A 72,089-nucleotide genomic window follows, 5' to 3' on the forward strand; every position below is an offset into this window, starting at 1 on the left:
TCACAAACTACATCCATGAGATTGAGAAAATAATTCCCTCCATTAGAAACTTGTACTAGCAATTTTAAAAACGTGAGTGATTATTTCTTTAATTTTTTCAAGAGTTACTACTCTATTATTCTGTAACAAGTAATGGAATAATTGAATGCTGAAAGTTTTGCTATCTCAAAGAAAAATCTTAGAATGGTTCTCTAAGAAATAAGAGAAGGGCTGGAGGTTTTGCTCAATAGCACAAGTGCCTTCTGGCAAGCATGAAAACAGTCATGCAATAAGGTTGCTAAACTTGTAAATACACTAAAATATTTTGAAAAAGTTTACACTCACAAAATATTTATCACCTTATATTAGTTTAACTTCTCTATTTTTATTACCAAGTGTGTTAATCTCTTATTTTGCCTATCTATAAATTGAGCTTTGTAATTTTAAACAGCTCTATAAATTGAGCTTTGTAATTTTAAACAGATGTAATATGTACAGTAGTGCCTTGTTTCATGAGCACTTTTGTTAGCAAGCAACTGGTTTTGCAAATAAAAACATTTTACAAAATTTAAAACTCTACATCTGGTGACAAACACAATGATAACCATCTTTTCTACACAAATCTGCCCATCTTTTATAAATCACGAAACAAATGAAACTGTGATGTATATCTGTATATCTATCTATCTATCTATCTATCTATCTATCTATCTATCTATCTATTATGTGGAACAAATATGTATAATGCCCCATAAAATGAATCATTTCACATATCCACTGGGAGTCTTGCTATGTATCCATTACATATAAGAGGGAAATACTAGCCTTATAATTTTCTACATTGCAAGGAGTGTTTTTACACACATTATATAATCTAATGCTATAATAATACAGTATAGCACTAATAATATAGTAGAATATTATCACTATTCAGATTTGATTTTTTTCATTAAGGAAATGGAGGCATGCAGCTGTTAAGTGACTTGACCTACTTTTTCAAGTAGAATTCAAGCAATTAACATTGCAGATTATGACAGTTGAGCAAAATTGAAAAGGTACATTTCAATACGCACAATCAGAGTCATTGATCAGGCAATAACTGGATCTGTAAACATTCTGATATTGATATGAAGGTGTAGTCATAGTTTCCTAAAATGATTTACTAGCTTAAAATTAAAAGGTTTCAGCATTAGTTTATAATTTGGACACCAAAATACTCTTATCCATTTCAAAATACAGCTATATGTGAAACTATGAAATTATGTGAGTCCACAAATAATAATTTTTTCAATAATCCAATAATAAATTTATAATGTTACCATAATAAATGCTAGAAAAATTTTATATATTGAAGGATCTCATCATTAATATAATATCTAGTAGATGCCCAATGACCAGGCTGTGAAAGTGCAGAAGCAATCTTCAATATATGCTTCTGACACTTTACAGATGGCTCCAGTAACAATTCTGACAAAATCAAGAATAAAATTTAGTTTACACATCTCTGGCTTTACAAACTAGCTGTGAAAAAGCCCCAGGTATTTCATATAAATAACTTTTTATATATTTTTGTTTCTTTAAAAGAAAAACAAATCTACTAAACAATTATACTAAGTATTCAGTTTCTATTTAAAAGTTTGACAAAATTATGTACAAATGACTTTTTAGTAACATGGAGGGATATACTAACTGCAACTTTTCAGTAAGAAGTTAAATCTTTTACATGAAACATTCAATTATTGTCATGAATACAAGTTCAATCCAATCTAGTTTCATTGTATCCAACACATATTTATCTTGTGACAAATTTTATACTTCTCCATAATCTGCTTATCTGGTTTACATGAAGATGGTAGTTACAGAAAAAAAAAAAAAAACTGATGTTTTAATTGTAGAGATCCAGAAAAACACAACTTAAGAGATCCAAATAGCACATTTAAAAATGGAAAGAATACACAATATTTCAGAAAAACTTTCAATTGTGTTGGGGTTTTTTTTGTCACCATTTTATTGTAATGATTTTACCTTTTTCTTAGAAATTTATTCATTCATTACTTCATTGATTATAGCCCTCTGTGACTAACGAAATCATTTACAAAACTGTGCTCAATTCTGGTGACATAGTATGTTTCTACAATGTTTAGTGTTCAGTAGTCATATAGTATCATACATTGATGATTTAAAGAGTATGAACTTCAAGAAGATTTATTTCCCTTTAACTGAATATGATGTTTGTATTACTGAAATGCATATGAACATATGTACACATATTGTATGCTATATTCTAAAAAATGAACGTCTTTATTAATAAGAATAATTTACTATCATCTTTAAAACAAGAGGAACTTTACTAACCTGAAAATTCTCAAAAAACCTAAACACATACCTTAACATTTTATTGCTTAAGTAGTTGTGGCAAATCATTGAGGTTGTGGAGTTAAAAATAAAAGACAAAAACCAGTGTATCTTTTTTGCTTTGATAAATCCCTAGGTATGGGAAGTACCTCTCTGCACCATTTAGAACCCATCATAAAATGAAGATATTTACAGGATGATGGAATTACATATCATTTTTCATAAATGACTGGCTGTTGTTACAGGGAAAGCTTCACTCTGTGAGACCCACAGAATATGCTCAGAATCAGACAGAAATTAATATGGAGCTGTTCACTCCCCCAGCCAATCTGAAGAGTGGATAGAAAATTGAGAGTTAAATTCTTAAGAGGAATAACTAAATATTATGTACTACATATTTTATTTTCAGTTTCCTTTGGGATGCAGTCTTTATTCTATAATTAAAACTGTCAAAATAATTAGAATGAATGGTTCTCCCTTAATACTAATATAGCCTCAAAAGTACTGGAAGTACATATTTTTTCAAATATAGACATAATTTATAAAATCTATAACCTTTGGACATGAATGTGTAGGGTGAAAGGAAATAAATGCTATATGTAATTTAGAATCTAAGTTACCTTCTCGCCACTAGCTCACAATGGTACTCACAAGTTTGTGCTCATGGTTTTCAGAGAATTCAATCCACCACTAGTGAGCTCCCCAGAAGAAATGTCATAATAGAAGAGCATGGCAAAGCAAAGCAGTTCACGTCGAGGAGACATTGAAACAGACAATAAAGAGAAGACAAAGCAACAGAGAGCAAAGAGAAGAGCACACATATCACCTTCAAGGTGACATCTCAACAACCTGACTCTAACCAGGCCCCACCACACTGACCTGCCTCTAACTAGAAAACACATTCAGCTATTGAGTCATTAGTGGATGAATTCAGTGATAAACATAGTGATCCAGTAATCCAATCACCTTGCAAATGCCCAGCCGCTGAGTGTGCGAAAGTTCTGAAGAATATTCCAGATCTAAACCATAAAAATATTTTAGTGGTAAAATTATGATACAAAAGAAAAGTTTCAAAAATGGTGACTTGCTAGGGGATTGGGCAGAAAATCTCTGTGGAGAAATCATATTAGATGTTAGAATATGACAACCAGGAAAGGGTCAGATGAATGGATAATGATTGTTATTAACCAAGGCAGTAACTGAAGGGAAAAATAAAACTGGGAAAAGGAAGGAAAAGTGCAGATGGAGAGCTGAAGTCTGATGTACTGACTAAGCCCCATTCCATGCTGTACTAGGTGTGGCCAGAGGATTTAAGGTCGTATTGAGACTGCAGCAGCTGATAACGGGAGTCTGCGAATCCCGCACCTTTAACGCAGCACACTGACCAGTGGATCCAAGAGGAACAACTGTCTTGGCTTTTGGCGAAAGCTGGAAATTGAAACCTGGGACTCTGCGAAGCAGTCAAGGCCATTGGCTGTGCCAGAGTAGACTGCGAGAAGTTCCAGAGCTCCGAAGCAAGACACTGTGCAGTTTTCTGACCGATCCGTGCTATGCCAAGAATGCAGTGAAGACAAGCAGTGCAGTGTGCAATGGAACTAAGAGGAAGATCTGCATTGAGTCCCAGTGAGTACTAACAACTGGGTCCCAGGCGGCTACTATCACTGGCTGGAGGACATCTTGGAATTGTGCAGAGCCTGCCACCATGGCAGCATCAATGACACGGAGAGTCTGGTAGAGGTCATCTTGGAGTTGGGCAGAGCCCACAACGTGATCACATCAGGCAGTCACCCCTGGTGCAGAGAGATCTAGTGGAGGACATCTTGAAATTGGGCAGAGCTCGGTGCCATGATGGCATTAGTGACACAGAGAGGACTAGTTTAAGACATCTTGGAATTGGGCAGACCTCGCGCCACAGTGACATTAGATACTCACTCCTTGTGCAGAGAGGTCTGGTAGAGGACATCTGGGATTTGGGCAGAGCCTTGTGCCGTGGTGACATTAGTCAGCTAATTCTGGCACAGAGAGAACTGGCAGGATCTACTGGGGCTGAACCAAGACTCTGGTTGGGACCCAATAAGCAGATACAAAATAGTTGCGACTCTGTGACGTCCACAAGGTACAGCCTAATTTGCATATTGACTGGCACAGAGGTTGGAGGCTAGCCTACACTGTCCCTGCATCCCTGCCTACCTCAGATAACAGCAAATTGGGGAGGGCAGCAAAAACTCAAGTCAGTACGCTTCGGAAAGGCCCTAAGCAAGATAGAGAGGGGCAGACAACCTCCAGGACACTCCAGTCTAAAAGAAACCAGAAACATGACAAGAGAAAACAAAACAAAAAGTCTCCAGCTGTCGAATGTGAGAAAATAAGCTCAGGAGACATAAACATGGAAGAGAACCAGCACAGTAACCATCCAATACTAGACACAGTAACAGCCGAAATAAAGAAATACCTTTGTGACCTCATAGACAAATTTAAAACTGTACTTCTGATCCAAGTGAGGCAAGATATAAAGAAATTAATTAAAGAAATGATAAGCCCCGCCCAAGTGAACACAGATGGAAGAACAGAGGAAATCAGAAAAGAAAGAGAAACTTCTGAAGAAGAATTTAAACATAACCTAGAATACATGAAACAGATCCAAAGAGATAACCAGGAAACTAAAAACTCCATTGAACACTGGCAAAATGCTTGACAGAAACTAAAGTTAGCCTTTTGAAACTTGAAGAGAGATTTATGATACATGATCATGAAAGAAAAAGACCTCTTAAAAATAATGAGGAGCCAGAAAGAAACAATTCAAAGGCTCAAAGATAACAAAAGGATACATAACTTAAGAATAAAGCATGTGAGTGAGAAAGCAGGAGCAACCAAAAATGAAATAAAAAATAGATTCCAGATATATTAAAGGAAAACTTTCCAAGTATAGGAAAAAGAAATGATATCCAGATAAAAGAGGCATATAGAACACCAGGTGCCTACAACCAAAACAAATCTACACCCAGACTATTATAATCAAGATTCCAGAAATCCACCAAAAGAATAGAATACTAAAAGCAGCCAGGGAAAAGAAGCAGGTAACCTACAATGGAAAAATTATCAAAATAACAACATACTTATCAAAAGAAACTCTCAAGAAAGAAATGGGGGAAATATTCCAAGTCCTGAAAGAAAATAATTTGCAACCCAGAAAAACTCTCTCTCAAAATTAATGAAGAAATATGTTTCCAAGACAAGAAGGAACTGAGGGAGTTCATGGCCACCAACCCAATCTTACAGAGAGTGCTGAAAGACATTCCAGAGAGAAAGAGGAAGGGATACCAGGATTCCAGCAACAGCAGCAGAGAGGCCTAAATGAATGGGGCAGACAGAGGAGTAAGGAAGTAAGGTGGACAAATTATAGCAGTAAATTGGAGTCGCAGACATGAGCCAGAGACGGTAAGCTTTAATCTTTAGTACAGATAGCTTTGATACACTATAAAAAAAGGCAGAGGTTATTGTTAATACTGTATCAGGATTTAAAAGACACAGTCTTATCACCCTATTTAGTTTGAATTTAATTTGTTCTGGTCTGTCCACTCACATCAGATTTGAGGGCACAGAACTCTGACTCAAAAACAGCAGGTTATACCATGGTAACTATCCTTAATTTCCTATTAACTTAAACTGAAACCCTATATTACTTACAGTGTCTTACTATGACTGATATTATTTGGATCTGATTCATTAGGTCATGATTTTGCCTTGGCTGATTTTATTTGACTTTGGTATGCTTAATAGTATCAACCCTAAAAGTAGAGGCAACTACTCTGAAGATGACAAGACGTAAAAGATATCCATACCAGTTTTGATTATTAACGGCTCTCAAGTCCTACAATGTTTTCAAAGCTGTGTTTTTATAAAAATAGCTATGTAATACTATGCCTAACTATATTAAGCCTGGTTATGTGGGCAAGCCTATTGAAAATAACAATAGAAAGCATAGTAACTATGATACATCACCTAATTTTGTAGTCTTGCGTGTCTTTATCATTGCATGTTTTTCTAGGAATTTGTTTTGCTGTCTTGTTATGATTTGTTTTTTCCTATAATATGGAGAGGATAGATATACATGTAGAAATTCACATATGAGAAGAGTTTTTAAAACTATTTATGAAAACAGATTATATAATGCAAGATGTAATGAACAGATACTCTGAGGAAGAAGAGACACTGAGAAACCCAATGCTAATTCTGTAGCATTATGATATAAAATCTAGCAATACTATTATTCACTGATCAGAGTGATATTAGTCTAGTCTCATAAATTCAATTTCAGCATATGTAAAGATAAGGACAGCTACTATAAAGAGAATGAGAGACACTATGGTAGTTATTATTGTCTTCCCCAGTGTCAGAACTTGAAGACCTAAAAAGCCTTCATCATCCTGTAATGGTTTGATTAGTTCTATAATATGCAGTATGTATTTAATGTGCATGAAGATGGGGACAATTATTTGGAAGAAACTAGAGACAATTAGATAAACAGTGAAGATCTCCAGTGGACTTGCTTTGAAATCTGTATTTCTTTAAATTGTTTCTTTTTGAGCTGTTTTGTTCTGTTTTGATATGTTTAACATTACCCTCTTTAAGATAAAAAAAATACATAGGACTGATAACCATATTACTAAGTTTTTGTTAGAACATTTAGCAGAACTGTTGGCTGTGTCACTATTTGAAAGCCACTTTACATACTTTAATTTTGTAACCTGAACATCTATTTCTAAGATAACAATATGTAACTCATCAACTGGTGCTTTCTTACCATTTATTTTTCTGTAATTCTGCATTATTTCTACTCTTTTTTATCTCCATGTATTTTTTGTTTCTTTCTCTTTAAATAAATAATAAAAAAATTTTAACAATTATGTTACAAAAGAGGTACTGCATTTGAAAATCAGGAATCAATTATTTTTCCTTGACTGGGTCTTTAATATTTTGGTCTCTATATCTGTTGTGGAGATTCATATTTCAAAATGCTTTCAAATAAATTCAAATTCTGAAACCAAAATTAAAAATACCTGTTTCTTTTTTAAAGTGGTTAGAATGTTTTAAAGTATCATGAGCATCTCTTATTATGCTAGAATATAAAGCAAACCTTATTTGACCAATGTTTTGCAATTCCTGCAATTTCTTTCTCTCTTATTTTCATACCCTTTAGCATTCAGAGAAAAAAGGAGAAAATTGATAATTTACTTGTGAATCTGATACAGAAATTTTATTTCATTTGAGGGGGGTATTTAAATTCAAATTAGGTAAGTGTGTAGGATCAGTTACACCAAAAGTTTTTCTAGTAAGTTATGTATATTTTCATATTCTTTACAATAGAATTACATGTAAGGAATAATTTTGGAGCAGTTTATCATAGAATATACATGTTTCAAAACAACTTGTCATGCCTCCTTTTATTTCACATTTATAAAATGATTTTACATTTTATATCAGGAGTTTAAATACCCTTTTATCTCTTTGTTTTATCTCTTTGTTTTATAATTTTTATTCCACTTGAAAAATTTTTACTGAACTTTATAAAAAGAAGTGAATGCTCATTAATAATAAGCTTAAACATCACTAAGGATACAGTGCAGGTTAAAAAAAACACAATAAATTGAAAGGGAAAGATGAAAAAATAGAGAGATGCATCTATTCAGATCCTAGAATCTTGATAATTCCTAAGATGATTTAAACATTACACAGTGGTGGTGTTAAATGCATCAGTTCACACAGAAGGTACATTTCTGAAAGTTAATAACATCATATTCAGTGAACAATCTATAGCCATGTTTATATCAGCAAAATGCATGGAAGCTAAATCTCAGAAGCCATCATATAACTAGATGAATGGATAAAGAAAAGTGTGTTATTTGCACACAAGGCAATACTACACTATCACAAAAAGGACAAATTTTAGTCATTTGAAGGTTTATAATATTGATAATATGATGCTATGTCCTTAAACCAAACCTTGGCAAGTTTAATGACTGCACTAGTTTAGCTAGAACCTAGGAAGCCCTACAGGAAAAAGAACTTATTGCTGTACTACTGGAAGGAAAATAACCCATCATCTGGGAGAAACATTTCATTTCCTTAGGACTGATGAGATACATTAGTCTGGCATCTCTTCCAGATCTCAGTTAATTTCCTCAGACCATGTATTTTTTGAATCCATCTTTTTTCCTGAATCCTAATTAAAAATCATTTGCAAAAATGCTTATGTACAATGTAATATTTGCTGAAATATTTCTATATGGAGAAGACTCTATCTGCTTCATTTATCCACACTAGTGTCATAAATTCTCAAGCAGCACATATTCATGATGAACATTCTGTGTGACAAGAATATCCCTTAGTCATTTTTATTATACAGAATCTCCAAGTTATTAATATGTTTTTATTTTATCAGATGGAATTACTGTCTGTCAGAATATCCTAATCCACTTGAGGACCACCTACTAATAAAAGTTGTATAGTCTGCACCAATTTGGGTAGCATAATGCTGATTATTGACAAGATGCTAAAGTTCATTACTGATAGTAAGGCACCTTTTATATCGTGCATCAGGTCTCTTAATAGGACATTGGTAGTTTTGCAAGTAAGAGTTGAGAACTAAAAGAAATAGACTTTTGTCATGTTGACTGAAACATCAAAAGGATAAATTTAGAGGGGAGAATGTCTTAGTTATTTTCTCCTTGCTGGAAAAATTTACTCAACACCCCTAAAATACATAAAGAAAAGTTAACTTTTACCTCACAGTTTATTGAGCCATAGTTGGCTGACTCCTGTGAAAGCCAGCATGTCAGATGTACACCACAGAGGGGAAGCAGTCCAAGGCATGGCGGGCAGGGAATGAAGACCTGCCTTCTTGTTTTACTTTTTATTTTATCCAAAAGGCAAGCTATTGGTTGATGCCACCCATAACTATGTTGGGTCTTTCCTCTTAATCAAGTGCATCATGTGCACCCAGAACAACGCTAAGAAAATCAGTGAACTTATCTGGTATGGCACAACAATGATCCCATATAAACACCCATGGCCCAGTCACTTCCAGAAGCCCTACCTGTGAGCTCCTGAGACTTAAAGGCACATCTGGATATAGGTTAGAGCAGAGAGTTAGAATTTGCAACTCATAAAATGAGCAAGGGTGAATAAACATTCCATTAGTATACTTGAAAAAATGATATTTAGGAAATAGGGAAAAGTATTGGCAGTAATATAAAAATAACAATGTATTTATTATGCATGAAGGTCCAAATGATGGAAAATGTCATTTCAATTTAATATAAGCACAAGGTTGTCTGATATAAAAATTATGATGATGATACTATTTCATAAACTCATTGCACACATTAATTACCTCAGAAAGAGACCACAGGTTTACTACCATGATTATTTTTGATAGACTATGTAATGTTTATTTCTGGCTTAATCTGTACTCAGGAAGCAATTAAAAGTAGAATTTAACAAGCAGCAAATTAGTTTGCAGGGAAAAGTGGGAAGTACTATGGGAGAGTATCAAAAAGGTATAAGGAGTCTCTGGCATCTGTTATAGGATGTAAAACTAAGAAGGGGCATTGTGCCAACCTGACAATCACAAACAACGAGAGAAATATAAGTTCATGCATTTTTAGCATATTGGAAAGTGGATTTTGAACTACAGGCAGCAGGCTCAAAATCTAAGCAAAGTTGTGTATGCTGAGAGAAAAATGTTGAAAAATTCTTACCCATCTTGAGAAAGTGTAACTCCACATCTGTAAGAAAAAGAAAAAGACAGCTTGAAGAAATTGAAGAGCTGACAGTTTGGGAGGTTCACTGCCAGTGCATCAGATAGAGTGAAGCTCCCGGGTGATGATATGAATAGGAGACTGCATGTAGTAACTGATGAAAACCCCATAGAACAAGACAGATATCTAAAATATCCTTAAAGAAACTGGCAGAGGAAGAAAACTAGCTGTTCAGAAGAGGTAAAATAATAGGCCTATATCATTATTCCTCATTTCCATTACAGAATAAAGACTATGCTGCTCTTAAAGCATCTGGAGGAAAACAAGCAAGGTGGACAAACGTGAAAAATCAGGCTGCTGAATTCCTCCTGCACCCATAACTACAGCTAAGAAAGTTTAGGGAAACTGTAAGGATCATGATGGTAACACTCAGAGACAACAACTAATGCACACCAAAACTAAGGGGCATTTAGACTTAGAGACATCCACCCACCTCTGTTGACAGGGAACATATTTTGAATTAAAGCAGTGAAAGTATTCCAGAGGGAGCAGGCAGCAGCAGCATAAGTGCAGACGGACACCCTCTGGGACCAGAAATACATCCAAGTTGCTGGCAGAAAAAAGGCAGTTACGGACACTGAGCTCACTTCATTAAGTTGTTTACTGTATAGAAGTTTAATCTGTCTAGATTTTCATATTTAGGAGCTCTCCATTGCCTTTGTGAATGTCATTGTAAGGGATAATTGTTTATTTTTTAGTTTTTTAATGAGAATATATTCTGCTATTAATTCTTATGTTTTTAAGCAAGGATCTAAATGCAACTGAAAATCTAATATGATTTACATTTCTGCCATGATTCCTCACCCACTTTGCCTTACATCTTAACATTTTGTGTTTATGGCTTGTCCTTCACATTTTATTTTAATATATTGACTGTTTTCCCCATGTACTGTTCATTTATACTCAAAATTATATGTAAGATTTCTTTTTTATTGGAAGCAGTGTGTTATGGATTGAGAACTGATAGTCAACTTAACACCAACTAGATTTCATAGGCATGGCATTGAGCAAAGATGCTCCACCTGAGGAAAGTTGCCAGGATAAATAGGTGGAGAAGAAGGGAGATGTGGAAGGTTGAGGTGTTAAGGAGGCATTGTGGGTTCCCCTACAAGTTGCTGTCTGAGCTGTTGGTTCTACTGGAGAAGCTTTGGTCCTCTCATCGAGCATTGCTTCCTGGCTCTGGAGGGGAAGACATGTGCTGCTTGGTCTCCACGATGAACTCCTCATGCCGCTTCCTGGCACATACCCGACTGTGCTTGTCGTTGGAGGAGCTCAGGGCCTCCGTGTCACTGAGGACAGCTGTGGTGCCTTTCAGGATAGCCCTGGTCTTTGTTATGAGTGTGACTTCTCAGCTCCAGTGCAGAACCCTCATCCCACTAGCACAGTTCCTTCATCCTGTTGGCATAGACTTTCTGGCTTCCACCACTTACTTTTGGGTCTTCCCAGCAAAGATCCATAAAAGAGACTAGTGTGAGTCCTTTTTGTGGGCTCTGGACCTCCAGTTGGACTTGTGGGAAGCATTGTCCTGAGCTCTGGGTTTTGACCAAATAATCTATGTCTTTGGTATTGCAGATAGATTTCCTGTATTTTCCTGTGTTAACTTCTAGTAATCATTATAAAAATATTATAAACTCCATGTCCTAATCCTAGTTATTCTCTGTGTACAACCCCTGACTACAACATAGTGTTTATGAAATTATATATAATTATCTCATAAATAAAAGTGCACCTCTGAGGCAAAGAAGAGAAAATCCAAAAATGCATGTTTACATTTTCCCCAAAAATATTTTCATGATAAAAAATCATTATGTAAAAATCCATCATAGTAATACAATATCACTTTAATAGATACAAGAAAATCATATCTTAAAATATTTATTTTGCCGTGCTTCAATTTGAGAACAGTGTTTCCTGAGTATTAGACAATGGCTATATGACTACAACTCCAGCCACAAAATTTAAATGTTAATGCTTATTTTACTCTAAAGAACCTTTTTTTTTTCCTGAGACAAGGTCTCACTGTGCAGTTGAGGTAGCCCTTGGGATCACTTTTGTAGCTGAAGCTGATCTCAAACTTGCAACGACCTTCCTGCCTCAGCCTCCTGAGTCCTAGGTTTACAGGAGTGTGTCACCATGCCTGGCTGGAAGTTCTTTAAAGTCTGTGCAATTTTGATAAAAAACAGAATGTTTCCTTCCTTGAAAGCTGTATCAAAATTAAATTAACAAAGACATTCTTTGCAAAAATGTTTTGTAATGATAATTTCTCACCATTTACTACAGTGGAGAGACAGAAGAATGAATTTAAAAAGTATGTTTTTTGTATGATGCAGTATTATTCTGCAACAAACAAGGATAACCCTGAGATATTCCTAGGTAAAAGAATACACCTTGAAACTGTTTTTAAATGAAATAAGTGGGGGCTGAGGAATTAGCTCAGCAGCATAAGTGCCTGCCTTGCAAGCAGGCAGTTGTGAGTTCGATCCCTGGTACCAATAAAAAAAAAATTAAAAAAAAAAAGAAATACGTGGGACACATATGTTGAAATATTCCATTTTTCATTAGTATAAGAAACCAAAAGAATAAATAACAATTAAAATACATAATGGATATTGGGAAATAGGAAGAAATGTTCTAATCAGAAGGGAAATAAGGGAGGAGCAGGAGGAAAGAAGAAAGGAAAATGAAAAAAAGAGAATACAAGAAAAAAAGAAAATAATATTTCTGTAAATAAGAAAATGAGGTATTGAGTGGAAGAGACAGGATTTGGGAACAAAGACAAATCAAGCTATATTATGAACTGGTATAAATCCCCTGTGATGAATGTGATATGATGTATACCTAAAGTGCACTAATATAATTAATTAAAGAAAAAAAAGCTACGTTTTAAAATGATGCATTTTTAAAAAATATGTGACATGTTAACTGCATACAGTAAATGTCTATATTTGTTAAAAATTTCATGCTCTATTGATTAGCTTCAGAATCTATTTCACATTGCTGTGATTTGGAACATCTGTGGTAACACTAGAATAAAACCTTTATTCACATACTAATGTTTTCTGTAGCCTAGTTACTTTTCCCTAAAGTTATTAAGGTACATCTTCAGATACTAGTAATTTAAAAGAAGAAAAGATGACATTTTGAATGAGATAAACAGTATTAATATTCAGGTTAGTCATAGCCATAATTAGGAGCAGAGTTAGAGTTGAGATTTAGTAACAAGAGACAGTGATTCTGGAATTTGAGAGGCTGGAGACAGCAAATACTATCTAGGACAGAGAATAACGTTAGAAAGTTTAAACTGACTACACAACACAAATGTGACCATCTTTGATTAGATGAACTCATTCTTGATAGCCAGAGAGACAGTGAACCTGCTACACATAACCAGTTTGTCAGCATCCATTGTGACAAGATTATTTTGCTCCATACTATGCTTCTGGCCCGTCTGTCAAACTTCAAAGAGCTGAGTGTGTCTGTAGAACTTTCTGCAACCTCAATTTGGTTCCACTGATCCATAAATCTGTGTTTGTTCCAGTACTCCACTGCTTTCATCACTACTGAATTCTGTTATAGCTTGAAGTCGAGTGTTACTATCCCTCCCTTGATCTCGTTGCCTAAAATTGCTTTTGCTATTCTGGGTTATCTGCATGTGGAAAATTGAAACTGGAATCTTATCTCCACCATATGCCAAACTAAAATCAAAATGAATCAAAGATCTGAACATTATACCAGAAAAACTAGATCTACTGGAAGGTAAAATAAGTAAAATATTTGAAGACATGGATGTAGGAAGAGATTTTTTAAATAGAACCTAACATTAATAATAATAATAATAATAATAATAATAATAATAGCAAGAATCAAGAGAAGAGATTATATCAGATCAAATAGCATCTGTACAGCAAAAGAATTAATCAGTAAAGTGAAAAGACAAATGATAGAATACATAAAAATCTCAAAAACTAAACCATCTAACATTAAATGAGTGAGAGAAATGAACATAACAGACACTTCACAGAGGAAAAAATGTGAATGATCCACAGATATATGAAGATTTATTCAACATCTCTAGGCATTAGAGAGATGCATATTAAAACAACCCTAAGATTCCATTTTGCTCCAGAAACAAAGGCAATCATTGAGAAATCAGACAATAATAAAAGCTGGTAAGGCAGTGGTGAAAACAAAATCCATCTTCTGTTTCTATAATGGTACAGCCATTATAGAAATCCACATGGAAATATCTCAGAGAAATGAAATTAGAAATTCCATATGACCCAGAAATTCCTCTGCTAGGTATCATCTTCAAAAAGTTTAAGACATTATAGTACAGTGATACATGCATAGCAATAACAGTACAAATCATAAGAGCTGAATCCTGGAAACAGCCTGTATACCCATCAATAAATGATCAGATAAAAATATGTAATACAGAGAGATAAATATAGATCATATAGATATGCTACTTTTCTATAAAGAATGACACATTTCAGACATTTGTACGAAAATGGGTACACCTTGAAAATATAATATTGAATGAAGTAAATCAGAAACACGAGCATGAATACTATATGTCACCTGTCATTTGAGTGAAGCAAAATGCAATAAAGCGAATAAATGAAGAATGGAAGGGGACAAGCAGATGATCTCTAGCAATAGCAAAGTGGCCCAAGAACAAGGGGAAGAGTTGAGAAGGGAAATGAAAATAATCAGAATAAAGATGTGCAATGTACAGAATAACTTCAACTAATACAAACATTATACTGCACAACATAGGTTAAGATTAATAACGTCTACAACATTGAAAAATAGGCAAGGGAATGGATGAGTTTGGGAGGGAAGAGGTAGAAGGGGACAGAGATTAAAAAGGAAACAAGTTGTAATATGTAAACTCAATGACTCTGCAAGATGATTTTAAACCACATGAAATGACAATATTTACCAATGAAATAATAAATATATTTAAAAAGAAAGACAGTGAAAGCACAATCTCGCACAGCTCTGGTCTAGTCTGACCATGCCTGCTTCCCTCATCTCTCTTCCTGTGCTACATGGTGCCTCTCTTTGCTTTCAATGCCATGCAAGCAAAATGCAAGGACAAAGCTTAACATTTGCCTATTTCCACACTTAATCCCAAATTCTATGAACCAAAGAATCATTATCTCAATTGTGTTCTTCTTCTCTCTGCAGGATAGATTCTGAGCTTCATTCTTCTCCTCCAGAAGTTCTATGTAACTACTGGGGACACTTCTTTATCACTAATGAATTAACATTTGAAACAGTAGCCTTTGTCAGAAGCTTATTGCTGGAATCTATTTAAGTCACTGTACATCCACTAAATTCCTTAATATTTTTGAATATTCCAGAGTAGTGTACTTGTTATGCATATAATATAGATGAATTTGAGTTACGATGATGCTAACTTGCTACTTCAATTCACACGAGGGAAAAATGTTCTCAGAATTCAGTAACAGCTTTACTTATTCTTTAATTTACTATACCATGTTTCATCTGTGATAAACAATGATTTCTTCCATTTTAATTGCAAGCAGACTTGAGCCTGGAAAAAGGATAAATTTGAAGAGAAGAAGAAAAAGAAACCCTATTAATTCTTGATGGAACTTCTGGTTACTTTCATTTTCTGAGATTCACAAATAATGTAACTAAGTTTAACCATGACTCAGTATGTATCTCTTTTAGTTTAAGGTGTAAGATTGATTTTGGTGACTGGTCTCATTCAGCATGGTTATCATATTCATCTTGCTCATCAGCAAAGCCATTCTTATATCTTTATACATCATAATTACCTGTTCAGCACACTGCCACAAAATTGTCTTTACCAATAGCAAAGATGTCAGAACCCTTACTCAGAAATGGGTCATAGCAAAGGATTTCAACATATTCTAATAACTTCAAAATGAACCTCTCACTGATCTGTGTAAGAGCTGTGTAATTTTTAGAGACACAGCCCAGCAATTCCTAATTCAAAAGTAGTGAGATGGTGTGAGAGACAAGAGAAACTTCTTATACTATGCAAGCTTCTCAGTAGGCTTCATTTTTAAAAGCTTTAACACAGTGATTTAAAGTTACCTTCTCAGGTTCTATGAGTAATGTAATGTGTAAGCTAGATTCTAAGTATGGATAAAGTGTACAATCTCATTTGCACATATGTGTGTGCATGTGTAGGTGTGCTCTGGGAATTTTTGAGTTGCCATTTTGTTCTTATAAAAATTTCACAGATGTTTGAGTACTCACTAAAATAACTTTACTAGAAACGCATAGAAATTAGCATTTACAATCAGCAGTAAAAATTATATGACTTATTTGTCAATTTAGCTAACCTGTAAATATACAATTAGACTTTTAAAGAGTTTAGAGATAATTATTATTTGATGAGCCAAAATTCACTTATTTGCAAGGAATATATTTTTTGAAAATCTAGTAATTCATTTTTGATGAAAATTTAGATAGAAACCTTCCAATCACACACAAAAATTTCTTTTTTTATACGCTCTTTACCATCTACTGATCATTTGTCCACATTTGTATCTACATATCAATTTTCTATGTATCCATTTTTCTTCATTCATGTATTTAATTTTTCTATCTATTCTTCATTTATGTTCCTGTCAGTATTAAACTTTATATACTTTCTCCATCAGTACTATTTTAATGATAAAGATAAAATTATAAATAATTATCATTCTTTTCCCAAATGCTTAACAAACTACCTTGAACACAATAAAAATTAATTATGTTGAATAAGTAAATAAATTGTCAGCCCTATTTCCTTAACTACATAGTGAAACAAACAATTGTTTTAAATATTTAGTGTACCAGTCAAATTAATTCATAAAAATAAATCAACAAAAAAGAAACTTGTTCTACAGGATATGAAAAATCACATATTATCCTTTGTTTCTTATACATGATAGTTTAGAGTACCTGCATTTCGATATATTTTGTTAATATAACAAATATTTATTGAATGTTGCCTTTGTGCCACTTACTATTGTAGTGATTCAATATTCTGGAAGAAGTTTCTTCAACAACAAAAACAACCCAGAAATGTATCCTACATAAGAGTTCATACTCTAGTTTAGTAAGACCATTGGAGAAAAGCATGTGTGTGTGTGTGTGTGTGTGTGTGTGTGTGTGTGTGTGTGTGTAGGGAGGGAGAGAGAGAGAGAGAGACAGAGAGAGAGAGAGAGAGAGAGAGAGAGAGAGAGAGAGAGAGAGAGAGGGAGAGAAGTAAAGAATTTGAAGGGAAAATTACAACTGGGTGAATACTACAACTTAGATACATCTCTCCCAGGATCTCTCTGTGTTGAAGGTTTGGTTGCTCATGGCTTATCAGACCATGAGGACTGTAACTTATTGAATGAATTAATTTATCATTGATATCATTGGTGCATTACTGGGCTGTGATGGAGAGAGAGATGTTGCCCAAGTGAGGGGAATAAATCATAATGGCATTTCTTTAGGGAACATGTCTGGTTTTGGCATCTTCTTGCTTGGATCTTTATCTTTCTATTTTATAGTTTCAATGAAGCGAGTGGTTTTCCATCATGAGGCTCCTTGTACAGTGATGTTTCTGCCTTCATGGAGGCTTAATGAAAATGGAGACAACTGGCTATATACTGAATCCTGTAAAATAGGGAACCCAAATAAATCATTCTTTTAAAAAAATGTTTAGATAAGGTATTTTCCCAGAGTCAAAAAGCTCACTAACCCAGTGGTAATAGTCTTTAATGTGATCCACACAATATTTCAGTAAAACCATGAAAAAGATGAGAAAATCGATTTTGTCATTTTTGAAAGAACAGTTCAAGTAGAACAGAGAGGAGCTATGTCCAGCATGTTTGACCAAAAGCCCAGAGGACATGAGAGCTGGAGCAGTGTGAGCCACATGAGCACTGACAGGATAACAGAGGTCAGTGCAGGCACTCTTGAGAGTCACTGCAAGTTCAATGTCTCAGATTCTGGAAGAAATGAAAACTACACGGACAGTTTTAAACATACATGATAAGATATGTAGACATGGTAATGTTCAGAGCATGTCAGAATTTAAGAAATTTCTTTTTTTTTTATTCAGCTAATGGGTACTTTTGAAAGACAGGCAGACACCTTCATTAACCCAGGCATTCTGGAATTTCCTCAGTAAACACCCAGCTTCCTTTCCGAGGGTGACACACTTCTCAGGATGCATCCTGCAGGAATGTCTAGTCTCATCTTTGAAAATACTTGTGGCATATCAAAAAGGTTATTCTGTAGAAATGTGTGCCAGTTGGACTAGCAGTACATGTCATTAGATACTTTTCATGCCATCGCTTCTTCTCCCACCTATACTGCTTCTTTCTGCTCACATTCAAAGATATCAGTGCAAAGTATTCTGTTAGTAAACAGATTGCACTTTGAACCATGGAATCTGCTTGCTGAGGAGTCCAAATTTTGACATTTGATATGTTCTTTAACTTATGGTATTGAGAACAGAAATAGATAAAGAAAAAGAAAAAGAATAGGTGACTACTGAAATATTTCTGGAGATCTTGGTGACTTGGACCTGGCTGAGAGCAAATTATGTAGTAAAATATGAATTCCAACTGTATTATCAAATTAATATCAAATATAGCAGGGTATAAGGAAGATAGGATTTATTTACGCTTAAAAGGTTTATAACTGAGAAAATAATATGTTGTTTTTAAAAACAAATGGAAGACTATCAAAGAAGCAGAATCAGTAAATAATTAAGAAACCGAATTTGTAATTTTAAGCTAAAATATCTATCAATTATTCAGGTGAAAACTAATGGCAGACAATTGGAATGTCAATTTTAGAATTCTGTGTATAGCTATAGGGAAGAAGTAGATATTTGCAAATCATTGTGGAGATTATATTTAGAAATATGAAGCTGTTCAGTATCATGAATGTGTATGAGGAAAAGTAAAAGATCCCAATACTCAGCTCTGAAAAGATCAAAAGAATGAAACAAAACTAAGCGACAACTGCAAGATTATCAAGAAGGACAGTAGTTTTCCTGTAGATGACTGAAGAAAATGCATAGATGAAGAGAGACTGATCTCTACTATTCATTTCTACAGATAACAATGGAGAATACAAATGCTGAAGCATTTAGATTTTAGAAAGGTGTGATGAGAGGGACATTGGCAAGAACAGTTTTACTGGTCAAAGCAGTTAAAATTCTCAACTGAGTTGTTTCTGGAAATGTAAAGTGATTGGGAGCAGCAGGTAAGAGCAACTGTCTTGGGGAACATTGGACTTCAATTTCTTAGTGAAATAAAATAATTCTCTTTGGCAGCAATAATGACAGTTGAGATTTGGAGACTTGTGGAGAAAGAAGACTGTATTAAGTAAAATTATGAGGTATCTGTTTGTACCTTTGAAGAGCCCACAAATTATATTCATTGTGTAGCTTAACTGTGTATTCCAGAAAATCATTCATGTCAATAAAAATAATATATTACAGAAACTCTCCTGTATAATCATGCAATAAGAAAATTGATTGTTTGTTTATCCTCATAATTTTAGAGAGGATTAAAAGATTTTCACTTTCTCACAGGCTTTTCTTTTAATCTGATTTTATGCCTGAAGCAAAACAGTGTATTGATTTCCCGAGCAAACTGCTTATACAAAACTATGATAGCAACACTTCTGGCAGTCCAGTTACATCAATGATAACTAATAAACAACATCTGTCTTTTTGAATTATTTGTTTGCAAGCTACAGAAACAGATTAGAGTATCCTGAGAAAAATACAGTAATTTACTGGTAAAGTATAGGACAGCCCATGGAATCAAAGCAAAGGCACAGGAAAGCAGTTATTAAAAGAGACTGAAACAAGAGAACTCTTGTAGCTTTTATAATTCAGTGTGCAGTCTCCTTAGAAAACAAATTCAGAATAGACAAACTTCAATACATTACTTAACATATCAGTGTCTTCTGTAGGAACTGTAGAAATACTGGGACAGCTTTTCATTACTCTCCTTCCACTCAACACCCTGATCTTTACTACTTCACTCACTCAAATGATTGGAAGATTCAAAACCTGAAATACTGCTTTAAGACTAGAGTTGTAATAGAGTTGCATCTTTTTGGTTTTATACATATAATTGTTATAATTAAGCTAGCAACATTGGATTATTCATGAAGATAATCAAATAATTTCTTTATGCACTATAATTATTTTAATCATTACACAATAGTAAAATGTTACTCTGTCAAATTGCCTACTTTTTCAAGGCAAATGATCAAAAATTACTACTTTTTTCTCATTTTTCTATCTACTTGCAGCTCATTCTACTAATTACACAAAATTATTATATTATTGCAGTCTCAAATGTGCAGAACAATTCTTAAAACACAGGTGAAAAATTAGGACTCTCTCTGCTAAGAGAATTTAAATATTTACTCATTTTCAAATATTTTTGACTTGAAGCTTAATATGATGTTTTCCTTGTATGTGTAGATGGTATATACTCTCATTTGAAAATCAATAATATATTTTACGCATTTATTTAATTATATTATAAAAAGATTTATATTATAATACATATCTAGAAAAATGTTATAATTCTGTTTTGACTTAGATTATAACAACTTCTTGGCCTTTTTATAATTAACCATATGAACATACACCAAGCTGGTATCATGTGTTGTTGAAATTTGATTCACCATCAAGAACTTAGTATATCATGTTCTAAGTTTCCTTATTGTACACATTAGTTCTGCTTATTCAGTTGACTGGAAGAAAAATGATTTAATATAGGAATGAAAAACTAGAGAGGAAGCTACAACACAAGAACACAATCAAAAAAGTATACAAAGAATGAGAAAAAATGCAAAAATGCAAGGGAGAGAAATGCAAGGGATAGTGATGAAATATTTCATAAGATCAAAGGAAACATAAAATGAGAATAATTCTGAGTATACCTATTAAGATAAAATATTGGTGAATATGATATATTTCAAGTCTATCATATTTTAAATTTTCCTGTTTTTCTTTAACTCTGATAATTTTTGTCATCCTATTAGAAATTTTATCATATATGTTTTTGCTCTATTCAAAATTAGATTAAATCAACATTGTAAGCATATACACACAGAGACAATTATAAAAATATATCACTCTAGAATCTGGGGAGCTGAGGCCATATGAGGTGAGTTCCAGCATGACTACTCTGCCGAGTTTAAGACCATTTCTTCAAGTTGTTAGGTGCCCTCCCAGCTTCCTGAAACACTGGAGTAGGCTTGGGGAGGTTTCACAGGCCTGACTGGACCATGCCCAGGAACCTTGTTTCAATCTGGCAAGATGAGCCCACACAAGGTGAGTTCCAGCACATTGGTGATAGCCCAAGGAGAGCTTTGGACCATCACACACAGCATCTAGGAGCCTGCCTACCTTCCTGGAACACTGAAGGTAGCACAGGAAGTCCTGATTGGGCCATGCTCAGCAGCCTCCACTGAGTCCTGGGAAACAAGAGCACAGAAGGTAATTTCCAACACACCTGAGGGAAGCTTTGGAACATACCTTGAAACACTGAAGTATAGGAAAATGATAGGACAAAAGACTAACTGCAATCCCAAGCCTCCAGTCCATCCCAAGAAAGCCTAAGATCCATGTACATAGAAAAAACTAAAAGTCATACACCTGAAATGCCTGATATGAGGTGGATTGAAATAAAGAAGCAATTCCAAAAAGCTATAAGAGATCTCAAATCAGAAATAATCTCCCAAGTAAATGAAGAAATGATAAAAGTAATGAAAGAAACGCTGAACATATCTACAATTAAACTATTAGAGGAACAATAATAAAAAGTTGGAATCCTTGAGTGAACAGTATAAGATGCAAAAGAATGCATAAAGCAGATTCAGAGAGATACACGGGAAACTAAAAATCCCATTGAAAGTTGGCAAAATCACTTCAACAAAAGTGAACAATGAATTTCAGACTTTGAAGACAAGACAGCAGCTAGTGAACAGGAATGGAAATATCTTTTAAAAATAATAAGGAACCAGGAAATAACAATTTAACAGTAGTAAAATGATGCAAAAAAAAGGAACACAAGTGTTTAGGGGTGTTAAATGGCTGACCATGTTAATGTTCTTGGTTGGATCATTGAACACAACTGTTTACAGTCTCTCTGTTTGAATGTCCACTTTGTATGCTTTGATACTGTGACTTGAGCAACTATCTCTAAGATGATAATGTGTAATCTATTAACTGGTGATTTCTTACTGTTTTTTTTTTTTTTTTGTAGTTCCGTATTACTTGTACCCTTACACCGCTTTGTTTTGTTTTGTTTTTTCTCTATTTCCTTTTAAATAAAATTTTAAAAAGCCACACAAGATTGATAGGAATAAATGAAAAAGAAGTGGGCAACACAAATGATATCAAGAGGCTATTTACAGAAGAAATAGCTGAAAATTTCCCAAACATGAGAATGGAAACTGATACAAAGATTAGTGAAGCTTATAGAACTCCAAATATCCATAACCAAAATAAACTACACAGACATATAATAATCAGCATCCAAGATATCTGAAATAAGACCCAAATATTAAAAGTTGATAGAGAAGAAAAGATAGATCATTTATAAAGGAAAGCCTATCAGAATCACAGCAGACATCTCAACACACAAAAAAAAAAATGAAGTCAAGAAGAACATGGAGTGAAGTATTCCAGATCCTAAAGGAAAATAACTTCCAGCCTAGACTGGTGTATCCTGTAAAACTGTCCTACAAAATGGATGGAGAAATAAGATACTTACATGACAAAGAATAGCTGAGGAACGTCATAATCACCAAACCAACCCTGTAAAGAATACTGAAAGACATTCTAGACACAAACAGAAAAAAACCACTAAGCAAGGCAGAAAATTAAACAGAATATAAAGGTTAAGATACAACATCAGAAAGATAACACGTCAACAATAAACCAATATATAACAACTATAACCATTAATGTAAATGGCCTTCATTCACCAATTAAAAGAAATAGACTGGCAGAATGGATCAAGAAATAGCATTCAACCATATGCTCCCTACAAGACACCCATCTTACCCAAAAGGAAAATCATAGACTGAAAGCCAAAAATGGAGGAATCTATAAAGATCAAAGGAGAAATTAATACAACAGAGACTAAGAAAACAATCCAAGGAATCAATGAAACAAATAGTTCTTTGAAAGAATAAAAAAAATTGTTAAGCAGCTAGTCAACCTTGTTTAAAAAAGGAAAGAAACAACTCAAATTCATGCAATAAGGAATGAAAATGGTGAAATCACTACAGACTCTGTGGAAATACAGAAGATCATCAACATCTATTTCAGAAACATTTAATCTCATAGGTTTGATAGCCAGAGGAATTGGACAGATTCCTAGAAACATATGAACTACCAAGCCTTGGACAAAAACATGTAAAGCTGCTGAGTAAACCAATTTCTATTAATGAAAATGAAAATGTGATTAATTCCTTACCAATAAAGAAGAGCCTAGGCCCAGATGCATTCACTGTGAAATTCTACAAGAAATACAAAGAAGACAATGCCAACACCCGCAAACTCTTCAGTGAAATTGAAAGGGAAATAATTCTTCCTAATTCATTCCTGGAATCAAATATTACTCTAGCCAAAACCTGAGAAAGTCCTACTCATAAAAGAGAACTACGGGCCAATCTCCCTAATGAACATAGATTCAAAAATTTTCAATAAAATATTGGCAAACAGGGTGTAGCAAATCAGCAAGAAGATTATAAACTACAACCAATTGAGATTCATCCCAGGTAGGCAGGGATGGTACAACACACATACATCAAAAAGTGTAATCCACCATATCAACTGAGCCAAAAGTAAGAATCACATGATCATTTCCACAGATGCAGAAAAAGCTTTTAATAAGGTCTAAAACTAATTCATAATAAAACCTTACAGAGAATTTGAACAGATGATCTTTGCCTCAAAATGGTAAATGTAATCTATGACAAACCAACAGGCAGCAACATAGTAAATGGCCAAAAACTGAAAGACTTTACCTGAGAAGGAGGCTCATGACAAGGATGTCCATTACCATCACTCCTATTCAACAAAGTACTGGAAATAGTAGCCAGAGCAATTAGATGAGAGAGAGGAGAGAGAGAGAGAGAGAGAGAGAGAGAGAGAGAGAGAGAGAGAGAGAGAGAGATAAAAGAAGTAAAGATAGGAAAAAAGGAATTTAAATTGTCATTATTTGCAGATGACATGATACTGTACATAGATGACCCCCAAAGCTTCACTGAAGGACTCCTATATATAATAAATAAATTCAGTAATATAGCTGGATACAAAGTCAACACTCAAAAATCAATAGAATTCCTATACCCTAACAGCACAACCACTGAGAGAGAAATAAGAGAAGCCCCAACATTCACATTGGTATTCAGAAATGAGGAAATACTTATGAATTAATCTAACAGGTTTACAGCAAGCAGGCGGGCACACACTATCTCAAGAGCCCAGCCTATTTGGGACTCTTGCACCTTCTGGGTGCAGAGTAAGGGCTGGGCAGATCTGGGGCACCTGCATTCACCTCCCCATGTGTCTAGAGGACTGTGGATTTCTCATCAAGCAAGCGAGCATCACCAGTTATAGAGGCCCTGTGGCCTGTGGTAAGTGCCCAGTGCACTCTGCCCCAAGCCCAGACTGTTCGGGAACCTCGAGCCTTCTAGGCACAGTGAAGTGGCTAAGTGGGCTCCAGGTGCCTACATCCTCCTCCCCTTTCCAGCTGCGCTCAGAAAATGTTGGAGTTTCGAGCAAGCAGGCAGGCGCACAAAGTCCCTGGAGCCCAGCTTATCTGGAACTATGGAGTTCTAAACAGGCAGAAGATGGCCACTGGTTCCAGAGGCCCAGCAGGTTGGGAGAACTGGGTGCCAGAGTCCCAGGAGCTGCGAACATAGAAGTGGATTTCCAACAGACCCTGTGGAAGCTTTCAAATAACACTTGAAACGCAGAAATATAGCAAAATGGCATAACAAAAGACCAAATTACAACCTCAAACCTCCAGCCCATCTCAAGAATCCCTAGGAGCAATGTATACAGAAGAAAATATATGCCATTCACCCCAAATACAAGGAAGCTTTAAAAGAATTCAAACTCGAAATAATCTCCCAGGTAAAAGAAGAAATGATAAAAGAAATTAAAGAGATTCTGAATATATCTAAAGAAAACACAGTTTAAAAATTTGAGGAATTAAATAAAAAGATAGAATCCTAGATGAGCAATATAAGAAACAAGAAGAATACAAAATGCAGATGCACAGAGATATACAGGAAATAAAAACTCCATTGAAAGTTGTAAAAACCGCCTCAATGAAAGTGAAGATAGAATTTCAGACCGTGAAGACAGGATTGCAGCTAGTGAACAGGAAAGGAAAGATCTTTTAAAAATAACAAGGACTCAGGAAATAACAATTCAACAACTGCAAGATGATGCAAAGAAAAATAACATAAGATTGATAGGGATTAATGAAAAAGAAGGAGACAACACAGGATGTCAAGAGGATATTTAGAGAAGTAATAGCTGAAAATTTCCCAAGCATGAGATCAGAAACCGACATCAGGATCAGTGAAGCATATAGAACTCCAAATAGTCATAACCAAAATAAAACTACACACAGACATATAATAATTACCATCCCAGAAATCCAACACAAGAATAGATTATTAAAAGCTGTCAGAGAGAAAAGACAGATCACTTATAAAGGAAAACCTATCAGAATCACAGCAGACTTCTCAGCACAAACAATAAAGTCAAGAAGAACATGGAGTGAAGTATTCCAGATCCTAAAGTAAAATGATTTCCAACCCTGCAAAACTATCATTCAAAATTGATGGTGAAATACGATACTTGCATGACAAAGAACAGCTGAAGAACTTCATGAACACCAAGCCAACCCAGCAAAAAATATTGAAAGACAGTTTAGATACACAAGGAAAATAACACTAAGCAACACAGATAATTAAACAGAACAGAAAAATGAAGATGCAATAACAGAGAGATAACATGTCAACAATAAACCAGCATTTAACAGTTATAACCATTAATGTAAATGGTTGTGATGCAACAATCAAAAGAAACAGACTAGCAGAGTGGATCAACAAACAAAATCCAACCGTATGCTGTTTACAGGAAACCCATCTAACTCAGAAGGCTACTCACAGACTGAAAGTCAAAGGATGAAAAACAATACTTCACTTTTTTTTTGTCTTTTTCGTTTAGACAAAAAAAAAAAACAATACTTCACGCAACAGGAATAAAAAACAAAACAAAACAAAACAAAACAAAACAAAACAAAAAATCAGGAGTAGGCATTCTGTTTCCAGACAACGTGAACTTTAAACCAACAATGATCATAAAGGACAAAGAAGGTCACTACATACTCGTTAGGAGAAAACTCCAAGAAGAGATGACTATCTTAAATATATATGCACCAAACTCCAGAGCACCCACTTATATAGAACAACTATTAACAGAAATGAAAACACAAACTATCTCTAACACAATTGTAACAGGAGACCTTAACAGACCATCGACACCAGGGGACAAATCAACCAGACAGAAACTGAGCAACGAAAGAACTGAATCACACGTGTCAACAAATGGACTTGAGAGACATATACAGAAAGTTCCACTCAACAGCATCAGAATACACATTCTCCTCAGCAGTACATGAGTCATTCTCTAAAATAGACCATAATTAGCTCACAGAACATATTCAAACAAATGCAAAAGTGTTGAAATCATCCCTTGCATGTTATCAGATCATAGTGCATTAAATTCAAAATTAATGATAAAAGATACAGCAAAAATCCCACAAACACATGCAAACTGAATAACACACTCTTGAGTAATCAGTGGGTCACAGAAGAAATTAAAGAATAATTTAAACAATACCTAGAAGAAAATGAAAATACAGACAAAACTTATGGAATCTGTGGGATGCAATGAAATCCGTCCTCAGAGGAAAATTTATTTCACTGAGTTCCCACATCAGGAAAACAGAGCAAATACAAATACATAAACTGATGCTACACCTCAAACAGCTAGAAAAAGAACAGCAAGTCAAGACCAAAGCCAAAAGAAGGGAGGAAATTATAAAACTCAGAGCAGAAATCAATGCAAGAAAACTAAGAAAACAAGACTAACACTGAGAAAATAATCCAAAGAATCAATGAATCAAAGTGTTGTTTATTTGAAACAATAAATAAAATCGATAAGCCCCGAGCCAACTTTATTTTAAAAAGGGAAGAATAAGCTCAAATTCATGCAATAAAAAATGAAAAAGGTGAAATCACTACAGACTCTTCAGAAATACAGAAGATCATCAACACCTATTTGAAAACCTCTACTCTCAAAGGTTTGATAACACAGAAGAAATAGACAGACTCCTAGAAACATATGAAGTACCAAAGCTAGATCAAGAGGATGTAAAACTGCTGAATAACCAAATCTCTGTTAATGCAATTGAAAATGTATTTAAGTTCTTACCTGCAAATAAGAGCCCGGGTCCAGATGGATTCACTGTAGAATTCTACAAGAAATACAAAGAAGACATAATGCCGACACTCCTCAAACTATTTAATAAAATTGAAAGAGAAGCAATCCTTCCTAAGTCATTCCTGGAAGCAAATATTACTCTAGTACCAAAACCTGAGAAAGATTCAACTAAAAAAGAGAACTATAGCCCAATCTCCCTAATGAACACAGATGCAAAAATCCTCAATAAAGTATTGGCTAATAGGATGCAGCAAATTATCAAGAAGATTATACACCATGACCAAGTGGGATTCATCCCAGGAATGCAGGGATGGTTCAACATACGTAAATCAATAAATGTAATCCACTATATCATTAAAGCCAAAGTAAGAATCACATGATCATATCTATAGATACAGAAAACCTTCAATAAGGTCCAACATTCGTTCATGACAAGAACTTTACAGAAAATTGTAATAGATGGTCTTTACCTCAATATAATAAAGGCCATTAATGACAAACCAAACAGCCAGCATCATACTAAATGGCCAAAAATTGAAAGCCTTTACTTTAAAATCGGGCACAAGAAAAGGATGTCCTTTATCACCACTCCTATTTAATATAGTACTGGAAGTACTAGCCAGAGCAATTAGACAAGAGAGAGAATAAAAGGGGTAAAGATAGGAAAAGAAGAAGTTAATTTATCATTGTTTGCAGATGGCATGATACTCTACATAGAAGACCCTCTCAACTCCATTGAAAGACTCTTAGATATAATAAATAAATTCAGTAATGTAGCTGGATACAAAATCAATACTCAGAAATCAATAGTATTCCTATATACTAACAACAAAATCACAGAGAGGGAAATAAGTGAAACCACACTCTTCACACTAGCAAGCAAAAAATGAAATATTTCGGAATTACTCTTACGAAAGAAGTGAAAGACCTATACAGGGAAAATTATAACACACTGAAAAAAGAAATTGAAGTTGATCTCAGAAAATGGAATGACATATGTTGCTCATGGATAGGAAGAACAAACATTGTGAAAATGGCCATTCTCCCTAAAGTGTTATACAGATTCAATGCAATCCCAATAAAAATATCATCAACATACCGTATAAATCTAGAGAAATCACTCCTAAAATTCATCTGGAACCATAAGAGACCTAGAATAGCAAAGGAAATTCTAAGCAGCAAAGGCAAGGCAGGAGGCATCACAATCCCTGACTTGAAGTTATACTACAAAGCAACAGTAGTAATATCAACATGGTACTGGAATCAAAAGAGAGCCGAAGATCAATGGAATTGATTATAAGATACAACAACAACTACAAACACACTCCACCACCTTATTTTTGATAAAGGAGCCAAACTGGTTCACTGTAAGAACGACAGTCTCTTTAATAAATAGTGATGGGAAAACTGGCTCTCCATTTGCTGAAAACTAAAGCTAGACCCATGCCTATCACCATGTACTAAATTAAAATCTAAATGGATCAAAGATCTGAATATTAAAACAAAAACACTAAATCTATTAGAAGACAAATTGGGTAGAAACCTTGAAGACATAGGGATAGGTAGAGAATTCATGAATAGGACTCAAACCCGCATGGGAAATACTTTCCAGAATCAATACCTGGGACCACCTCTTATTAAAAAGTTTCTGCATGTCAAAAGAAATCTCCAGCTTAGTGAAAAGAAAACCCACAAACTGGGAAAAGAACTTAGTGAACTCCCCCTCAGAGAAGGGACTTTTGTCTAAAACATATAAAGAATTAAAAAAAACTCAGACCCCCAAAATTCAAAGATCCAATCCAAAAATGGGCATCTGTGATGAATACACATTTCTCAGATGAAGAAATACAAATGGCAAATACATACATGAAAAAATGTTCATCATCATTGGTCATTAGAGAAATGCAAATTAAAACCACACTGAGATTCCATCTCACTCCTGAAAGAATGGCCAGGATCAAGAAAACCATCAACAACAAATGCTGCAGAGGCTGTGGGGCAAAAGGAACTCTCCTACATTGTTGGTGGGAATGTAGAGTGGTACAACCTTTGTGAAGATCAGTCTGGAGATTTCTCCAAAAGCTGGGATTAGAAGTTTAAAATCTAAATGGATCAAAGATCTGAATATTAAAACAGAAACACTAAATCCATGTGTTCCAGCTATTCCACTTCTAGGCATATTCCCAGAAGAAGTGAAAGCATCATACCACAGTGATATATGTGCACCTATGTTTATAGCAACACAATTTGTCATGGCCAGATCAGGGAAACAACCCAAGTGTCCATCAACCGAGGAATGGATAAAAAAGTTGTGGTATTTTTATACAATGGAGTACTACTCAGCAATAAAGAAAGATCACATTGAGATATTTATAAATAAATGGGCGCAGCATGAGACCATACTCATAAGTGAAATAAATCAATCTTGCATTTGTGAATACCGAATAGTTTCCCTAATGTAAGTGATGATTCAAATATATAAAAGTATGTGCTAATCATGATTCCCCATTATGTGGCCTTGAAGCCTTATAAAGTTTTCAGTTATTAATTGGAATGGCTTTTTTCTGGGCTGCTTGATATTATTACCTGTGATGAATTGAACTGTTATTTTGAAGAAAATAAGTCATCATAATAGCTAGTGCTGATTTATGATCATCTTGTTTTGAAACCCCACCAAAGTATGGCTCTTCTATCTCCATTGGTTTTGTCATAATGTATCTTGCTGGTTTTTATTATATGTGATAGTATAAACAAAAATTTTTATAGGCAAAGAGATAATTTAGAAACCATTATTCATTTTGTTAGCTGGTTCTAAATACCCTAAAATGCTGTCACCCATTTGAATGGTTTTACACTGACTTGATATGTTTGAAGCTATAGTATATGAAGTTATATTCAAATATTTCAAGGAAAAAGACATTATGGTAACTACTATTAAGTTGGGTTATTTGGTGGTGAAGCACTAGGTTGCTGAAACTGTCATGCTTTGACCTGTATCGTTATGTTGTTATGTCCTCTTTTATCTCAATCCTTCCCTTATTCATTAAAAAAATTATTTAGTTATTTTTATGATTTTTTTTAATTAAGGGGAACATCAAAAAATTTAGCAGGATGTACATAGTAACATTTTTGATTTCCTATTAACTTGATTTGAAGTCCTTTAATACTCCCACTATCTTGTTTTGACTGATTAGACTCTGTTTCCTTCTGTATGATAGTATTAAGTTTGAGGGTATAGGCAACTACTTTGAAGGCAATAAAATTCACTATGATGCCCATTCTGGTTTTGATCCAGCCTACAGATCAACAAGTTCAGAACTCCTGGAGGGGAAACGGGGATTAAATAAAAGACATAGGGGAGACAAAAGAGAGATGAAAGCAAGACGAAATAATCCGATCAAGCTTCCGGTTTATTCAGGAAATAATCACACCTTTTATAGGCTAAGGGCGGGAGCTGGGACAGGAAGAGGTTAAACAGAAGAATACAACAGGGTCACCATCACATCCGGATACGTGACGTAAGCAGGAGAGGATTATGGTTAATGTAGGCAGACGCAGTGCCCATAGGAGAGAGAGAGACATCGAGGCAGCAATGCCTGTCACTCGGCTCCCTACATCTCCTCCCTTTTTATATTATTTAAGAGTATGGCAGGCCCTGTGAGGACAGCATCTGTCTTAGGTCAAGAACCTCATTGCATGAACCCAACCAGGCCTTACCCGACATGGGCTTGCAGAACAGCAGTTGGTCCTGTGCCTGTCTTAGGTGGCTGTTGGAATTAACATGCATGTCCTAGTTGCCCGTCTCTGACTGCCTGTCCATTGCCCCAGGGCAGTTAGGCCGCATCATCATATGGGCCACTGTGGGAATTCCTTCCTGGTAAGTTTGTTGATCTGCCATCTCCAGCTGAGATAGTGTACCTGAATGGGCTTTGCCATAAATGCGTCTATCTGGTTATTAATGAACATCATAATCCTCTGAAAAATACAAGAACTCACAGAAATGAGAAACAATAGGTCAGCTAGGGGACCCAAAAGGGGTACTAGGTAAGGGAAAAACTGCCCCCCAATCAAGGAGAAGGGGTTGGCAGCCATTTGTTGGTGTCTCTGTATGAAGTCATTCTCTTGTGTCTTGGAGCATGCCTTGCATAACACTGGATGTAGTTTATTTGACTGGTGTATGTTCCTCCAGACCGAAAAGAGCCTCTTCCGCAGTCATGGGGTTCTGTGCATGGCTGTCAGCAGTTGTAGTCTGTTTGGCAGGGGTCAAAATCCACCATGGGTGTGGTGTGGCTCAAGAAGGCTGGCTAAGCAGCATAAGGCTCCAGGGAGATGTGTCACCTGTAAGAGAACACAGGGGATTGTGCCTCAGGAAATAACATTATTCCTGGGCGCTACATGGGGTATTTGAAGAACTGTACTTGTTTTACAAGGCGTTCAGGTAGCCATCTAGCTTCTCTATCTTGTTGAGAGTAAACACACACTGAACCTTGTCCCCAGATAAGGACTGGATCAGGGCCATTCCACACATTGGTTAGTGGGTCTCTCCATAAAACAGATGCAAACCGTGTTTGAGTCTGAGTATGCCAAAACCGAGATGCTGTGGAGCAGCCTGAAGCATCTAGGGTCATAAAATTTAAAATAAAAAGAGCATGTGAAAGGACATTTCTAGGGGACCCCCGGGTGGGGTACCATGTCTCCCTTTTTATTTTATCTATGGTGAATTTAAGAGAACGATGCGCACATTCAACAATGCCTTGTCCCTGAGGATTATAAAGTATACCTGTGGTGTGGAGGATATTAAGGCTCTTGCAAAATTGAGCAAAGGAGGTACTGGTATAGCCAGGACCATTATCGGTCTTGAGCTGTTGAGGACATCCCAGAACTGAGAAGGCTGACAGCATATGGGCTATAATGTGTCTAGCAGCTTCTCCAGTCTGGAGAGTGGAAAAAATGAAGCCACTATAAGTGTCAATAATGACATGTACATGTTTTAGATTGCCAAACTCATTGAAATGGGTAACATCCATTTGCCATAAGGCATTAGGAATTAAACCTCTAGGGTTGACTCCTAGGTGTTGAACAGGTAAGTGGATAGCACAAGATGAGCAATTTTTACAATTTGTCTGGCTTGTTCACGGGTAATTTTGTAGAGAAGGCGGAGGGTGTGAGCATTGAGGTGGTGTAGCTGATGGGCTTGTTGGGCCTTAGACACCTTGGAGTACTGAGCCATAAAAACCTGTGCTCGTACAGCAACATCAGCCAAATGATTTCCTTGGGCAAGAGCCCCTGGGAAGTTGGAATGAGCTCGCAGATGACCGATAAAGAACTTATGACGGCGAAGCTGTATGAAGCATTGTAATTGTTTGAACAGATTTGCAGCTGGGGAAGCATGACATATGGTAGCAACAGTCTCTAATAATGGAACAGACTGAGCAAGGTAAGCACTGTCAGTATACAAATTAAATGGTTGGTTAGAGTAAGCAGCAAAAGCTGCAAGAATAGCTTCTAACTCTGCTAATTGTGCAGAGGAAGTATCTGCCTGGAGGGTAGAAACATTGTCTTGAGATACATAAGCAGCCCTTCCGGAGGATGAGCCATCAGTGAATAACACCAGGGCACCTGGAAGGGGTTGCGAAGCTGTGACTTTAGGGAATATAAATGAGTGACGATTAGCAAAGTCAACTAGCTTATTTGGAGGGTAATGATTGTCAATAGTCCCTGAATAGGAAGCTAAGGCAATAGGCCACACTTCCGTACTCTGAAGTAGCCAATCTATTTGGTCTTTTGTAAAAGGTTGAATGATAATGTCTGGTTCTTTGCCAAAGTAACATTTTCCTTGCTTTCTACCCTGAATTATTAAGTCTGAGACAGCTTGGAAATAAGGCAAAAGTGTTCTTTTTGGAGAGACTGATAAATGGACCCACATGAGGGGAGCTTGTTGCCAGAACACTGCTGTGGAGCAAAGTTTTGTATTAAAAATGAGAAACTGTAAAGGCTCATTGTAGTCCATAAAGGAAACAGTTTGTTGAGCAATAGCCTCTTCTACTTTACTGAGCGCTCTCCTAGCATCAGGTGTAAGCTCTCGGGGGGAAGTTGGATCTATGTCTCCCCGAAGCAGCACATAAAGGGGCTGTAAATCATGTTTAGTTAGTTTTAAAAATGGTATGAGCCAATTAATGTCTCCCAATAGTTTTTGGAAGTCATGAAGTGTAAAGGAATAGAGAAAAAGCAATCTTTAAGATCTATGACAATTTTAAAAAATCCCAAAGGAATGGCACTGGGTGAGGGGAGGCCTGGCTGTAGGGGCCCCATTAAGACCATTGTCTTATTTATCGCCCTAAGGTCTTGTAACAGCCTCCACTTCCCTGACCTTTTCCAGATAACAAAGATAGGTGTGTTCCAAGGGGAATTACTAGGAACAATGTGGCCTGCATCTAACTGGTCCTGCACCAGCTGCTGTGTGGCTGCAAGCTTTTCAGAGTTAAGGTTGTTTTTAAAGGCTTATATGAATCCTCAATTGGCCATGGAGGCACAGGGAGTGGCGGGCTGCCATCCTGGGACCTGCTGATCATGTCAACAGGTGGAAGTGGTGGCAGATCACCATGTATGAGGACCTCTAACAGGCCATCATTCTCTGCATCTGAGAAATCAGAGGCTTCAGATTTTTCTGAGGATGGTTTTGAGGTAGATTTAATAGAGTCGCGCAAGGCAGCCTCACCTAGTGCAACTGTCTCCTCAACCTGAGGGTCTGCATGCCTCTGGGCAAGCAGCTCAGAAATTAAATTCCAATATGTAAAGGTGGTCACAGGAACCTTTTCTGGACCGAAAACTCTATAATAATCTTTTAAAGCATCTCTTACTCTATTCCCCCTCTTGGTATCTATAGAACCCTCTAGGGGGAAACTTATGAATAAATTGAAAATACTGCAATAATTTTTGTTCCAACCCTTATCTCTCTTGTCTTTCATGCCTTTATAAGGCCTCCGACGAACACTTCGTGTTCGCTCAATACTTGACCCATGTCTGGGAAGGGAAATGGGGTTGCTGTTCACTCACCGTGACTCAGGCAGGACGTCGGGTAGTCGTCTGCACAGGTCTCGGTACTAAATTTAATGTCCTGTTGCTTTAAGCTTTAATCCTTGATTCAGTTTACTCACTCCTCGGCCGAGGTCTCTGGTTCAATTCGCTTTCACTTTCAGTTTAAGCCGGCTATCTCTCGAACGGCTCCCTCATTAACTTCTCCGTGCCAGGAGCTCCCATGCTGAGCGCCACTTGATCCGGCCTGCAGACCAACAAGTTCAGAACTCCTGGAGGGGAAATGGGGATTAAATAAAAGACATAGGGGAGACAAAAGAGAGATGAAAGCAAGACGAAATAATCCGATCAAGCTTCCGGTTTATTCAGGAAAAAATCACACCTTTTATAGGCTAAGGGCGGGAGCTGGGACAGGAAGAGGTTAAACAGAAGAATACAACAGGGTCACCATCACATCCGGATACGTGACATAAGCAGGAGAGGATTATGGTTAATGTAGGCAGACGCAGTGCCCATAGGAGAGAGAGAGACATCAAGGCAGCAATGCCTGTCACTCGGCTCCCTACATGGTTTGACTAGTATCTTCTTTGGAAGTCCTGTAATGTTTGTAAGGTTTAGGTTTTTGGTCTTGTTATCTATTGTTTTGTTCAAATTTGTAATATCTAATGAGATAGACAATTCTTTTTAAGGAAGCAAGAGGCATTATGGTAACCATTGTTGATAACCTTGTACTCTGTTTTTACATCATGTGCTATGTCTATCCTTGGTTTTGACTGACAGCTTTGTTTTGCCATATTTGACTTTATTATCTTCCAAAAAAAGTAAAAAAAAATGGAGTAATAAAACCCAAAATGTGTAAATTTTTTGTAAGAAAGAGAGGGAAAAAAAGTGCTCTAAAGGATACCACTGCAAGTGTGTTCAGGGGTGTTAAATAGATGACCATATTAATGTTTTTGGTTGGATCATTGAACACAACTGTTTGTAGTCTCACTGTTTGAATGTCCACTTTGTATGCTTTGATGCTGTGATGAACAACTATCTCTAAGATGATAATGTGTAATCTATTAACTGGTGATTTCTTACCATTTTTTTCTTTTTGTAGTTCTATATTACTTGTACCCTTACACTGCTTTGTTTTGTTTTGTTTTTTCTCTTTTTCCTTTTAAATAAAAAAAGAATTAATCTAACAAAAGAAGTAAAGATCTACTCAGAGAAAATTATAATAACCCGAAAAAGAAAATGAAGAAGACCTCACAAAATGGAAGGACATCCATTGTTCAGGGATAGGAAGAATAAATATTGTGAAAATGGCCATTCTCCCAAAAGTGTTATACAGATTCAATGCAATCCCAATGAAAATACCATCCATATACCTCATACATCTACAGAAATCACTCTTAATATTAATTTGGACCCAGAAGAGACCTAGAATAGGAAAGACAATTCTAAGCAGCAAAGGTAAGGTAGGAGGCATGACAATATCTGACTTGAAGTTATACTACAAAGCTACTGTAATAAAATAAACATAGTACTGGAATAAAAACAGATCTGAAGATCAATTGAATAGATTAGAAGATACAACAAAGAATACAAACACACTCAACCACTTTATCTTTGATAAAGGGCCAAACATGTTCATCATGTATGATAGTCTCTTTAATAAATGGTGATGGGAAAAATTGGCTTTCCATATAGTGAAAGCTAACTAGACCTATGCATATCACCATGTACTAAACTAAAATATAAATGCATCAAAGATATAAATATCAAAACAGAAAAACTAAACCTGTTGGAAGACAAAGTAGGTAAAAATCTTGAAGACATACGAGTAGGTAGAGAATTCATGAACAAGAATTAAACCACGTGGGAAATACTTCCCAGAATCAATAACTAAGATCATGTCTTTTAAAAGAGTTTCTGTTTGTTGAAAGAAATCTGCAAAATAGTGAAAGAAAACCCAAAAACTGGGAAAAAAATTGTCCTTCAGACAAAGGACTTGTGTCTAGGACATTCCAAGATTTATCAAAAATCAGATGCCAAAAATTCAAAGACCCAATTCAAAAATGGGCATTTGAGATGTATACACAGTTCTCAGATGGAGAAATACCAAAGGCAAATAAATACATAAAAAAAAACATTCAGCATCATTGCTCATTAGAGAAATGCAAATTAAAACAGCACTGAAGTTCCATCTCTCTCCAGAAAGAATTGCCAGGATCAAGAAAACTACCAACAACAAATGCTGGAGAGGCTGTGGGGAAAAAGGAACACTTACGCACAGTTGGTGAGAGTTTAAACTTTTGCAACCACTGTGGAGGTCAGCCTAGAGAATCCTCAAAATGCTTGGATTGGAGATCTCATTTGTCCTAGGTATTCTACTTCTGAGCATATTCCCAGAAGAACTGAATACATCATACCACAGTGATATATGTACACCCATGTTTACAGCAGCACAATTTATAATAGCCAGATCTTGGAAACAACCTAAGTGTCCATCAACTGAGGTATGGATAAAAAGTTGTGGTATTTTTATACAATTGAGTACTACTCAGCTATAAAGAATGATCACATTAAGATATTTATAAATAAATGGATGCACCTTGAGGCCATACTCAGAAGCGAAATAAATCAAACTCCCATGTGTAAATATTATATAGTCTCCCTAGTGTAAGAAATAGTAAGAATATGTAAGATTTTATGGTAATCATAATTCCCCATTACATTGTTTTGAAGCCTTGTAATATTTTCATTCATTAGTTGGAATGTTCTGTTTTGTTTCATTTTATTATGTGTGATGTTATGAAGCGCTACTTTGAAGAAAACAAGACATTATTGCAGCCATTCCTGATTTAATATCATCTTCTTTTGAAGTCCTACCATGCTTTTGTTCTTCTGTTTTCATTGCTTCTATCATATTGTGTCTTTTTGGATTTTAATATGTGTATAAACAATTTTTTTATGGAAAATGAGATGTTATATTAGATTTTGTTCATTTTCAGTAATTTGGTTCTGAATGTCCTGTAATACTTTCATTCTCTTGAATGATTTTATACTGTTTTGTTATGTTTTATATTATTGTATGTGAAGTATGCTCATCTGTTTCAAAGAAAGAAACCTTATGGTAGCTACTTTTAGTATCTGGTTGTCTTGCTGTGAAATGCTGTGTTGCTTACATTGTTCTGTTCTGATCTGCTTTGTTCTGTCCTCTTTTATTTTATTCTCTTTAAAATAAAGTTAAAAAATAAATTACTCAGTGTGTGCATATATATCAGCTATATAAGTGCTCTATCTTTTCAGTAGCTTTTAGATTTATCATGTCAAACTTCATCTTTGTTACCTACTTTGCCTTTTTCTCTATTTCTCTGATAACATTTTAAAGAAGTTACAAACAGTGATAGGAAAGAGATAGCTTTCCAAATCATTCTTCATCCAGGACACATAATATGCATCAGATGGCACTAGATTTTTCCGCAAGATAATCTAGAGGAAAAATGAAAGAGCACATTTTTCTCTGTCACAGTTTATGATGGTGACCTTGCCAAAGTAGTTTACTGGACCTGTTAGCTAAAGAAAACTGCACATGTGCAAGGACTTTTATGTTTTTAACACTGCAGTGCAGGAGCGGTAGGACTTCAACCTTCAAGTTTTGCCCTGGAAATGTATTTCTTCAAAAAAAAAATCCACTCATTCCTCTTTGATGAATGGTAGGGAAGGTACACCTGTACTTTCATTTAAAATAAGTGCCTCAGGGTCAATAATTAAATTTCTTTCACTGAACACTTTATAGGTACAAAATTGTTAAATACTTTCTTGAAAATAAACTGTGTGTGTAACATACATTCTGATTTTATTTTTCATGGTACATAGGACTTCTCTTTGTACAGTTTTGTTTCAGCAAATTGAGCCTGTTATATTAGATGAGGATAAATGGGCTGTTATATTTGGCCAAAGGGCTTGGCTAAGTGACTCATTTGTTAAACATGGGATTCACTTTTTTTTTTTTAAACAAAAATCACTGCTAACTTGGATATGATACTATGTCTTACTTGAAGTGGGTTCGTAATCAGTATAGGAGTCCAAACAGGCAAATTGATAAATTTTGGGATTTTATTAGATAAGCTCAGCAATTTCGGTTTCAAAATCAAACCAAGTGACATCAAGCTGAGAGTTACAGGGCATTTAAAGAAGAAAACCATAAAGCAAGACATCCTGTTGGAAACAATTTAGCTAGAATCTTACATTAATTTGATTGACACCTGTATCCTGCTTCTTTGTTGAACAGGTTATTTTTTCCTCTTGTAGGTGCCTCTCATTCTGCTTTTCTCATGGGACTTGTACCCTGAGTAATTTTTCACTCTTTTGGGTCAAATACCGGGCACAAGATGGCACCAGTTATGCTAACCTACAACAGTATGAAGCAGGAAATTTAGCAAAACACTTGGAAGGCACAGTTTGAGAAACTTGATATTCATAAATGTTTCAATGAGGGAAAATAATCTGTTCATGCTCACCCTAGTTTGAATTTATTATTTTCTGTCATTAAATTTATTTTAAGAACTTTAATTTTGTGGAATTCATACATTTAATAATATTTGACCATATGATAAACATTATAGTTATATAGATATGGCAACTACTTAGAAATTTTTACTTAATTCCTTCTCTGAATATAACTATTTTTCAAGACTGTCCAAATATCCCTGCCATTAAGATTCTGTATACAGGTTTCTTCTCCATCTTATTATAAAATGTAGGAAAATGCCACCATAAAATATTTGGGTTTCATACAAGAACACAGTTTCACACGGTTGAGGGTAAGATTGCTATCACAAGAAGAGGAAAATCCTCCTGACACATGTGTTGGGAATCGCCTTTCTGTGAAGAAGATGCATTCCTTTAAAAAAAAAAAAAGATGGAGAAGAATATTTTGAAATTTTTTTTTCCAGTTATGTTAATTTGTTTCTTACATAGCTCAGTGACTGTTCTCACACTGGAAGTATTCTAAGGTTTTATTCTTAGAAAAAAATTATCAAGATAAATGACTCCAAGTGCAGAGAAAATCCAAATAATAACTAACATTAGTATTTAGTATACAATATTCCGCCAAAAGTGACTAGGAATACGATTTCCAAATGAAGTAGCCTCATGGGAAAGTTTACTGGAAGCAAATTCCCACATTCATTCAAGTACAAATAACTTTTCCTACTTTTAAAAATTGTTCAGTGACTTTCTTGTCATTCCTCTGTGATTCTATCTGCTCTTATGATAAAAACTATTTTCTGGAGCATATGTGGTGCACTGCTGCTGTGATGATTATTCTAGATCAATGCCATAGTATTCATCTTCTGTTACACTTACCATTTAAATAAACTTTGCATCTCTAATTTGATTTCTATTTATTCCAAATGGCATACTACTACTCATTTTTTAAACTTTATTTTGAAGAGAAAAATGTTTAAAAACTGAAATTTCAAAGCAAGATAATAGGAGAGTAACAGTAGTTAATACCTCATCTCTTGTTTTCTTTTAATTGATACTGAGTATAAGATATAAGTATTTAAGTGCCTAAACAGTATTAGCACAAACATTTCTTTGTAATAAAGTAAGATACATTAGTAGTATAACTATATGAATCATCTTATATGAATTTCTAATGTTTTAAATTCTTTTACTTACAATTTTTAATTAAGAACTACTGCTTTCCTTCTTTTCTCTTTTCCTCCATCCCAGTTTCTCTTTCTTTTTTAACAGTTTCTTCCTATTTCACAATATCTATTATACATTCAAGTCTTGATTTACTCTCTCAGCTTCTCACACTAGGGAGACAATACAGAGATTACACATGTGAATCTGATGTGTTTCGCTTATGATTATGGTCTCAATTTGCATCAATTTACCTATAAGAGTATCCAGATTATGCTTCTTTATGGCTGAGTAGTAGTACTCCATTGCTTAAAAAGACATCTTTTTTTAATCCATTCATCAATTGATTGGCAATGGGATGTTTCCAAGATTTAGCTATTACAAATTGTGCTGCTATAAACAAGGATGCAGTCGTCATTCTACCTATATTAGAATTAAAACAAATCCTAAGATGGCAGAGTTAAGATACATGAAATATTTGCACAGTTGAAACTATTGTTAGATTGCTGCATAAACCATACTGTAATATGCACAAGTTTTTGACTTCCTGAGAAAGATATTATCTCACTATTTGTGAAAGTAGTTTAGCAACCTGTTACTTATAATCCATAGGAGCCAAATAAATTGACAAACAGGCTAATTTCTGTGATACTAATTGTATTATTCACTTCTTGTTATTCATAATCAATATCAACAATAATCAAATTAATGAACACAGATGCATGGAATGAAATAATTTAAATATGAGTAAGAATGAGGAGATGCAAGGTTTTTATGGAAATATTTATACACAGAAAAATAAATTCAATGATGAGAACCTCATTATCTTTTTAAAACTGCCAGTTGAAATATTCAAATTTGTTTCTTTAATTCCTACCAATTCAAATTACAACCAAAATTCAACCAATGGAAAATTTATATTTGATAAAGAAAAGAATGAAATCGTATAGAAAAGAAACATCAACTTTATGTTTGGTCCTTTTTTTTGAGTACTCAGTTTTTTGACAGAAAATTTTCATGATATTCTTTATAATTTGAATATTATTGCTTTTTTTCAATTTTTACTCATCAACTGAAAAGTTTACAGCTTTTTAAAAATATAGAAAATTGAAGATAAATATAAAACTATGCCAGTACTACACTAGTCTATCATTGACTCAACCAAGCATTCTGAATATATGACAGTTTGACATAATTCAACCCATATTTGAAAGGAAAAAAGGAATACAGTGATCAAATACTGATATAAGAGGTAGTTCTCCTAACAAGAAATAAGGGTTCTTAACACATACTTCAGTACACAAAGCACTCAACTATATAAAACAAAAAGATAAAACTGAAAAGAAAATCATATCTCCATGAATACTACTGAAAATTTCAGAAACATCTCTCAGTAATTGATAGCTAAAGAAAAATCTTAATGGAACAGTTAAAACCAGCAGCACCATGACTGAAGTGAAGTACTATGGCATATGTAAAAAAAGCAGAATACACAGTCCCCTCAAAGCCATGGGAAACATTCACCCAAATAGATCATATTCATAACAACAATAAAAACAGCATATTCAAAGAAATACAAATCCTCCAAGAAAGATTTCATCCAATATTGAAGTTAAATTAGAAAATGACAGCATAAATGAACTTTTTTGTGTGTTTTACAGTGGTTCTTGAATTCATAAACTTAATTCATTCCACAGCTTTGGAAATGACCTCTACATTGGTGTTTGTTCTGGAAAGATGGCCATGGTTGCATTCATTACCCAATGCAGATTGCAAACAAAAAAAATTGCCATACACTAATTTACAAACATTTTTCCACAAGTAAAATAGTTGTTGAACAAAGATACTACTGATTTCATAATCTGTGTCCTAGTTATTTCATATGACAGAAACTATGTGATGTTTAAGCTTATATGTCTGATTTAGTTCACCTAGTATTATTGTCTCAATGTGCATCTATTTTCCAAAGAACATCTTAAGTTCATCCTTCTTCACAGCAGAATGTTTCTCCTTTGAATATAAACACTATGTGTCTTTAATCCATTCATCTTTTTATGAACATATAAACTGTTTCCAAGACTTAGCTATTATGAATTGTGCTGCTATAAAAATAGGTGTGCATATATCTTGGTAACATGATGTCTTTTGGGGGGAAAATTCCTAGAAGAATAAAAGCTATAAATAGGAATGGAACTTCTATTTTTAGTATTTTGAGCAACACCGTTACCTATTTCCATTGTGGTTGTATCACTTTCCACTCCAATTGAGGAAAAGTGTTACTTGATTTGCACAGCCCTATCAGTTTGTTTATAGCTGTTTTCTTGATGTACCTATTATTTTAAGAGGGAAGTGGAATCTCAGTGTTGTTTTAAATTGCATTTTTCAAATGGTCAATGATGTTGAAATTTTTCTCAAAAAATTATTGGCTGATTGTATTTCTTCATCTGAGAAGTGTCAGTTCATTTTAGATATTCATTTGGTGATTGGCTCCAATTAGAATATTTACATGTAATTTATTATTAACATCAATTCTGACTTAAAAAATAACCCCACATTGCAAATTAATAGAGCAAGAAACACATTTTGTTTATTTATCTGTAGTACAAATCTGTGCCCATAAGGGGAAAAATTCACTTGAATTTTCATTTTACACAGTGACAAAATTTTTGTAATGTTCCACTAATTCAATATTTAAGAATGAAAATAAAAATTCACCTTAGAGTGTCCTCACCAACATCACCAAAACAGTTTCAGTCTATCACATTGTTTCCTATTTTTGAGGAGAAAAAATAAAATTTAAAAAAATCACCTGAGTTCCTGTAATTTCCCTTTGGGGTGCATCATTTGCTCTATTTGGGATCCTACAGAAAGATCAATCTCCTTGCATCACTGATACTCATAAAGGGGAGACCGCTGTCTGTGAGGTGCCAAGAAGAATTTCTCAGTATGTTTTTCAGTGGCTACAAATGTCTGAGAGTCTTTCTTGAAGCAAATGGACATAATCAAGTTAATGAAATAAAATCAGTTACTAAATGCATGTAAAATTTGAGGTATATCATTTGTCACCAAAATTTGATACCTTTAAAAACATGGTGGAATTGAATGTGAAAGAATGTGACATAGCTGAACACAGTCTGGGTTTTTGTACATATATTTACTTATCCTGTTTCTGAATTCAAGTAATTTTTTAATTACAAACAAATAAACCAAAGTGAGGGCAAATTAAGAACATAGAAAAATACAGAATAGACTCTTCTACTAAAATCTGTGCTATGATTTTAGATTTTTCTTTGTTTCACCAAGACAGAGCTAACACTCAACACATAAATTATTTGTAGTTTTGCTTCCATTTTGTAAAATTGAGACTACAATGAGCATATAATAATGAGTTAATTATGCACCTCCAGTAAAGCATAAATTTTATTATTTTTTTATTTAAGAGGAAAAAGAGAAAAACACAAAACAAAACAAAGCGGTGTAAGGGTACATGTAATACAGAACTACAAAAAAAGAAAAAAAAAACATAACAGTAACAAATCACCTGTTAATAGATTACATATTATCATCTTGAAAATAGTTGCTCAAATCACAGTATCAAAGAATACAAAGTGGACATTCAAACAGGGAGACTGCAAGCAGCTGTGTTCAATGATCTAAAAACATTGATATAGTCAGCTATTTAACACCCCTAAACACACTTGCTGTTATATCCTTTAGAGCTCTTTTTTCCCCCTCTCTTTTTTACAACAAAATTTACACATTTTGGATTTTATTACTCCTTAGTTCTTATTACTTTTTTGGGGGGGAGAGATACAGTCAAATATGGCAAAACAAAGCTGTCAGTCAAAAGCAAGGATAGACATAGCACATGGTGTAGAACAGAGTACATGGTTATCAACAATGGTTATCAACGTTGTCTCTTGTTTCCTTAAAAAGAATTGTCTATCTCATTAGATATTATAAAGTTGGACAAAACAGTAGAGAACAAGACCAATAAAACTTAGGCATTGTAAACATTACAGGACTTCCAAAGGAGACAATAGTCAAACCAGAATGGGCATCTTAGTGAATCTTATTGCCTTCAAAGTAGTTGCCTATATCCTCAAACTTGATACTATCATACAGAATGGAACAGAGTCTAATCAGTCAAAACAAGATCGTGGGAGTATTACAGGACTTCATAACAAGTTAATAAGAAATCAAAAAGAGTTACTATTATATATCCTAATTTTTTAAATTTTTCCCTTAATTAAGACAAACATAAGAAATAAATAAATAATTTTTTAAAGAATACGGGGGAGATTGAGATAAAACAGGACATAACAATATAACAATAGAGGTCAAAGCATGACTGTTTCAGCAACCTAGTACTTCACCACCATATAACCCGACTTAATAGTAGTTACCATAGTGTCTGTCTTTTTCCTTGAAATATTTGGATAAAACTTCATATACTCTTGCTTCAAATATTTCCATATCAAGAAGCCCAAAAAAAAAGCCATTCCAATTAATAACTGAAAACTTTATAAGGCTTCAAGGCCACATAATGGGGAATCATGATTACCACATATTTTTATATATTTGAATCATTACTTACATTAGGGAAACTATTCGGTATTCACACATGCGAGATTGATTTATTTCACTTATGAGTATGGTCTCAAGCTGCGCCCACTTATAGATAAATATCTCAATGTGATCCTTCTTTATAGCTGAATAATACTCCATTGTATAGAAATACCACAACTTTTTAATTCATTCCTCGGTTGATGGACACTTGGGTTGTTTCCAAGATCTGGCGATTACAAATTGTGCTGCTATAAACATAGGTGCACATATATCACTATGGTATGATGCTTTCAGTTGTTCTGGGAATATGCCTAGAAGTGGAATAGCTGGAATAAATGGGATTTCCAATCCCAACTTTTTGAGAAATCTCCAGACAGATCTCCACAAAGGCTGTACCAGTCTACACTCCCACCAACAGTACAGGAGAGTTCCTTTTTCCCCACAGCCTCTCCAGCATTTGTTGTTGGTTTTCTTGATCCTGGCCATTTTTTCAGGAGTGAGATGGTATCTCAGTGTGGTTTTAATTTGCATTTCTCTAATGACCAATGATGATGAACATTTTTTCATGTATTTAATTGCCATTTGCATTTCTTCATCTGAGAATTGCATATTCATCTCAGATGCCCATTTTTGGATTGGATCTTTGAATTTCGGAGGTCTGAGTTTTTTAAATTCTTTGTATGTTTTAGACAGGAGTCCCTTGTCTGAGAGAGAGTTCACTAAAATATTTTCCCAGTTTGTGGGTTTTCTTTTCACTATGCTGGAGATTTCTTTTGACATGCAGAAACTTTTTAATAAGAAGTGGTCCCAGTTATTGATTCTGGGAAGTATTTCCTGTGCCGTTTGAGTCTTGTTCATGAATTTTTTACCTACTCCTATGTCTCCAAGGCTTCTCCCTAGTTTGTCTTCCAATAGATTTAGTGTTCCTGTTTTAATATTCAGATCTTTGACCCATTTAGATTTTAATTTAGTACATGGTGATAGACATGGGTCTAGCTTTAGTTTTCGGCAGATGGAGAGCCAGTTTTTCCAGCACCATATATTAAAGAGACTGTCATTCTTCCAGTGAACCTGCTTGGCTCCTTTATCAAAGATAAGGTGGTTGAGTGTGTTTGTAGTTGTGGTTGTATCTTATAATCTATTCCATTGATTTTCAGTTCTGTTTTGATTCCAATACCATGTTGATTTTACTACTGTTGCTTTGTAGTATAACTTCAAGTCAGGGATTGTGATGTCTCCTGCTTTGTCTTTGCTGCTTAGAATTGCCTTTGTGATTCTAATCTCTTCAAGTTCCAGATGAAATTTAGGACTGATTTCTCTAGATCTATAAGGTATGTTGATGGTATTTCTATTGGGATTGCATTGAATCTGTATAACAGTTTTGGGAGAATGGCCATCTTCACAATGTTTGTTCTTCCTATCCATGAGCAAGGGATGTCTTTCCATTTTCTGAGATCATCTTCAATTTCCTTTTTTCAGTGCATTATAATTTTCACTGTATAAGTCTTTCACTTCTTTCATAAGAGTAATTCCTAAATATTTCATTTTTTTGGTTGCTAATGTGAATAGTCCAGTTTCTCTTATTTCGCTCTCTGTGATTTTGTTGTTCGTGTATAGGAATGCTATTGATTTCTGAGTATTGATTTTGTATCCAGCCACATTACTGAATTTATTTATTGTATCTAAGAGTCTTTCAATGGAGTTTAGGGGGTCTTCTATGTAGAGTATCATGTCATCTGCAAACAATGATAATTTAACTTCTTCTTTTCCTAACTTTACCCCTTTTATTTCTCTTTCTTGCCTAATTGCTCTGGCTAGTACTTCCAGTACTATATTAAATAGGAGTGGTGATAAAGGACATCCTTGTCTTGTGCCCGATTTTAAAGTAAAGGCTTTCAATTTTTGGCCATTTAGTATGATGCTGGCTGTTGGTTTGTCATAAATGGCCTTTATTATATTGAGGTAAAGACCATTTATTCCAATTTTCTGTAAAGTTCTTATCATGAATAAGTATTGGACCTTATCGAAGGCTTTTTCTGCATCTATAGAAATGATCATGTGATTCTTATTTTTGGCTTTATTGATATGGTGGATTACATTTATTGATTTGTGTATGTTGAACCATCCTTGCATTCCTGGGATGAATCCCACTTGGTCATGGTGTATAACCTTCTTGATGATTTGCTGCATCCTATTTGCCAATATTTTATTGAGGATTTTTGCATCTGTGTTCATTAGGGAGATCGGTCTATAGTTCTCTTTTTTAGTTGGGTCTTTATCAGGTTTTGGTACTAGAGTAATATTTGGTTCCAGGAATGACTTAGGAAGATTACGTCCCTTTCAGTTTCATTGAATAGTTTGAGGAGTGTCGGCATTATGTCTTCTTTGTATTTCTTGTAGAATTCTGCAGTGAATCCATCTGGGCCTGGGCTCTTCTTGGTGGGTAAGGACTTAATTACATTTTCAATTTCATTAGCAGAGATTGGGTTATTCAACCGTTTTACATCCTCTTGATCTAGCTTTGGTACTTCATATGCTTCTAAGAATCTGTCTATTTCTTCTGTGTTATCAAACTTTTGAGAGTAGAGGTTTTCGAAATAGGTATTCCGAAAGGTATTTCTTCTGTATTTCTATTGGGTCTGTAGTGATTTCTCCTTTTTCATTTCTTATTGCATGAATTTGAGCTTTTTCTCCCCTTTTTTTATAAGGTTGGCTAGGGGCTTATCGATTTTATTTATTTTTTCAAAGAACCAACTCTTTGATTCGTTGATTCTTTGGATTGTTTTCTTAGTCTCTATTGCATTGATTTCTGCTCTGATTTTTATAATTTCCTCTCTTCTTTTGGCTTTGGGCTTGACTTTCTCTTCTTTTTCTAGCTGTTTGAAGTGTAGCATCAAGTTATTTATTTGTATTCGTTCTGTTTTCCTGATGTGGGAACTCAGTGCAATAAATTTTCCTCTCAGAACGGCTTTCATTGCATCCCACAGATTCCAGTAAGTTGTATCTGCATTTTCATTTTCTTTTAGGTATTGTTTAATTTCTTCTGTGACCCACTGATTACTCAAGAGTGTGTTATCAGTTTCCATGTGTTTGCGGGATTTTTGCAGTATCTTTTATCATTAATTTCTAATTTCAGAGCGCTATGATCTGATTACATGCAAGGGATGATTTCAACTCTTTTGCATTTGCTTAAATATGAGCTAATATATGGTCTATTTTAGAAAATGATCCATGTACTGCTGAGAAGAATGTGCATTCTGATGTTGTTGGGTGGAACATTCTGTATATGTCTATCAAACCCATTTGTTCACAGGTGTGATTCAGTTCTGTTATTTCTTTGCTCATTTTCTGTCTGGTTGATCTGTCCCTTGGTGTCAATGGCGTATTAAGGTCTCCTGTTACAATTGTGTTACTGATAATTTGAGTTTTCATTTCTGTTAATAATTGTTTTATATAACTGGGTTCTCTGGAGTTTGGTGCATACATATTTAAGATAGTTATCTCTTCCTCTTGGAGTTTTCCCCTTACGAGTATGTAGTGACCTTCTTTGTCCTTTATGGTCATTGTTGGTTTAAAGTTCACATTGTCTGCAAACAGAATGGCTACTCCTGCCTTTTTTTGGATTCTTGCTGCATGAAGAATTGTTTTCCATCCTTTGACTTTCAGTCTGTGAGTATCCTTCTGGGTTAGATGGGTATCCTGTAAACAGCATATGGTTGGATTTTGTTTCTTGATCCATTCTGCTATTCTGTTTCTTTTGATTGGTGCATTGAGACCATTTACATTAATGGTTATTACTGTTAAATGCTGGTTAATTGTAGGAATGTTATCTCTCTGCTGTTGCATCTTTATCTTTCGGTTCTGTTTAATTATTTGCTTTGCTTAGTGGTATTTTCCTTTGTGTATCTAAACTGTCTTTCAATATTTTTTGTAGGGTTGGTTTGGTGTTCATGAAGTTCTTCAGCTGTTCTTTGTCATGGAAGTATCATATTTCACCATCTATTTTGAATGATAGTTTTTCAGGATATATCAGTCTTGGTTGGAAATAATTTTGCTTTAGGATCTGGAGTACTTCACTCCATGCTCTTCTTGATTTTGTCATTTGTGCTGAGAAGTCTGCTGTGATTCTGATAGGTTTTCCTTTATAAGTGATCTGTCTTTTCTCTCTGACGGCTTTTAATAATCTATTCTTGTGTAGGATTTCTGGGATGGTAATTATTATATGTCTGGGTGTAGTTTTATTTTGGTTATGACTATTTGGAGTTCTATATGCTTCACTGATCCTGATGTCAGTTTCTGATCTCATGCTTGGGAAATTTTCAGCTATTACTTCTCTAAATATCCTCTGACATCCTTCATGTTGTCTCCCTCTCTTTCATTAATCCCTATCATTCTTATGTTATTCTTCTTTGCATCGTCTTGCAGTTGTTGAATTGTTGTTTCCTGATTCCTTGTTATTTTCAAAAGATCTTTCCTTTCCTGTTCACTAGCTGCAATCCTGTCTTCAAGGTCTGAAATTCTATCTTCACTTTCATTAAGGCGGTTTTTACAAGTTTCAGTATAGTTTTTGATTTCCTGTATATCTCTGTGCATCTGCATTATGTATTCTGTTTGTTTCTTATATTGCTCGTCTAGGGATTCTATCATTTTGTTTTGTTCCTCCAATTTTTATCTGTGTTTTCTTTAGATATATTTAGAATCTCTTTCATTTCTTTTATCATTTCTTCTTTTATCTGGGAGATTATTTCAAGTTTGAATTTCTTTAAAGCTTCCTGGAGTTGCTTGTCAATTTCAGTAGCTATTGTTTCCGATATATGAGGTGGATGGGATATATTTTCTTCTATATACATCGCTCCTAGGGTTTCTTGAGATGGGCTGGAGGTTTGAGGTTGTTATTTGGTCTTTCGATTTGTCATTTTCCTATATTTCTGTGTTTCAAGTGTTATTTGAAAGCTTCCTCAGGATCTGTTGAAAATCCCCTTCTATGTTTGCAGCTACTGAGACTCTGGCACCACGCTACCCTAAGCCATTGGGCCTGCAGAACCAGTGGCCCTCCTCTGCCTGCTCAGAGCTCTGCAGTTCCAGACAAGCTGGGCCTCAGGGACACTGTGCGCCCACCTGCCCCTTGGAAGATCCACAGTTCTTCAATTGCACCCGGGTTAGGGTACTTACCACAGGCCATGGTGCCTCAGGAACCTGTGATCTCTCCCTGCTCGCAGAGATATCCACAGTCCTCCAGACACACGGAGAGGCCAATGAGGGCGCCCCAGATCCGCCCAGCTTCTCCTCTGTACACCGATGGCTAGGTGCGGCCGCAAAACAGGCTGGGCTCGGCTGATAGTGTGGGCCCGCCCACCTGTTGGGAGCTCAGCAGTTCTCCAAGTGCAACTGGGATGGGGAGGCTGATGTAGAAGCCTCAAACCCACCTCTCCCCTTCACTGCACCTGGAAGCCTGGGGGGACTCCAACAGTCTGGGCAGAGACATCCACAGTCCTCCAGACACACAGAGAGGCCGATGAGGGCACCCCAGATCTGCCCAGCTCCTCCTCTGCACACTGATGGCCAGGCACGGCAGCAAAACAGGCTGGGCTCAGCTGATAGTCAAGCATAAATTTTAGATCTTATATTAAAATCATTATAAATATGTTCCTCTCTACTTTCTAAATTATAATTAGATGAGAAAGAAGACAGTTATTTCAAAAATTATTTTTTTTGCATTTACTATATTCTATCTAGAATCATTCTTAAGATCGTATATTTGGTACGATATGGACTCATTACAAGTAAATTTTTTCAAAAAGTGTTACAAACTGACACATTTAGAATATCTGCTGCATTTTCATTGTCATCAGAAATGAATGGAGTGTTGGATGTAATACTGTAGATTTTGTTCCATTTTTAAAAGCTGTACATGGTAAGTTTTTTTTTTTTTTTTAAATTATGAGTTTGAAGATAAATGTACTTTTTTTTTTTTTTCCTTTTGGTTCCAGGAACCGAACTCAGGACCTTGCAATTGCTAAGCACATGATCATGCTACTTAGCTACATTCCTAGCCATGAAAAATATACTTTTTAAAACACAATTAGTGACAGTGGATATTTGGGTGGTTCTGCACATAAATCAGTAGGGAAACTATGTTAATAAAAATGTAAAATTATTTCAAGCTGTCTGAATCTGGGTAGCCTTAATTTATTCAACAGTATTGAATTTGGTTTTTCAAGAACTGAACAATTTCCAGTGTTCCATGCTGGTATGATTCACTCATTCTGTGTGAAAAAGACAATAATCATATTAAATGAGTAAAAGAGACTCAATATACTTAAACAGTGTTTAATTCTAACTCCAGTTATATAAGGGAGCCGTGTTTTTATTTTGATTTGGTTTTCAGGTTTTGCTATGATTTTTCCAATTCAATTTGCTACAAGAATTGATATTACAAATTTGGAAGAATTATAAAGACCAACATATATTTGTCCTGCATTTCTTTATATTATTTCATTTTTGATAAAAACTCAGGTTTAGCCAGATCAGGTGGTATAAGCCTGTCATCCCAGGACTCTGGGAGTCTGAAATAGGAAGATCATATGTTCCATTGCAGTCTGGACAACTTAATGATTTACCAATTTTCTATCAAAATTAAAACAAAATATAGGTTATCGATGTACTTTGGTGCTCAAGTCCTATGTTCCATCCTCAGTACTGCCAAAAAAAAACCATGCATCTGATATATCTAAGGTATTAAAAAGTGCACATAATTTACATACATTAGCTATTTGTATATGAATAAAAATTTCTCTTAAATTTATTTGATCTGCCTAAATTTCACAATGTAACATAATAGCTCAAGCTTTAAACATGAACCTCAGTAAACAAACTATGTATGCCTAAGAAATAAAAGATGATTTTACACCTGATTGCTTTGTAATTTTGAGTTTTCCTTGTGGACTGTGCAGCATTTTAATCCTTTAAGTAAACGTTTACTTCTGAGTAAGAGTGCCAATTGTAATCTTGAAGTTGACCTGGCTTAGTTTAATTGTATTTCTTTTGAAAAATTATACTCTTTATTTTTTTCCCTAAGACAGACAGGATAGGGGCTGGGGATTTAGCTCAGCAGCATAAGAACCTGCCTTGCAAGCAGCAGTCATGAGTTGATCCCTGGTACCGATTAAAAGTTAAAAGAAAAAAAAAAAAAACAGACAGGATACTTTATTCTTCATGTTAACAAAATGATGTTTACCATGGGAAATATGCATATGTTTAGAACTCTCCCTTAAGAGTCTTCTTAGTGTAACATGTGGTTATCTTTTAAACTCAAGTTTATCCTTTAGTTTAATGAAAATAGAATGTATCTTCACCAAACTTACATTACTCCGGAATTTTCCTGTAAAATAATAAGGAAAGACCACACCCTGCATCTGAAATCACCCTAGGACTCATGGGAGCTACATGTGGGCCTAACTGGGGCACACCCAGTGAACTGCAAGCAGCTAATAAAGGCCAAAATCCAGTCTGGGACCCTTAACACACACATCAGTGGGTTGAATTCAAAGCACATGGGGGAAAATTTGGAACTTTGCTCTCAGGTGGTAAGACCACACCTGGCATCTGAAATCACCCTAGGATGCACAGGAGTCCCTATGGGTTCAACTAGCCCATGACCAGCAAATTCCAAATGGCTAGCAGTTGCCTACAGTCTGCTTTGGGAGCCAAAAGTGGGCCAGGAGTCCAGGGGAAGCTTTCAAACATTGATCAAAACCAGTAAATAGAGGAAAATGACAATACAAAAGACCAAAATGTAATACCAAATTTCCAGTCCAACCCAAACAAGCATAGGACACAAGGATACAGAAGACAATATAAGCTATACACCTGAAATCCCTAAAATGATACCAATTGAAGTAAAGAAACAACTCCGGAAAGCTATTAAAGAACTCAAATCAGAAATAGTCTCCAGGTAAAAGAAGAAATGATGAATGTAATGAAACAAATGATAAACATATCTAAAGAAGATATAGTTAAAAATTACAGGAACAAAGCAAAAAGATGGAAACTCTAAAAGAACATTTAAGAAACAAACAGAAGCATGAAGCATATTCAAAGAGATACACAGGAAACAAAAAATTCCAAAGAAAATTGGCAAACTGCCTCAATGAAAGTGAAGATAGAATTTCAGACCTCAAGACAAGATTGCAGCTAGTGAAAAGGAAAGGAAATATCTTTTTAAAATATCATGGAACCAGGAAATTACAATTCAGCAACTGCAAAGTAAAACAACATAAGATTGACAGATATAAAAGAAAAAGAAAGGGACAAAACAAATGATATCAAGAGGCTATTTACAGAGGTAATAGCTAAAAATTTCCCAAACATGAGAATGGAAACTAACATTCAGAACAGTGAAGCATATAGAACTCCAAAAAACCATAACCAAAAGAAAATTATACCCAGACATATAATCAATATTCCATAAACCCAATATAAGAACAGAATATTAAAAGAGAGGAGAAAAACATATAAAAAACCTATAAAATGAAAGCCAATCAGAATCACAGCAGACTTCTCAACACAAAAAATGAATTCAAGAAGATCATAGAGTGAAGTATTTCAGATCCTAAAGGAAAATAACTTCCAACCCAGAGTGATGTACCCTGTAAAACTGCTCTACAAAATGGATGGAGAAATAAGATACTTCCACAATAAAGAACAGCTGAAATACTTCATGACCACAAAGCCAACCCTACAAAGAATATTGAAAGACATGGGAAAAAACCACTAAGCAAGGCAAACAATTAAACAGAGTGGAAAGGTAAAGAATCAAATGCAGAAAGACAATATATCAAAAGTAAACCAATATATATCAGTTATAACCATTGATGTAAATGGCCTCAACTCACCAATTAAATAAACTTGCAGAATGGATCAAAAACAACATCCAACAACATATGCTGTATACAGGAAACCTATATAACCCAAAAGGAAATTCACAGACTGAAAGTCAAAGGATGGAAAACCATACCCCATGTAACAAGATCCCTCACCCCAAAAAAGCAGGGGTAGCTATTCTGTTTGCAGATAGTGTGAACTTCAAACTAAAAATTATCCAGAGAGACAAAAAAAGCCACTACATATTACTTAGGGGAAAACTTCAAGAGGAAGAGATAACAATCTTCAATACCTATGCATCAAATTTGGGAGCACCCAGCTATACAAAACAAATATTAACAGAAATTAAAAATTAAATAATAAATAACATAATTATAACAGGAGACCTTAACATGCCATTTACACAAAGGGACAGATCAGCTAGCTAGAAAATCAGCAAAAAAAAAAAAAAAAAAAAAAAAAAAAAAAAAAAAAAAAAAATAGCAGAACTGGAACAAATGGACTCAGTAGGCATATTCAGAGTGTTCCATCCAACAACATCAGAATATACTCAGAACAATATCAGAATATAGTCTTCTCAGCAGCACAAGGAATGTTTTCTAAAATAGACCATATATTAGCCAACAGAAAATGCTTAAGGGAATACAAAATAATTGAAATTATACCATGCTTTTTAACAGAACATAGTGCTATGAAACTAGAAATTAATGATAACAGAAACTGCAAAAACCCCACAAATACATGGAAACTAAATAATACACTCCTGAGCAATCAGTGGGTCACAGAGGAAATTACAGAAGAAATTAAATAATATTTATAGTCAAATGAAAACACAAATACATATTACCTGTGGGACCCAATGAAAGCAATCCTCAGAGGAAAATTTATTGTGGTGAACTCCCACATCAGCAAAACAGAATGAATGCAAATAAACAACCTGATGCTACACTTCAATCCTCTAACAAATAAGAGCAAGTCAAGCCCAAAGCCAAAAGAAAGGTGGAAATTATAAAGGTCAGAGCAGAAATCAATGCAATAGAGACTAAGAAAATGATACAAAGAATCAATAAATCAAAAAGGTGGTTCTTTGAAAGAACAAACAAAATTGACAGGTCTCTAGCTCACTTTATTTTAAAAAGGGAAAAAATTCAAATTCATGCAATAAGGAATAAAAAGGGTGAAATCATTACAGACCCTATGGCAATGCAGAAGCCCATCAGTACCTATTTTGAAAACCTCTATTCTTATAAGCTTGATAACACAGAAGAACGGACAGATTCCTAGAAAATATGAACTACCAAATCTGGGACAAGAATATATAAAACTGCTGAATCACCCAACTTCAATTAATGAAATAGAAAATATAATTAAATCCCTATGAACAAAGAAAAGCCCAGGTCCAGATGGATTCACTGTGGAATTCTACAAGAAATTCAAAAAAGATTTAATGCTGCTGATACTCCTCAAACTTTTCAATGATATTGAAAGGGAAACAATTATCCATAACTCATTCCTGGAAGCAAGCATTACTCTAACGCCAAAACATGAGAAAGACCCAACTAAAAAAGAGAACTATAGGCCAATTTCCCTAATGAATATAGATGCATATTTTCTCAATAAAATTTTGGCAAACAGAATGTAGAATATCATCAAGAAGATCATACACCATGGCCAAGTGGAATTCATCCCAGGAATGCAGGGTTGGTTCAACATACACAAATCAATAAATGTAATCCACCATATCAACAGGTCCAAAAATAAGAAGCACATGATCATTTCTGTGCAGGCAGAAAAAGCTTTTGATGTGGTCCAACACTAATTCATGGTAAAAAAAAAAAAAAAAAAAAAAAAAAAAAAAAAAAAAAAAAACCTTACAAAAAGTTGGAATAGATGATCTTTACCTCAATAAGATAAAAGCCATCTACAACAAGCCAAGAACCAGCTTCCTATTAGAGGCCAAAACCTGAAAGCCTTTACCCTAAAATCAGGAGCAAGACAAGGATGTCCATTATCACCACTCCTATTCGATATAGTGCTAGAAATACTAGTCAGAGCAATTAGACAAGAGACAGAAATAAAAGGAGTAAGGACAGGAAAAGAAGTTAAATTATCATTATTTGTAGATGACATGATACTCTACACAGAGGACCCCCAAAACTACACTGACAGACTCCAAGGTATAATAGATAAGTTCAGCAATGAAGCTAGATACAAAATCGATACTCAAAAATCATTACCATTCCTATACACTAACAACAAAATCACTGAGAAAGAAATAAAAGAAGAAACAGAAAAAAACAAGAGAAGTCACACCCTTCACACTAGTATCCAAAAAAGGAAATACTTAGGAATTAACCTAACAAAAGTAGTCAAAGATCTATTCAGAGAAAATTTAATGCCCTGAAAGAAGAAATTGAAGACGACCTCAGAAAATGAAAAGACATCTCTTGTTCATGGATAGGATGAATAAATATTGTGAAAATGCTCATTCTCCCAAAAATGTTATACAGATTCAGTGCAATCCCAATGAAAATACCATCAACATACCTCACAGATCTAGAGAAATGAGACCTAGAATAGCAAAGGCAATTCTAAGCAACAAAGGCAAATCAAGAAGCATCACAATCCCTGACTTACTACAAAGCTATCATAATAAACTCAGCATGGTACTGAAATAAAAGATAGGCCTAAAGATACAAAGGGGGGCAAACACTTTCACTGGAAGAAAGATAGTCTCTCCAATAAATGGTGGTGGAAAATCTGGCTCTCCATATGCCAAAGGGGGAAAAAAAATACATCTATGCCTATCACTATGTACTAAACTAAAGTCTAAATGGATCAAAGATCTAAATATTAAAACATAAACACTAAATTTGTTGGAAGACAAAGTAGGTAGAAATCTTGAAGACGTAGGAATAAGTAGAGAATTCATGAACTAGAATCATACTGCATGCAAAATACTTCACAGAATCAACAACTGGGATCACATCCTATTGAAGTTTTGCATGTTGAAAGAAATCTCCAGAATAGTTAAAAGAAAATGCTCAAGCTAGGAAAAAATCTTAGTGAACGGTCCCTAGGACAAATGACTTCTGTCCAGAATAGATAAAGAATTTAAAAAAAATTAGATCCCCAAAATTCAAAGACCCATTTGAAAAATGGGCATCTGACACGAATACACAGTTCTCAGATGAAGAAAGACATGGCAAATAAATACATGAAAAAAAATACTCAGCATCATTAGTCATTATAGAAATGCAAGTTAAAAACAGCACTGAGGTTCCATTTCACTACAGAAAGAATTGCCAGGAACAAGAAAACCACCAACAACAAATGCTGGAGAGGCTATGGGGAAAAAGGAACTGTTCTGCATTTTTGGTGGGAGTGTAGACTGGTGCAACCACTGTAGATGTCAGTCTGGGGATTCCTCAAAAAGTAGGGATTGGAGATCCCATTTGACCTAGTTATTCCCCTTCTAGGCATATTCTCAGAAGAACTGAAAACATCATAGCACAGTGATATATGTGCAACCGTGTTTCTAGCAGCAGAATTTGTAGTAGCCAGATCTTTGAAACAACTTGAATGCCTATCAATTGAGGAAAGGATTAAAAAGTCATATTTTTATACAATGGAGTGGTGCTCAGCTATAAAGAATGATCACATTGAGATATTTATAAGTAAATGGGTGCAACTTGAGATCATACTCATAAGTGAAATAAATCAAACTCACATGTGTAATCTCCCTTGTGTAAGAAATGGTAAGAGTACATCAGATACAAAAAACACAGTGAATGGACAAGATTCTGCTTAAAGGAAAAATATTTCAGTGAAAATGAGAGAAAAGAAGAAGGGAAAAAATATCTAACTTTTTGGAAAAATATCTAATATGATATAAACACACTTAGGATAGCTAAGAAGATTGTGCTACAAATTCAATAAGTTCTTGGAACAAATTACTTAACAGTCATAGGATTGGAACAACTGTACATATTATTGTATGGTGACCTGAGGTACTCTTAAAGATCATTAAAATAACGACCCTAGTTACCCTCATACCACCTTGTTTTGAAGGCCTATATTGTCAGTGTTCTGGGCTCTTTGCTATAGATGTTTATATGTCTTTTTCATTTCATGTTTTTCTAGGAATTTGTTTTTTTTTTTTTAATTTTCCCTCTAATACAGAAATAATAGCTATATTTGTAGGGACTCATGCATGCATAGAACTTCTGAACAGTTAATGAAAATTGATTATATAATGCATGATGAAATAAATAGCTAAGAAATGAAATAAATAGCTAAGAAATAAATAGCTAAGAAAAAGAGATAGTAACGTACTCAGTGCTGATTCTGTAGCATCTTGATGTGAAATATAGCAAAAATATTTTTCTTTGTTCAGAGTCATTTTAGTCCATTTTATTATGTTTAGTTTCCACATGCATGAAAGTATGGACAGCTATTTTGTAGAGAACGAGAGACATTATGGCAGCCATTGTTGACTTCCCTATTGTCTGGTCTTAAGACCTAAAATGCCTCCCTCATCCTGTTCTGATCAGTTTTATACTACTTTGTTTTGTATGAATTCATTGTATATGAAAATATGGACAACTATTTGGAAGAAAACAAGAGACAATGTGGTAGACAGTGAAGATCTCCAGTTGTAGTGCTTCGAAATCTGTGTCTCCTACATTGTTTTCTTATGATCTGTTTTGTTCTGTTTAATTTTACCTTCTTTAAAATAAAATTAACATAATAATACCAAGGAAAAATTATACAAGGATTCACAGCTAAATAATCATGGAAATGAAATCAAGGGACCATACAAAATGATGAAACTTACTTCAATGATTTTGTTTCATGTGTTAAATTTGAGTTTTCCATGTCTACTATTTCATTAAATAACACCTATGTTCAGACTCAGGTAGAAAACAATGTATGTAATTTTGTAGCACAATGTATTTAATTATCTAACCAATATTCTTTTCACAAGTATGAATGCAGAAGACTGAGGTTTAAAATCACATTGTTTCTACAATCTTAAGGTATAAGTGATGTATTTTCTCTAATTTTATCAACTTTGGTTTTATAAAAATAGCCTGAAATTTTATAAATGTGACAGTCATTAAAATCAGAAGTATTTCAAAAGTTCATAAGTTGATGTTTATTTTTCTTGCCTATAGCTTTTGAACATATTGAACTTAGATTCTTTAGGCAAAAGAACATTCACATTTATATTTCAAAGAATGACGTGACTAATATTTGGCTAAATTAATAATTAATATATCTTTTGAAAAGCATATCTCAGTTTCAAGGTCCAATGCAAGAGAGTCTTTATAAGTCTTAACTGTAAATCCCAGAGTAAGTGCATTGCCTAGGATAGGAATATTCAAAATACAGAGTGGAAGGGTGGTAAAGAATAGCAATATAGCTACCAGCTATGCCATCATTACATCACCAGGAGGTTTTTATGAAACAATCTGGCATATTTTTGACAACCTTAAAAAGTTTGTATATGCACTAGTTCAATAGTTTTAATCTAACCTATGAATATTTCTGTTCTAACAATGAGCATGCATTTATGACATACCTCTTCATTTCTAGAGACCACATTATGATTTCATTAAACAAACAAAAGCCAGACTAGACATTAATCTCAACTGTCTGGCCAGAAGCAACATTAAAAGCAGATGTGATTAAGTACAATAAGAATGATGTACCTGATGACTCATACATCACTACATCTCTAAAGCTAATATTGAACAAACTTAGAAAGCCAACAAGAAGATTGTGACAGATTGGATGTGTTTGATAGGATTTGTCTTCCATAGGTGTTCTACTCATTGTTTTGGGATCTAGCTTGATGGCTTTAATATTTTAAGGAGTAAGATCTTTCAGTGAATAAAATGTTTGTATGAACTTAAGTTTTCATTTTATTAAAACTGGCCACAACCTCATTGATGTAGTTTAGGAGGCTATATTTTATAGCTTATACTAATCAACATGTGATTGGGAGACTAATTATAAATTCCACAATGTTTTAGCAATGATGTTTAAATTAATCCTGCTGACTTTTTTAGTTTCGCGGTGTACAATAAATCACTGTGTCCAACTACTCATTACAATGCCTTCCCCAGTATAGCTGGGATGAAAGAAAAATGTTAGGTGAAATAAGAAAATATTTTGATAAGAGAAAAATTATTCAATTTCAGATGTAATTAAGGAACTTTATAATCAGTGACATTAATAAATTGGATATTTGAAAGTCAACAGAGAAAATAATGAAAGATATGCCTTAAAATACTTTTTGTAAGTTTACATGGTTCATATGTGCAAAATGCTTAATATAGGAATGACACAAATACTACAATTTGGTTACTGTTACTGTTAGTATCAGTATTTTGTTTAGTCTTTTATTTGGAGTCAAGTCCTTGAATAATTATTATATTTGTATAATGCTGCTATCCAAACTCTAATAAAGTAGATTGATAAGATGTACTAATTTTTGTTCATATATTGTCAAGTTTTGACTGACTCCCTGTATTTTAACCAATGATTGAGGTTAAACTATTGGCTACATGATCACCTTGAGAACCACATCGGAGATTAATAAACCACACTTCTCTGTGTATTTATGTGTAATTGAGGTGTGGCTTTGGGCTCTGTATCTGATTCCTGTTGCCTTCTTTTCTTGTACTATTTCTGTGCTGTGCTTCCAGCCACCTTGAAGTGAGCAGTTATCTTCTACCACTACCACACTCCAATACTTCCTACCTTGGAACTAGCTGTCCATCAGCTGAATTCCTTGAAACCTGCAGCTAAATAAACCTCTCTTTCTTAAAGTTCTAGGCATCAATTATTTTTGTTTCACCAGCAATGGAAAAGTTTACTAATGCATTGATATCCAAATTTTGATTGATTTCTCTACAAATAATGCATTCTAGAAAGGGGAACACTACAATTTAAAGCAGTTGAGAATCAGAGAATGAACTGTAACACTACTGTGGAAAACAGTTATTTAATTCTCTATCATTTTTCGTGTGTTCGTCATCTTCATCCATGAGAAATTCAAGATGCAAAATACTAACAATAAAAAGTGGTTTTTCTTCCTTTAACTCAACTGTTATATCTTTTGTGTGGATGAAGAAAAACTCTAGAAAGTCTCTATATAAAGGAAATATTTTCTCTTTAGTATATCCAGTGATGACAAAATTTGTGTACACTTTTTTATTTTTCCAGTTCCTTAAACAAAGACAGGTGCTGAATAATTATTCATAGCTGTTGCTGTTAGATGTATTTTTTAAAAAAGAACTGTCAAAACTCACTAAAGCAACTTCTCTGGAAGAGAGCATTCACAGAAATTCCATTAAAAATAGAGCAAAACAGCTAAGAATATAGAAGAAAAAGAAGAGACTTATAGATAGTATAAAGGGGGGATGAAAAATTTAGAGACATATTATGTACTAGAAAAGATAAAATGCTAGCTTTTCAAGAAATGGGAACTTTTCTTAGTTTTCCATGTTCTATAAGTGAATAACTTGGAAAAGTCAATTAGCCCAACTTCTTTTTTTTTGCTCAAATTTCTTAATTATAAGAGGAAACTGAAAGTAATACTAACTCTTCAGTTGGTTTCAAAAACTTGCAAATGTTACTTTTTAAAAATGGTCACTTTATTTCATCTCTATTAATTATTTTTTAGGAATTGGCAAAGGATATTAATCACCGAAACTACCAATACACTTCAAAATGAGTCAGAATTACATTTCCATACATCATAATAGTATTTCTCCAATAACAGTCACCAGATTTACTATGGGTGAAATCACAATTAGTCATGTAACACAGAAGTATTTTAATTCAGACACATTCAGTCCCTCAGATTGCTGAAAATTTTGCAGGTACTGAGAATTACAAAGTGATGATTTTAGGATTTCAAGTAGACAAACTGAGCTAATTCCACCACAAACAATCACTTTATTTCTAGAAAATTAACATATTTTACAAACTTTATATACCATTAAATCTTAAGTAGGATTAGCTAATAATTTTAAGTAAAATTCACCTGATGAAATTCACCTTATTTTCATCTAAATATATGAATGTATAATTGATGGTGATGACTAAATTCCAATGTTAATAGAAATAAGCATAGTAATATTGGTTTGAGCCAATTTTTATTGATTTTTATCAGAAAAACTTTGTCCCTTCATTAAGTTGGAAAAATAGAACTTGAACCACATCTTTATGACTTCAAAGATCATTGTATTCATTCCAATGCCCCTTATTATTTTACTGAGAATAAATTATCCATGATTCAAGTTATAAGTTTGTGGTCAATACAAAATGCATTTTTAGCTTATAAATTTTTATGACTTGTATTTGCAATTGTTCCTAGAATAATGTAAATTTATGTGAGGATTTGCTTTAAAATCTTTGTAAAATCATGACAAAAAGTTTGAGACTTAAATATTAATGTGGAACATGCAAATAGTGTTTTCATGTGTATATATGCACATGGAATGTATGTAATCTGCAACGCTGAACAGGAAGGTATGGAGAAGCCCCTTCCAATCAGAGGGATGAGGCACTGAGGTACATTTTACTGTGTAGTGTTGGAAATTACTGATTTCTCTTCAAAATTTTGGATTGTTTGTTACATAGACTTATTAATTCATTTGCTCATTGATTTAATTACTTGTTCATTGTATTTTATTTAGCAGCTAAACAAAGATCCATATTTGTAAAGATGATGAAAGATGAGAAAGTCTGAATTAGGAGAGACAGTAAAATCTAGTGTGAAAGAAAGATACTGTGGTAGAGCAGAACCAGCCCACAAGTCTTAGTATCAGCCAAAAATAAGGTTTTTGTTCACCATGATAAAAGAAATCAAAAACTTTTTTAGTACCTGATATTAAAACCAGAACCTTTGAACCCTCAACTACTTGTCCTTTCTTCATTTCTTTCTCTATTTCTTTCTTCCTTTTTTCTTTCTTTCTTCTTGTCTTTCTTTCTGTTTTGTCTATCTTCCCTTCTTTGGTTCCTTCTTCCCCTCTTGCTTTCTTTTTAATGTCTTTTATTATTATATGGAGATGCAGTCTCCCTAAGACACAAACTTGATTGGACTAAACTTGAATTTGGGATTCTCCTGCCTTGGCTTCCCAGATTGAAGATATTTTAAGAGTGCACCTCTGTAGAGAACTAATAAAATACTACTATCAAGGGACAACACATTCAAGTTGGAAACTATTATTTTTCAGTTGTTAAAAATAAAATTTAATGTATAATTTTATGAAGAATTTCATGTTACAAATACTAACACAGAGTATAATCTGGCAAACAACAAATACTAACAATTAATGTTGCTATTTTGGAGAATTTAACCTATTACATGTTTTATTGGATTATTTGAAAATCAAGATAATGCACAAATAATCGCCAGCCTAGATTATGTTAACTAAACAAAGTTAGATTTTTAAAGTTAAAACACATAAGTATGTACCAAAAGTAACAATAAATTTCAAGATTCTCATTTTTAAAAGATTTATTTGATACACTGTGATAAAACATGGTTTCATAGAGTATACTTGCTCATCTATTAAATTATTTAATTTTGGTAATCCCAAGCTGAAAATTTTGAGCTATTATTAAACCCTTATTGGCTAGCAAAGTGGTAACCATCTAAAACACTCTTCTGTTAGACTTCAGAATGACAGGTACGAATCCACACATATTTATAACATTAAATATTTTGTGTGTTATTTCCAAAATCAAAGTCTGAAGAATAAATAACACTTTATTTTCAATACTAAGAAATTAAATTGTCTATTTTAGCTTTAAACATCTTCTCAAGGTTAGTAGGAGTGAAACATTTTCTTATTAATTTGTGTAAGGTTGGATTTTATTTCCATTAAGGTAAAAACATGACTGCATTTTTATGACTTTAAAACCATTTTTAGTATAATTCACATTTAAAAGATTATTTTCTATAGAATTATTGAGTTCTACTATATTAATTGGGATTATTTAGAAAAAATAACTAATAGGAAGTATGCATATGTTTCCATGTATATGTATGAACAAATATATATATATATATATATATATATATATATAGATATAGATATAGATATAGATATAGATAGATAGATATAGATATAGATATAGATATAGATATAGATATAGATATAGATATAGATATAGATATAGATATAGATGAATATATTACACAGAAAAATAGAGTGTGATAAAAATCCAACCTTACACAAATTAATAAGAAATACATGTACTATAAGGAAATGGCTCATTTGAATGTGGAGGCTGAGAGTTTTCCAAGTTCAGAAATTGCCAAGCAGGTGATCCAAGAGAGGTTTTCATGTAAGTTGAAGATGAGCCAAAGATGCTCACTTTACTGCATTTAGGTTTTCAGTGACTGTATGAGCTCTTCCACACACAGGTAGATCACTTTTCTCTACCACTGCACTGATTTCAGTGCTACTGCCATTCAAAAACACCCTCTGTTACATCTGAATGATTGACTAAATACAAGAATTTTCCATACGTAGTCTAAGTGCCACATAAAATCTGTACTTAACATCCATTAGAATTAAAGAAACATCACTTTGAAAACTCATATGCATAATATAACTAATTCACAATTTAATACCAAAATTACATCTTGTATTTAGCATTCTATGTGATATAGGACAGGGCACACCTTATATATTTGTGACTTTTAATCAATTATAGATGAAAGTAAAAGTAATTCTTCTAAAACATGTTACTCGGACAGACCATGCAGAATCATATCTGCCGCCCTTGTGTCTGGATGTTTTCATCTTTAAGGGAAGTCCTAGCTTTCAGGTAGACCAAGGTGTCAGGTTGAACAACTGGGATATACAATTGACCTTAGAAATGTCTACCATCCTACTTGCTTTCTTTCAAGGTGAGTTTCAAACTCTTCTAATCAAAACATGTGGGTCTTTATTCCTTCATTTAAACCTAAGTAATAGACTAACATCTCAATCTGGTTTCATTAAGGACACTTGAAGCCTTTGGAAACATACATATTGACAAAAAGAAACCCAAAGTTATTATGCTCAGCAAATATTGGTGGGAGGTTCTCTGGCTGATGAAGCCAGCAAAAATTTCTGATTTCTGTTGGCATCAACCACCATTCATGTTAGGAAACAATCTCCCTTGGGTCATTGTCAAGAAATTGGGTCCCTTAAATGAAGCTTATGATGACATCAGAAAATAGAACTTTATTTTGCTCTTTTTTTTTTTTTTTTTGAGTTCCTGACCTACAGTATTTGCAAACACCATAAAACATTTTTTTTTTTTTGTCTTTTTCATTTTTATCGGTACCGGTGATAGAACTCACGACTGCCTGCTTGCAAATCCCCCTATGCTGCTGAGCTAAACCCCCAGCCCCAAAACAATCTTTTTAAACTGAGAATTTTGGGAATATTTGATAAGAAGCTGTAAATGATTGGAGGTGCTTATATCAGTAAAATCTGATATATTCTGAAATACAACATGTGAAACTGTGTTTGAGCCTTGAGATCTCCATTAATAAATGTTGAAGGAGAGCTTAGAATTGTACTAGTAAATTTGAAATGACTTGGATAAGTCTATTGGTGAAACATTAAGGGAAATGGCAGAAGGAATTAGAGGAAAGGGACCACTTGCTGTAAAATTCTAAGAAATTTGGCAACATTATTTGATCCGGCCTGCAGATCAACAAGTCCAGAACTCCTGGAGGGGAAACGGGGATTAAATAAAAGACATAGGGGAGACAAAAGAGACGAAGGCAAGTTGATGTAATCCAATCAAGTCTCTGGTTTATTCAGAAAATGATCACACCTTTTATAGGCTAAGGGCGGGAGCTGGGACAGGAAGAGGTTAAACAGATGAATACAACAGGGTCACTGTCACATCCGGATACGTGATGTAAGCAGGAGAGGATTATGGTTAATGTAGGCCAGACGCAGTGCCCATAGGAGAGAGAGGCATCGAGGCAGCAATGCCTGTCACTCGGCTCCCTACAATTATTACCTAAATTGTAAAGGAGAAAATATATCCTTAAAAGCACAAGTGAAAGTAGAGATATTTATACTCTACTAAATTTCTATTAGCAAAAGAATGTTAAAAAAAAATAAGATGCACACATGTACGATTCTTGTGGAAAAGAAATGACTCGTGTTGTGGAACTAGAAGGGTACTGTGTGGATTCCCAAGGTGTAAGGAACAACTCCAAAACACTAGAGCTGAACACAGATGTAAATAATAATTACACTACATTTTTGATAACTATGGGCTAGTACACTGTGTTGTTTGATTTTCAAATTAGAAATAACTCTGGTGGTTACATATGTCTGCCTCACCATTGGTCTGTCTCATTGTAGCATGAGGATTATGCAATAATATCTCTTCACTTTTTAAAAACTAAATCATTCATCTCCAATTATTTGTTGTCCACTTTTCACTGTGTAATATTTCTCCTGCTCCGTAATAGTGTATCTTCAAAGATAACCAAAGTGATTTTGATAAGATATCATAATTTTATCAAAATTCTGCAATTTCTGCAGAATTCTGCAAAAGTTTCACATCTCAATGAAATTGAAACATAACACATTTATCACAACAAGAACACCCTACATGTTCTGGAGCACATAAGATGGAATGGTTCATCCTATTATATGATAATAGGATAATAAATACATGTTTATGCCACATAAAAATGTTCTGTCATTGTGCTTCAAAAACACTTTTTTCCTATATTGTTGTATTTGCCATGTGACATCTTTTGTCCAATAAAATGTGCTATATTTGACAAAAAGAAAGGATATGACTCAGACTTCCAGGAAAATAGCTAAATAGTAAGCAACAGAATAAACAGCCTCTCTGAGAAATGCTCTAGACACTGGAATATAACCTTATGGGGAAGGTAAGAAGGAAGAACATGGGTCCCCTAAGCGAGAATTGAAGTCCACAGAGTGAGTGAAAAGAAAAATTTAAATGAAGAAGAAGGTGGTAACTGGAGGCACATTTGCCCAGAGGCAGACTCAAAGTATAAGATGAGCTTTTGGAACTTGACAACACATGGTCACAGTGACAGTGGCTGATGACCACCAAGGCCTTTGCAAAGAGATGCGTGGTGGAGCACAGGATGCAGAGCACTGCACTGGCTGGCAGTGAGCGCAGAGGGCTCAGTCCTCCCATGGGAGAGAGTTGTTGGCTCTAAGCCATTTTTGAGTTGTGATGGATAATCCTGGAACCAGTACTGCTGTCAGCTTCCTCCAGCTGCTCCTAGCTGGATGCAGACTGGTAAAATTGCTTGGACTGAGTCCTGACCTGTGTGCATTCCAGTGGTCATCATAGAAGTTACTTGTAGAAGCCATGTCAGTCTAGAGGCAGTGGCTGGACCTGCCCCCCATGCATATGCTAGGGGCACCATGGAGGATCCCTGCAGATGACCAACCCAGTTCCATAGGCAGTGGCCAACCATGTGCCCAAGCACATTCCACCAGCCATTTGGAAGCCAGCAGAGACTGAGAAAAGCAGCAGACAGCCCTGATCCAGTGGCCACAATCAGATACCTGTAGCCAGCACTATCTAGAAGATCCAAACAGCCTTGCTTCAGAGAGATTGCATCCAATGCAGGAAGTGCCTGGGATGCCACTACTTACTTGTTTGGAAGAACCAAGAAATATGTCAAGACAAAAAAAAGAAAATGAAGAATCTGTCCTCTAACTCAAACAGAGCAAATCCAGGAGATATAAACACAGAAGAGATCAGGAGTCAAACACATGAAATTTCTGAAGTAATGGCAACTGAAGTAAAGAAACAACTTCATGCTGGGGATTTAGCTCAGTGCAAACATGAGGTCATGAGTTTGATCACTGTACCAGAAAAAAGAGAGAGAGAGAGAGAGAGAGAGAGAGAGAGAGAGAGAGAGAGAGAGAGAGAAACACAAAATACACCATACCAGAAAAAAAAGAAAGGAAGAAAAAACACATACAAAAAACTTCATGAGTCTGTAAAAGAATTTAGAACAGAAATAGTATCTCAGATAAAAGAAGAAATGAAAACATAACAAAAGCATTGTTAAGCACCTCCAAAGAAGACATAGATAAAATAATAGAGGAATATAGGAAAATGAGAGAAATATTGAATGAAAAATATAAAAAAAGATTTAGAATACACAAAACAGATTCAAAGCAACATCCTGAAAATTAAAAACGTCATTGAAAGCTGGCACATCCAGCACGAAAGAAACTTGAAGATAGACTTTCAAACCTTGAAGACAGGTTTGAAGCTTGTGATGGCAAAAGGAAATGTCTCTTTATAATAAGAAGGAACTAGGAAGTAGGAATTCAGTGGCCATAGACAACCCAAAGAAACATAACTTAAGAATAATAGGTGTCAGTGAAAAAGCAGGGTCAACACAAAGTGACATTAAGTGTATGTTTACAGACATAATATCAGAAAACTTCCCAAGTATGAGAAAAAGAAGTGGCATTTAGACAAGTGAGGCATGTAGTACTCCAGCTAGGCATAACCAAAATAAATCTGTACCCAGACATATAATATTCAAGATCCCAGAAGTTCAACACAAGCTGTTAGAGAAAAGAAACAGATCACATATAAAGGAAAACCCATCAGAATCACAACAGACTTCTCAACACAAACCATCAAGTCAAGAAGATGTTGGATTGAAGTATTTCAGGTTGAAACAAAACAACTTCAGCCTTTTGTCATGCACAGCAGTCCCAAATCTGTAAAACCCAGAAGACCTAAATGTCCACGGTGTCCACTTTACTGAACCTCCTCTCCTACTGGAAGTCTCTTTTATTTGTTCTGATTAGCACACATGTGGCCATTTCCCATGGCTTGCTTGCTGTTTGCTGTTTGTCAGTTTCCATCTTCACTGCTGCAAAACAAGGACCCGAAAGAGCAGATGGGTTCCACTAACACCAAGAAAGGCCAGTGCTGACCATCAGAGGTCAGCAGGAATCCACTGCGAGTTAACTGAGGCCAACTGATTTTAACTTTGAGTCCACACCTATACCTCTGACAAAGCCCGTCCTGCACCTACTCTGTACCTCACCATGGGCGCCCATACCTAGCGCTGCTGCACTTGCACATCAAAGAGTTTGGAAGATGGAAAAGCTTCGAATTCACAAGGAATGTGTGAACTATGCATTGAAAATTTTGCCAACTCAAACCTGCCTCTTTCAGGCGTCATTTTAAAACTCTGCTACTTGAGAGTGTCTCTGAAGTGTCTTGCCTAGACCCTGGGGGCAAGGCACAGTTTCTATTTCTGGACACAGAGCCCACATGGGCTGCAGCTTTGCTGACAACTGAGCTTCATTTCTTTTGAGAGAGAAGAAGAAAACAAAAAAACAGGAGCAAAGATAGCGGATAGATAACAACTGGCTACAGAGGCTCCCTGAGATAGTCAACTTAGAATGCAACTTAATACAGTGTGGGGAGCCCCCCCCCCAAAAAAGGGAGATGGATTCTCTCATCTCAAGAAGAAATTAAGGTGAGAAGAACCAACCAAATATACAGTCCTGGTACTATTATTGGAGCAGCTAAAGGTTTAGTGTTCCTGCCATAACAGGCAACTTGCTGACCATCCAAAGTCTCACTGCAACTTGCTCAGGTCCTGCCATGACTTGCTGAGCAGTTCGAGGTCCTGCTGCTTTGACTCACTGGAGGTGCAGTTACATTGAGTTAGGGTGTTGGCAAGCCAAATGAGGAGCTGAGTTGGCAGAGTGCCTGTATCAATCTGTGGTGAGTGACGGGAGTGGAGCCATTCTATAGAAAGGGGGCTCCAGCAGACAACATTCTGGGACCGGGAAGGATTGGCAAGTACAAGGGGCACCAGGGACTTCACTCAGTTGTTCCCTTCCTGAACGGGATTGGTGGAGTGAGCTAGGCCTGGGTAACATGACCTGGCTGAGACCCAATAGGTTATCCAAAATCAAGTACCTACAGTGGTGGATCACACTAACCACACTAACCCATTGAAGCCTCAAAAGTTTGACTGACCTGGAGGGGAGGTGGTGAAAAGCAATGTAGTGCAGGCCACAGTAGCATGACTGACCTGGAAGGAAGGCAGCACAAAGTAATACAGTGTATGCCACAGCAGGTTGACTGACCTGAAGGAGGGGGACCAAGTACACATTGTTCCTGTCTGCTACTCACTATGGGAAGGGTCATCTAGCCAGCGCACTTCAGAAGAATTATAAACAAAAAGAAAGAAACTGGCCCCTCCTGGAAGAAGCACATAAGATGGGAAGAGGAAGCAATAACAAAAAATCCACAGGTCCCAACCCTGAGAACATTGACCCAGAACAGATAAATACAAAGGAGAATGAGAACAGTGAACATACAATATCAGACAAGGTGCCAGTGGACATAAAGAGATGTATTCGGGACCTCATAGGTGAGTTCAAAAGTGAAATATTTAGCCAAGTAAAGTAAGATATAAGAAGATTAATAAAAGAGATACTAAGCACCCCTCAAGCAGATACAGATAGAAGAAGGGAGGAACTCAAACAAAAGAGAGAACCATTTGATGAAGAATATAAAATATATATAATACATGAAGCAGATTCAAAGAGATTACCAGGAAATTAAAAACTCTATGAAAAGATGGAAAATCTGCTTGAAAGAAACTAAGGATAGATTATCCAAACTGGAGGACAGTTTTGCAATGTGGGGTCATGAAAGGGAAAATCTTTTTAAAATAACAAGGAAACAAGCAGTAATAATACAAAGGCTAGAAGATGACAAGGGGTTCTATAACTTGAGAATAAAGAATGTGAATGAAGAATCAGGGGTACAAACAAAGAAAACTACAAAGGTTATTCACATAAATAATTAAGGATAACTTCCCAAACATAGGAAAAGGAAATGATATTCTGCTATATGAAGCATACAGAACTCCAGCCACCTACAACCAAAATAGATATACTGAGACATATAATAATCAAGATCCCAGAAATTCAATATAAGAACAGAATATTAAAAGCTGTTAGGGACAAGAAACAGATCACCTGTAAAGGAAGGCCCATCAGAATAATGGCAGACTTCTCAACACAAACCATGAAGTCAAGAAGAGCCTGGAGCAAAATATTCCAAGCCCTGAAAGAAAATAACCTCCATCCCAAATTGATATATCCTGATAAACTGTCTCTAGAAATTAATGGTTAAACAAGATGCTTACAAAACAAAGAGGAACTTGGGAAATTCACAACCACCAATCTAACTCTACAGAGAATACTGCAGGGCATTCTAGAGAGAGAAAAAAGTACTAAGATTCCAGGAACAGTGGCAGAGAGGCCTCAATGAACGGAGCAGAAAACACAACAAAAAAGATAAGCAGACAAGTGATGGCAAAAAAAAAAAAAAAAAAAAAAAAGAAAGAAAAAAAAGAAAAAGAGCATAACAGAAATGAGGCAGAGAAGATTTTATTCAAAACTGATATGATTCATAGTATCAAGTCTGAGAGTATAGGCGACTACAATGAAGATGACAAAACTCTACAATACACATTCTGGTTTGATAACTGCCGGTTTTTGAAGTTTTATACTATATACAAAGTTGTGTTTTTATTAATATGGTTATGTACTGATATATTCAATTATACTATGTCTGATGATATAGCCAATTCTATTGGAGATAACAAGAGACAACACAGGAACCATGATAGAACTCTTTGTACAATGGTCTTATATGTTTTTTTTCATGTGTTTATAGGAATATGTTTTGTTTTATCTTGCTTTGTTTTATTTCTCTCTCTAAAATAGAAAGGATAGAAATACATATTAAGACTTATGCATGTGTAGAATCTATAAACAGTTTATGAAAACTGATCTTATGACACATGATGAAATGAAAAGATACTTTGAAGAAAAAGAGACACTAAAATACCCAGTGCTGATCCTGGGGTATCATAATGTGAAACCCAGCAATAGTATTATTCTTTGTTCAGAGTAGCCTCCTTGGGTTTGTTCAATCTCAACATGATTGAAGATATGGATGCCTGCATGTATAAGTGTATAGGATTGAGAATCATATTTCTAAGTTTTTGTGGGATAGTTGAACAGCTGGATAAAATCTCACTGTTTGAATCCCTACTTTATGTGCTCCACTTTAGTATCTTGAATAACTATTTGTAAGAAGACAATCTGTAACCATCAGCTAGTGATTTTTTACTGTTTATTTTTTTCTGTGAAATTATCTATTAT

This window comes from Cavia porcellus, unplaced genomic scaffold (assembly GCF_034190915.1).
Source record: "Cavia porcellus strain 051 isolate PalLab524CR breed Dunkin Hartley unplaced genomic scaffold, mCavPor4.1 scaffold_15, whole genome shotgun sequence".
Classification (NCBI taxonomy): Eukaryota; Metazoa; Chordata; class Mammalia; order Rodentia; family Caviidae; genus Cavia; species Cavia porcellus.